The sequence below is a fragment of the Streptopelia decaocto genome (assembly GCF_964273445.1).
Source record: "Streptopelia decaocto genome assembly, chromosome: 5".
In the NCBI taxonomy this organism is placed as follows: Eukaryota; Metazoa; Chordata; class Aves; order Columbiformes; family Columbidae; genus Streptopelia; species Streptopelia decaocto.
Genome location: NC_138659.1, coordinates 367174 through 437688, shown reverse-complemented (window position 1 = coordinate 437688; position 70515 = coordinate 367174). Strand labels below are relative to the sequence as shown.

At 46.6% G+C, this 70515-nt stretch overlaps 3 protein-coding genes across 5 annotated transcripts in view; 2 read left to right on the top strand and 1 right to left on the bottom strand.

The window, feature by feature from the left end:
- The window catches only part of CDKN2C (cyclin dependent kinase inhibitor 2C), a 6414-nt gene extending 4465 nt beyond the window's left edge, over nt 1–1949 (top strand). For both annotated transcript variants that reach the window (XM_082053010.1, XM_082053011.1), the window contains exon 2: nt 160–1949. In XM_082053010.1, coding sequence (XP_081909136.1) covers nt 160–534 — 375 coding nt within the window. In that variant the 3' untranslated portion in view covers nt 535–1949. The remainder of the gene's footprint in view (nt 1–159) is intronic.
- Nucleotides 1950–26684: 24735 nt separating this feature from the next.
- LOC309440437 (uncharacterized protein) lies at nt 26685–37460 on the bottom strand. 2 transcript variants are annotated; one of them, XM_082054095.1, is made up of 7 exons: nt 37325–37460; nt 33620–33793; nt 32509–33171; nt 31761–31961; nt 30551–30806; nt 28285–28585; nt 26685–27384 (listed from the first exon to the last, which is right to left on the bottom strand). In XM_082054095.1, the coding sequence occupies exons 4-7, from the start codon at nt 31919–31921 to the stop codon at nt 27251–27253; spliced, it is 852 nt and encodes a 283-aa protein (XP_081910221.1). In that variant the 5' UTR covers nt 31922–31961; nt 32509–33171; nt 33620–33793; nt 37325–37460; the 3' UTR covers nt 26685–27250. The 2 variants fall into 2 exon arrangements, 1 of the variants encoding a protein (XP_081910221.1); XR_014184199.1 differs by lacking the exons at nt 26685–27384; nt 28285–28585 and adding an exon at nt 28612–30255 and having other exon boundaries at nt 30551–30858.
- Nucleotides 37461–37563: 103 nt separating this feature from the next.
- RNF11 (ring finger protein 11) lies at nt 37564–68708 on the top strand. The gene is made up of 3 exons (XM_082054096.1): nt 37564–37993; nt 66730–66899; nt 67544–68708. The coding sequence occupies exons 1-3, from the start codon at nt 37871–37873 to the stop codon at nt 67713–67715; spliced, it is 465 nt and encodes a 154-aa protein (XP_081910222.1). The 5' UTR covers nt 37564–37870; the 3' UTR covers nt 67716–68708.
- The last annotated feature ends 1807 nt before the right edge of the window (nt 68709–70515 follow it).

Sequence of the window (70515 nt, the reverse complement as noted above, 5' to 3'; positions counted from 1 at the left end):
AACATCTTTCGCGCGTTCGCGGAGTTCAGGAAGAAAAATACATGAAAAATAGACGTGCTGGTGTATCGCCGGTTTCATGGCGGGCTGTTCTGTTGTGACAGGCCCGGGGGGAGCCGAGGATCCGCCCCGCGGGACTCACCTCTCGCTTTGCACCCGCAGGTGATGAAGCTGGGGAACCCCGAGATCGCCCGCCGGCTGCTGGCGCACGGGGCGAACCCCGACCTGCGGGACAGTACCGGCTTCGCCGTGATGCACGACGTGGCCCGCGAGGGGTTTCCGGACACTCTGCAGGCGCTGCTGGAGTTCCAGGCCGACGTGAACGTGCAGGACAGCGAGGGGAACCTGCCCCTGCACCTGGCGGCCCGCGAGGGACACGCGCGGGTGGTGGAGCTGCTGCTGGCGCGCGCCGAGTGCCGCGTGGGCCACCAGAACGTGCGCGGGGCCACCGCCTACGACCTGGCCAAGCTGTACAAGCGGCACGCCGTGGTGCAGCTCCTGGAGCGCGGCCGCCGCGCCCCCGCCGGCGCGGACTGAGCCCGCCCGCTGGACACTGCGGCGCCGCCGCGCTGCCCTCCCCTTTCCTTTGTATCAACATTTGCTGCAAATTTGCAGATCTATTTTCTTCCGTATGAATCTCAAGAAATTCCAGAGGTGGGTTTTATTTTTAGATCACGGAGATATTTTTAGACCCACGCTCCCAGCCCTTTCTTACACCGTTACCCATAGACTCAGCCGTGTATATGTCGGGCGCTCACACCTAGTTATCAAGTTTTACGATTTATTTTAGACCATTCATGTTAAGTCACTAATTCCAGAGCTACATATTCACATGCTTAATGTTGCTGGACTCCTAAGAAAAGGAAATAGGTTACTGTGATTGCTCTGACCTCTCAACGCGATCGCCCCCCACACCCCCTCCTTCTCCGTTTGGGTCGGGCTTCAGATTCTGAAGTTGTGTTTGGGGTTAAAACAGCCTTTTAAGGGGTAAGCTGCACCCTCGTGCTCAGGCAAGGCTGGGAGTCAAAGGCTGCTTGGCCTGAGGACAGAGGATGGCGCTTAGAGGCTTCGGGAAATAGCTGCGTTTGACACTAACAAGAGCTTGTAGAAGTAGGTCGCTCACTTTCTAAATGTAGATGACACTTTTCCCCTTTGTATATTTAAACTTTCACCGAGCTGGTTTTGAATTTAGTTACCAGAAGCTGCATAAGTGGTATTATTTGGTTGCCAGAGGTTTTAAACAGCTCAGTTTAGTAGTTCGTGTTTACTGTGCACTGAACAGGACTTTTTTTTCTAGTTTCGAAACAAGCAGCATTGTCAGGGGCGAGAGGACACGGTGGCTGAAACACCACGAGGTTTCTGGTTCCTTCGTAAGCTGAGTGCAGCTTAAATGCTCCTTAAGAAATATTTGCTTTCCACCAACTGTTTCGTTTCGCCTGGAAATAAACTATTTTAATGACAGATGCATCTCACACAACAGGAATATTTGAATACAGTGACATTTGGGAAGCAGCACGTTCGGTATTCGGGAGGTTGTTATTGCTTGCACCTAAAACACAACTTAACCTTTGAAAGTTTTCCATTGCAATATAGTCGGAGTATTCATCAGAGCCAAAGTCATTTACCTCTACAAAAGGAGACAAGGATGCTCAGCACTGCATGGAAAGCGTTAATATGAGGTGTTGGACGGGCAGGCGGTTTGAAGGGCTTTTCAGGATAGTCTAAAGTTCGATTGGGCAAAATAGAACGTTTTAAATCAATGCAAAACGAGAAGTACTTAAAACAATATTCAAAAGAGGAGGGGGTGTACATTATTTTAGATTTTAACTTAAAAAAAATAGCCCCACAATATCAGTTACCACCGTTTTCAAGTAAAAAGTAATTTGCTGAAAATCTGTCACATTTGCTATACGCTCTGTCACACTGCTGTGTTCTCTGATTAAAAACCTCTGTGAAACATGAAGTTTTGCGCGCTTTTGTTATCAGTTTTTGTTCACAAGGGATCTAGGGATCATTAACCCAAGCAGCACGGCACACAGGATGCGTGACTGGAGAAATAACCCACGACATACCCGCTATAAAGAGCACTAAGGCCACCTGGGCGAGGCAATCCGCAGGTGCGAGGTGAGCCGACCCAATCCGGTCCCTTTTGCTCCCCGTGTCCCTCTGCTCGTGTCCCAGGGGCTGCTCCCAGGTTTCTGCTCCTCCAGTGCGCCCCGCACTCTCACACAGCAGAAACCTGCGCAGCCACCGGGGTTTCTCCCGTTCGCTGCAGCGGAGTGAACACCCAGAGGTAATATTCATCTTTCTCACTTATTTTTCACCTGTACTACTAAAAAAACCTCACCCCAGACCCGTTTTGAGCTCCATCAGCATTTTATTTAGGCTAAGCCGAAGTTTAAGCAGTGGTTTAATGAAACAACTGCTTCTCCGAGGAGAATGCCCCGCCTAGTCAGAAATAGCGGCTTTTATTGCGTGCCAGAAGTTCACGTTTAAGGCCAGGACGTGTTCAGCACGGTCATGCCTACAGCGCCAGCGGGTGGGTCGCCGGCGGTGCTAGGTCTGCTTTAAAGGTACGTTCGATTTGCGTTCTCTGCTGCATTTTCTCTGTAAGCCGCTCCATTTATTGGAAACATCACTATAAACTGAAATTCTTAGTTAAGACACTTCGGAAAAGAAAATGACTCTCTGTTGCCCCGGGGAATGAGCAGTTACTGCAAACGGCCCCTGGGAAACCAGAGAAGTCAACCAGCCGGTGGGTCCCGGGCGCCTCCAGGGTCCGCAGGTGACCAGAGGTGCCGCGGCGCTGCTGGGGCTTTCCTGCAGGTGTCTTTACATCTGCTGAGCGAGCGGAAAATAACGTAAATCAAGCCTCATTAGTAGGGTCTTTATACCGAAAAAGGATTTCAATATCGGATGGGGTTTAGAAATTGCTTTTGTGATTTTTTCCCAGTAGTCTGGCAACATTAAAAAGTCCGGTCTTACAAAATCTCATATTTGTGACAATGTCAGCAATAATATTTACCCGAAGACCCAAAACTGCAGCGTGTGAGATGGAATGAAATGTTTTTGCGAGCCTTTATTGAGACATAAACCAACCGAAAAGCGAGTCTTCCGGGCAGGAGCAGAGATTGTCCTGCAGCAGCCCAAGAATAAACAATATAGCACCGAGACGAGATGTATAAATAGAAATAAATACAGCAAGCACAGAGAAATATGAAGCAATAGACTATAAAATGCAGCTGTACCGGGATTCGTACTGCCCAGGCTACGTGAAAACACAGCTATGGGGAAAGAGCCCTCTCCCCTATTTCAGTTACACGGATGAGCAAAGCTGTTACACTTGACCTTTGTTTCTAAATCATCCTCGGAACAACGGCGGGGGCCGTTGAATTCCCCTTGAAAAGGAGCGGAGCCGAAAGGGATCCTGGAGCCGCGAGCAGAGCCAGATCCGCGGCTGCAGCGCGGGGGTCGGGCCGGGCTGGGGGTGCGGGGGAGCGGCGCCGGCTCCGACCGGCACCGGAACCTGCCTGCGCTCTGCAGAGTGCAAAACAGAAGGGGCTGGAAGGTGAGCTCGGCTCCGTTGCCGGTGCAATAAATGACCGTACACGGAAAGGCTTTCTTCCCAGCTTTCAGTGGGGGGAGAGGAATTAAACCGATGCTTTATCCCATGGTGGGATCAGAAATCAGCTTCGTAGGAAATGCCATTGCGTTGTTCATAGGAGAAAGAGTTAAAAATGTAGAAAAACCACCACTTTGTAGCTTAAAAAAAATAATAAGGGTATCTTCCACAAAGGTACCTGGCACTTCACTGGGCGGCCAGAAAGAGCCATGAATTATTATCTGTTTCCTAAAGTGATGAAATTCTCTAGAAAAGAGCGAGGGGAGGAAAGCTCCTGCATTTATTTGTGAGGACTGTTATACTGTGTATGGCGGGGGGGGGCGGGGGGGAGAAAAACCAGCGCACAAAACAGCGTGGGGAGAGAAAGAAGATTTCTCACCGAGTCTCAATACAGCGCCCGCCACACGCGCACTCAAAATGTCGGTGCTCCCGGAGGGCGCCCCGGGGAGGGCGCGTCGGGGCGGCCGGAGGTGCGGGGCAGGTCGGGCGGCCCCGGGGAGCGCGGCCGGGAGCGCGGCCTGCGGGCGGGGGGGTGCGCGGGGCTCCGAAACCGTTAGGTTGTCTCCGTGGGTTCCTCTCCCCTTTCTCTTCCTGTCCAAATATTTTTAAATTTACGCGCCTGAAATAACAGTCTGATTGTATTTATTGGGCTTCCTCCGCGGGCTCCGCGCCGCTCCGTCCCGGCCCCGCCGCGAGGGCCCCGGGCGGCCCACGCAGTGTCCGCGCAACGTCCGCGCCCCGGCCGCGCCGCCTCCCGCGCCGCCGCCCGCCCCGCAGCCGCGTTTCTTCCAACGCACGCTTTTTGGTTTTAAATTTTCTTTCTTTTCCTTTTTTACCCCCTCCCGCCCCCCCGCAGTCGGGACTTGGAGCCTCCTCAGTGTCACCCGACGGCTTCGCAGCCCCTCGGCCGCAGTGAGTACAGCGAAGGGACCTGCAGCTGCCGGGGGTGCTGGCGACACTCGCTGCGGCTGCTGCCCGGGGCTCCCGCTGCAGAGCCGGGGCTCCCGCTGCAGAGCCGGGGCTCTGCTCCCCACCCCAGATTTCCGAGATGCAGAAGCATCTTCCCCCAGCGCAGCCCGCGTAGAAGGCACGAAGCAGCAGGTTCGCCTCCAGGTTTCCATTAAAAACGGGAAGCAAGGTGCGTCTCCCAGCCGGAGCTTTTCAGAACCGTTTGTTACATTTGAAAATTACAGACAGGCGAAAGAGAGCGGGGGGGGCGGGGGAGGGGGGGGAATCCACGGTTCTTGGTTTCTGTGTCACAGAGGCGAGGAAACGATCTTCGGATGTAAACTACATGTAAACTGCATTTCTGATAGCCAGATGTGCCAGGTCCGGCTCTGCAGAGCCGAGTTGCAGAGAAGTTAACTTCTGCCATGGCACGGAGTGGTAAGATGGCTCCTTGCATTCTGGAGAAGCACTAAGTACGAGTCACCAGGGACGTTTTACAGTGCTAAAGGTTACTGCTCGTCCTTTCGTACTTTTCCCCAGAACGTTTGAATTACCTTTCAGCACAGTATCAGTTATAATTGTGCGACGTTCATCTTAAGGAACTACGGGGAAGGGAAATCTCCTATTCTGGATACTTTAGAATAACCTTGACCTTTCCTTAGTGCTTATCCTGAGATAAGTCACACGGGAAAGCAGGGCATCGGGCAAGGCACCTGCAAAAGCATAAACGAAACGTCTCTATGTTCAAACCAGTGTTAAAATCGCTTCTGAATCCCACAGAACAAAGGGCACTGAGGGGCTAACATACAATATCTAGAGCTCGCTGGCAAAATTCGGTCTGACACATCGGACCCCGAGTTAATTTCCTCAGCCCGAGATGCACTTTCTGCCGTTTTTCGGCACCACTGCAGCCGAACTGCCAAACGGGGTAAATTCCCCCCGAAACAAACCGAATCAGCCAGAAGTATAATCAGCTTTTCAGGGAAGTACGAGAGCACTGAACCATGTTTCCAGTTGCGTTTCTTTGTTCCTCTGTAGCTGCTCTCTGATATTTGTAGAAGTAATTAGGAGGGCCACTGGTATTTATCAGTATTTTAAATAAAAAGCTTCATTCTCTGTAGAAAGGATGAAAAGCTGTGTTTCACAGTTCAGCCACTAAAAGGTTAAAGTCGATTCCCAGCTCCTGGTGCAAATTCTCCTTCAGCAGATAGTGCCTATCAAGATGGTCTTTCCTTCTCCTGTTACACCCCGAGAGCAGGAAACGGGCAGCATTTATATGGCAACACAGCCCTCTCCACTCCGCAATATTAAGATTATTGTCAACACAATGATATTCTAATGAGCACTTTGATACACGGAGCTGATGAACGTTTAAAGGAAAAGACACTCGCACAGCACAAACCACAATAAAATGCGATGCCCTGCAGGAACACTGGGTATTCAAAAGCTTTTCAGGGTTTGACCCTAATGAAACACAAGACCAGCCCTGGGTGCACATCGCATTTACATGCAGAGTATACTGCAGGCCAGAACGAGGGCTTCTGCCGAACTTAACTGCAATTTTCTGGTGAGGCCTTAAGTTACTGACATCTATTCCGACAGAAACAGGGTCAAACCGAAAAGAGCTTTCTGCTCCGGGGACCTGAGTGGGGGTGACGTCCCACCCCTGGGACACCTGCACTTCCCACTCAGGCGGGACACGATGGGAACGCGTCATGAACTGTTTGTATCTGGTAATGCTGCAGAACGGGCAGAGATTTTCGGGGCACACAGGCTAGAACACCATCGGGCCTGAACACTGAGCTGCTCATCGTCAATACTTCCTACAGACCGGCTGTATTTTTTAATACATTTTCTGAAAGGAGGAGTACACTGCTGGGAAAAGCAGCTGTGTGTCTGGACACAGCACAGGCCTTGAGGGCATGGCTGCAGGTACACAAGCAAAGCTGTATTTAATCTCTCTAGAGGAATTTTATAGAGAACATCTGTGAAAGAGAAAGGTGCATTTTTTCCACAGTACTGTAACTTTTCATGGTGTCACCTCCTTGCACCAACATACGTGCTCTGAACAGTGTGAGATCTGTGGATTTGTCAGATGTTGTTTGTTTTAGGTCCTGTAAAATAAGGGCTTCAGACAAAAAGCTGTGTTACCCTGTGATATATTCACAGTATTGTATTGGAATGAACAACAGTTTCCTTCCTGTACGAGCATTTTAATTTATAGAAACATATTGTTTTGGGTAAAGAAGGCAGTAGATAATTAACTGTATTCATTTAATCTAATTATAGGCCTCTGAGGCAAAAAGCTGACACTTTTCATTGTGGTATATTCAGAGAAGTTAATTGAAAAAACATTGCAGCCACAAGGCATAACATGCCCATCGTATATTTGATACTAATTCTTTTCTCAAAGATGGGATGAATCTGATGCTCGCTAGAGATAAGGATTACTGTTACTCATCGAGTAAGGCGAAGTCTGGGGAGGCTCGTTATGCAACGCTGCTGTGCACTGCAATATCTCTGCAATTCCGCAGCTAACCACAGACAACTTAATTTGCCAGATTGTGAGATGGTTTTGTAATGTACACAAGTATCTCTTGCAAATTAAGGAAAGACTGAACGCATTTTCAGCTGGGATGTAGGTCAGACCCCGAGCAGGGATCCGCCTCAAGCGCAGCTCGATGTGTCAGCCCTGAGCTCTGGTCAGTCTTTAGGAGGAACCGAGTAGTGACAGCAGCCTTACTTACCCCTAGGAGCTGTTATTTGGAGTGCAAGTCATGATTTTAAGCTATCAGTATGACAAACAGACAAACAGACAGCAAATCAACATTTGCAGCTCCCAAGTATATAAACATAAATGCATGTCAGGCCATTTGCAGTTTCAGAGTAATTTTTCCCATCACCTGATACACACCAACAACTTAATCTTCTGACAGCAGTGCTACTTTCGTTCTCAAAAGGAAAGTAAAGCAGCTCAGCTCTGCAAAGCTTCCCTTGAGCTGACAGGGAACAGACCAGGCCTGCTGGTGTGGGGAAGCAAATGCCATTTATGTTAAAGAAATTCCCGTTTGCAAGTGGAATTATCAGGTTAGAAGCAGATATCACCGTTCCCCGGTTCCCGGTGGGTGACAGCGCTGTGGTGAAGCACGGTTCGTTCCCCGAGAGGGGCTGTGAAGCGCTCCAGCGGGCCGGCCCGCGCAGGCCGAGCCAGCGCCTCGCTCGCTGCCAGCCCCACATATCAGCTTTACATTACTCAGAATATCTTCAAATGTATTTTGCAGAAGGATTTTTTTACTGCGGTTAAAAGCACAGCATATTGCACTTGAGGAACTTCAAATGTTTGTTAATAAAGTCAGAGGAAGCCTGAAAAGTAAACAGACAGTGACATGCGGTCACCCTAACTCCAGAATTCTGGCTCGAGAGATCCAGAATATCGATAAAGCAGCTCTCTAACAGGAAAAAAAGCATGGCTATAGATGCTAGCCGTACCCGATCCCTATTCCTATACCTTTACAGATAAATCACAATTTGCATTGACATCTGACTCAAAAGTCAGCCTGTTCTTAGAGTTCAGTCTGCGCCCATGCTCCTCCTCTCCCCTCGGTGCTCTCAGCTCCTCTTCCTCCTGCCCTCTCCTTCTCCCCTGGGCTGTCTCAGGCACCCCCAGCCCTCGCTCTTCCTCACTGGCTTTATCCGTCTCTCCATTCCCCGCTCCTGCCTCCTTGCAGTTTTCCATTTCCATCTCCTACTTTCCTTCGTCTGACATCCACCCTCTCTATTTTTTTCTCTTACGCATTTCCTCTGGCATCTTATCTTTATCTCCACTGCCTAACACTTCACATCCTCTCGCCATTGCCCAGCAGCATCTCATTATGTCGATACGTATTATCTTTTTTGTTCTAGTAATGAAGAACTGCTTCCACAACTGATTTCTGCCCACGATGTCCTAGCTGTCACAGAAGTCCCAGCACTGGTCAGTGATAGTTGTCTCCCTGGCATCTCCAGCCTTCCTGTCCTTCTGCCTCCAGCTTTCTGCTCCTGCCATGCTCTGCTGGTTCCAGGCCTCCTCCCAACTGCTTCATCCTCATCACCCACCCTTCGCCGCCTCGGCAGCAAGTGAGGGAGCGATGAGGGCACGGGAGGGTCTCCCCGCAGCCAGCGGGGCTGGGATCGCGGAGGAGTGGGCGGGCGGGCTGGCTCTGCACAGGAGCGATGAGGGCACGGGAGGGTCTCCCCGCAGCCAGCGGGCTGGGATCGCGGAGGAGCGGGCGGGCGGGCTGGCTCTGCACAGGAGCCGCGGTGCTGCCCGCCCAGCGCCCAACGGGCCCGTCAGCACGGGCGGCTCTGCAGCTGCCCAGTGCCGACCATTCTCAACCCATCACGTGAAAACGGAGATTCTATGGAGCCTTATGACTTTGTTACGTTTGGATGCACAGCTGTGAAACCACAGCAATGGTGCTGGCAAACTTCACGTTGCTGCTCAGAAGTTACACGGATGAAACTAGTCCAGTGACGGGTGTTCCATTCCAAATTCCTTCTGCAGAGAAACGGGGATACTGACACTTCTGAATGAAGCAACCAGATTATTATTTTTTAATAGGGGCAAAATATTTTTTTAACCTTGCTCTTGAAAATGAGTACAGTGGTTTAGCTGGAAACTGCCAAAAATTAAACCTGGGGCAGATGCTTGGCTTGGAAATTACCAGCCCAAACAGTTACAAGCAGCTGAAAACAAGATGTTATTATGAAGCACTGGACAAGATGAAGCGGAGCAGTTCCACGGCTTTGGCCTAAATGTGGAAGATTTTTAAGTGACCTGTAATGAATTTCTTAATAACAACTTTGTTGAAATAAGCAAAACTAAGTCAGATTTCACATTTTTGGGTGAAGACATTTCCTCTGAAAATAAAGGTTATGATCCAGAGGGCTCTGATGAGAAGAAGGAGAGGGAGGAGAGGGGGATGGAGACCAGGAGCACTGGAACCGAGGGCTGGAGTGGTTTCCTTGGGAAAAACAAGGAAGAACAAAAGAACTCAAAAGGTCTACAGAAGTGCAGAAACAAATGACCCCAAGTATTCTGTAGAGATGAAACTTCACGGAAACAGCAGAGGGAAGGGGGGAGATTGCTTCTTGTGGGAGAATCAACAGAAAGGGAAACACGCACATCTAGTTAGCCCTGGGGTTCAGAGATACCCTGGCTCTGCTCTGCATGCGCTGCTGGATTGAACCCACAGAATGAAGCAGGGACCCTCGTGCCTCGCGTCACACTCACCTGCTGACTCCAGCGCTCCCCCGGGATCCCCAGGGCAGGGGCACGGCCCCGGGCATCGCCCGCTCTGTGTCACACTCACCTGCTGACCCCGCTCTGTGTCACACTCACCTGCTGACCCCGCTCTGTGTCACACTCACCTGCTGACCCTGCTCTGTGTCACACCCACCTGCTGACCCCGCTCTGTGTCACACTCACCTGCTGACCCTGCTCTGTGTCACACTCACCTGCTGACCCCGCTCTGTGTCACACTCACCTGCTGACCCCGCTCTGTGTCACACTCACCTGCTGACCCAGGGCAGGGGCACGGCCCCGGCTGCCGCCACTACTGCCGAAGCTACTTCGCATTTTAAGCTGTCGTTGCACTCCTTTGTTGCGGATGAAAGTAAGAGTAAACCTGCCCATTTCATCTCCATCAGTCTCTGTCCACCATTTTAACAGCAAAATTACACTAATGCTGTAAGCCTCTGTGCAGTTAAATATTCTGAAACATCTTGCACAGCCTGTGTTTGAAGAAGTCTGGTTGCATTTCAGCAAAGTGCTTTTATGTTAATGATTATGGTTATATAAATTATAGTCAAAATGGTGACGTGGGATAACACTGCATGAACAGTGTGACATGAAAACTAACTAGAAAGAAAACCATCTGTCTTCATAAACACAAAGCTGAAAATTCTCGTTAGGTGCTGTTGCTCGGCATACAAGTTAGTTTGGCTTTCTTGAAAGTGCATGTGTTCAACACGGCTAGATTTCTTTTCAGGTTTAATATTAAGCCTGAGCTGGCAGTGCTTAGTGCTGGGACCACTTCAACATTGACATAACGTACCTAACCCTTAATGGTATTTTATGCTCAGCACCTCCTTCCATTTGATACAGTTTCACCTTTTTTCTAAGCAGGAAAAATGAGGTTTCAGGATAGCAGAAAACTTGGCCTGACAACATGATCTAACGAACCACAAAGCAGCCTTCAAAGAGCAAAAGTAGCAGGAAGTTCTTTCATAGCAGGTATTAAAAATAGACTGCACCGAGCCCTGGAATGCACACAGCAGTTATGTAACCATTTTTCAGTGACATGCATTAGGAAATATTCTCTGTAAGTGATTTTTCTTCCTAACACCCAGTTCACTTCTCTGAGATTTGGAAATTCTCTACATGGATTCTTCTAAGAAGCCTAAAATTATAATGTTCATTTGAATAACCTATCAATTAGCAAGCCACATAATGACACCATCTAATGGCACAATTGAAGTATTTGAATTTAATATACCATTTTCCTAATGGTACAATATGAAACAGAGGATGGAATAAATTTTTTCTTCCCCACAAGTTAGACTTGATTTTTTTCTGACAATGTAATATTTTTGCACTGGAGGCATTAAAAGAGAGACCTCAGTTTGGCTAAATTTCTCCAATGATGAGCACTCTGGCTATCCTGGAGCCCTGACAAGGCTTTCAAACATCTCAGAAAGGATCACTGGTTATCAGGTGCCTTTTGTAACCGGGAGGAACCCGTGGAGGACGGAGAGAGGCCAGAGGGGCCGTGTCCAGCTCCAGCACACTGAGGAAAGCGAGCGGTACATTGTTCTGTAGAACACGTTCTCGGACTTGCTCCCAGAGCCCGAGCAGCTTTCCCAGAGGGCTCTGGATCCTCGCAGTCTCATTCGAGAAGGTAGTAAAGGAGATGGAAAAGAATTACCGCCTGACTTTGATTTCCACAGTCCTGTTGTTTTCTTGGATTACTTAATTGTCAGAACAAATCTGCATCATCCTTGGCCTATAGCAAGAGTACCATACAAGGCGGGCAGCATCGCTTTGTCTGTCCATAGCCCCAGCTGCCTTTTCTAACTTGTCTGCTAAAAGACACAAGCCTTACCACAACCGTTAGACTCCCAAGGCCACCATGAACTTATCATTAACATCATTAATTTCAATTTCTACTTCAACGGGAGCAGAATTCCCTACAGTGAAGGCTCACACACCTGTCCCGCCACAGCAGGTACCCAACCACCGTGTCTGTACTTCCTGGGCTGCCACGTATCCAGATGTGCCCAGGAGCACGGTGACAGACAGGTCCGTCACCCACTCGCGGCAGTGACGGACAGTGATAGGAAGGATTATGGTGGGTGAAACTCTGCCCACGTTTTGGCTCCTACTAACAAGTTTTTCCCAATTAATGTAATGGAGATTAAGTACCAGGAGACCCCAAATGGTCGGCTATGGCCATGGTAAAGCAATATCAATCTTTTTCTGAGACGAGCAGAGCTCCACTCTTAGTGTTGGGTCTGGCTTTCCTGAGATGTCTTTAACATATTTTCAAAGCTGGAAACACTTTCCGTGGAGCAAGTGAAGCTCCACACTGTTCTTTCTGAGAACACAGAAAACCAAGCAGATAAAATATCTGATATATTTTCGCTGTTTACTGTTCTACAGAATGGCGGATTTTTTAAAAATCCATATTTGATGTGTGAAAAACCTGTGCACCATTCAGGATATTTCATTTGGGAGAGACAGCTGAGGGAGAACAGGCTCCGGGAACACGCCAGCCCCTCCTGGGGAGCCCGTTTGCTGACACACAACACGCACCTTGGCTGGCGGGCGGAGGGAAAGGCAAAGGGCGCAAGAACCCGTGCAGAAATCTGTGTTAGAAGAAGTAAGGAAGTGAGCACCAGGGTTGAGAGCAAAGTTCTGCTTTTCAAAAGGACGAAAACATAAATTTTGAAGATCAAGGTGTCTTTAAGGCCATAAAATGAAGGAAAAACTGATTAAATGATCAACAGATTCATTTGCTTCTAGATGCTGTTATACAAACACATTTTGGGGAACCCAGTGCCTAAAAAGTAACTTGTGAATGAGTCAATACTTATTTTTCTACACTGATATATGTGCAAAACTCGAGCTGCTTACGAGGGGAGGAACAGGGTTTCACGCACGGCACTCAGTGGTGCTGCAGGTACGGGAAGGCACCCTCATCATTCAGCCTGATCAGTTTACATGAACTGAAGCAAGTGACATCCTGCTGTTATCTGTGAAATAACATTTCTTCCATATTTTATGACTATTTTCATATAAGCAAAAAATGCCTTGAAACAGACTTCATCCATTTTGAGGAAAGGGCAGAACTGCAGACTCCCGTTACAGCAAATTTTTCTGTAAGCTGTACTTCAGTTATTTGTGAATATTTCTGAGTTGTACTGGATATATTCACTTACCTTTTAAATGAGACCTGCTGTCACGGAGTTCGATACAGAAGGCCAACATTTCAAATACAGTTGTAAATGAAAGCTGCTACTGTGGCTGAACTTAAAACCTCAAGTCTTTTCTGTCCCTGCACAAACACGGGGAAACTTATCTGCACATTTCCTTCTTTTTCCAAAATTCGCTGCTGTTTTGCTTGCAACCTTCCTTTGGTTTACATACTTTCATTCTCTTCATTAAAGCTGCCCATGTGTCTATAACATCAAGTCCCATTGTCACATTGATAAATGGGGCAAATTTGGCATCACCTATGAAGAGCAGAGCAAAGCTCTGCCCCGTGGCATTTCATCCGCTTTCCAGAAAGGGAGAGATTATCCTGTAGCATTTACACACACACTCTATCGTCATAGCGAGAAGAGATTCTGAGTTTTGCACTGTTTGTTGACTATGTACAACAGAAGAACAGATCCAAGGTTGGGACAATTAACAGGATGTCTTTAGAAGATTTTTATTACATTAATCTTTTACTTGAGCCAGCATTCCCCTTGAGAGGAAGAGAAATGATGCTGAGACAACTTACTATTGCAAATTAATTGTATGGTCTCTTTCCCAAGCATTTAATTTGGCCAGAGCAACCTGTTTAACTCAGACAAGTTGTCAGAAAGTGACACAAAAGAGAAACCAAGTTCTTTAAGAGGTGGCCAGTGCTATTAAAGGGATGAAGGGAAATGGCTGGCATTATTGCTTTTGTACAAATAAAGCCTCTTCTAAGCAGGGTAAGCGAAAACCAAGGGATTTAACTGCACCAAAATTCATGCTACTTGAGATCTTTTGGAAATGCTGAGTGAAGAGGAACTGTGGACTGGAAAAGACGACTCAGAGGTCAGGCTTCAGGCGGCAAAAGCAGATGAAACATAAAGACAAAACCCCAACATTCTTCACTTCTCATAACAGACAAGTCTAAAATTTGGAATATAAGTTTGGGATAGGAATTGGGATAGATGCACCTGCCTAAACCTCAGCCATCTACTTACAAGGCAGGTGTCTCCACCTGTGCGAGCACAGATACACCTGCTTTGTGAAAAGGACAATACATCAGGTCCCTGATGCTTCCAAGTCAGCGTGTATGAATTTAATCTTTCACAGCATGGTTCAGCTTTTTACTTTTTCAGCTTTGGCATTCTAGGAGGTATTTGCACGCCCGTACCCCTGGCTGGAGTCCCCTCTTGCTGTGTGGGCCACTGCGATTAAGCGATCTTGGGTCCTTGACCCATTGCCTGGGCTCTCCCAGCCGCTGCCTCGGTTCTTCTCTCACAGCTGGAGGGATTTCAGCTTTGCAAAGTCCAGTTTGATTCAGTCTGCCAACGCAGGAAATTATATCCATCAGAAAATCTTTTTGGAGTCCACAAAGGTATAATTTTACAGTTAAATACATCACATTTTTCTGGGAAACTTAAAGGCAGTGGATAATGGAGAGAGATTAGGATTTGGCATTTTATCAGACTCTCAAGGAATCTCTCTCTCCCTGAGTAAACTCAGTCTCACCGCGAATATTCATTGTTCAGGAAGCAACATTTAACATTTTCCACGCCAGGAAGAGTTCTGCAGAGTCCTGCAGCAGAAGGGGGTGTCACCCCAGGACGTGTATACACCCCAGGGGGGTATCAGCCCAGGGCGTGTATATGTCACCCCAGGACGTGTATACACCTCAGGGGGTGTCACCCCAGGACGTGTATACACCCCAGGGGGGTATCAGCCCAGGACGTGTATACACCCCAGGGGGTGTCAGCCCAGGACGTGTATACACCCCAGGGGGGTATCAGCCCAGGACGTGTATACACCCCAGGGGGTGTCACCCCAGGACGTGTATACACCCCAGGGGGTGTCAGCCCAGGACGTGTATACACCCCAGGGGGTGTCAGCCCAGGACGTGTATACACCCCAGGGGGTGTCAGCCCAGGACGTGTATACACCCCAGGGGGTGTCAGCCCAGGACGTGTATACACCCCAGGGGGTGTCAGCCCAGGACGACTCCCCGGACCGGTCACTGCCCGCAGCCGCCGGACCCTCCGCAGCGCAGGCAGGCGCCAGCACACACTCCTCACAGGGGATTCCTTCTCGAGTACAGGACACAGACACTGTAGTTATAGGGAGTAGGAGACTAATAGACATGAATACAAATTTAGAATGTATAAAATTCTTATCCTGGTGTATTTTGAAGATAATCAGTCCCCATTTTGTCAACGTGTCCTGGAGATGACTTATTTTCAGAGAATCACCTTTCACAGTTTCAGATTCCAGAGAAACACGATTTACTCCCAGAAGTTTGGCGATTCCTTTTACTAAACTGACCTTGAAGAAAATCTCTGTCTTGTTCTGTGCCTCCTCTCTTCCCTTCCTGCCTCCCCTGACGGCTCCTGAGACGCCGGCGCCACCGGTGGCCCTGGCTCGGCAGGCTCCGGGCTCCCTGCCCTCTTCGCTGGGCACAAACCGCTCCAAAACCTTCCTCAAAAATGCTCATCTGAATCTTGATACCAGATACCCATTCGTTTATTAAGAGCAAATACAGCAGACAACTAATGCTGCACTTCTTCTGTTCTTCAAACCTGCTGCTAACAATGAAGAAGATGATGTCATTCCCTGGATGTGACAAAGGACCAATATTACATGCAGTAAAAACAATGAGTCAACAGTTTCTGTGCCCTTGAGGTCAAAGCATTCAACAGTTTTGGAAGCAGGCTGTTCTTTCTGTGCACAGAGCTGGTAGCTGTGTATCAATACAAAATATGTAACATCAAGATACAATTTTTTAAAAGACACTTTTTAAAAATTTCAGAGTGTTTTAAACTCTAGCTGAAAATCCAACTGAAATATCTTATAAACTAACCGACACAAATTTTCCCCAGATATGCTAAGTATAACATTGCAAAACACTTTCTTTTGGTCAAAAATACATTATCTATGTTATCATTTGTACTATCTTGAGAGGCACTTGGCAATCACAATTCCCAGTAATGCCAGTAAGAACCGTGAGTATTAATGTGGCAACTAAATACTATGAAATGTTCTGGAGATATTTTGTAATGGTCTGAAAAATAAGAAAGACCTTTTACATGGAAATATGTTTTGAGAGGCAACAGAAAGCAAGGAGTCTAGCAACCCAAGTTTCCCAGATTTCCTGGAATACATGGAATATTGACCAAGTCCTGGCCACCTTCAACCACAGCTGCATCCCGCTCAGGCCAGTGCAAGAAATACCTCGTGTTGATCCTGATCCTTTCTTCAGGGAGTCTAAAAGCATTACGGAGGATTATCATCCTCCTCCTACAGACACAGATACTGAAGCACGGGGAAGTGGCAGCTCAAGGTCATTTAAAAGTCAGGAGAGCTTGGAAAAGAACCCAGATTTCTCAATCCCCGTCCCGCTCTCTGCCCACTGGGCTGCAATGCCTCGCTGAGTATCTGCTCGATACAGCTCCTTTTCAAAACCAGATAGAATTTAACAACTTTGAGAAGTTTTCAATTCATCATATTGTTGTCTACAATAATTTTACTTTGTGGGAAAATAGACTTGCCTAATTAGATCAGGCTGCTGACACAAAATCAAGTGCAAGGGAATCCCAGGCCAGCTGCAGTTGCTGTTCCTCCGTCCCTGTAATACCAAATTCAGAGACAGGAGAGCAAACTGGATTGTACCTAGATGGGTGTCTATGTAGGAAGAAATATAATTTTGTCTGCACTGATGGCAGCTGACAGTGTTTTGGATTAAAATGAGTCTTAGTGTAGAATAAATAACATTCAGCATCCTGACAATTAATTGAAATGAAACCTTAGACTCTGAATCCCAAGGAATTTCTTCTGGCACACTGACAAAAGTGCTAGATGAAGTTTCCTCAGTTCATGCTGACTGCTTTCTGTGTCACCGAAAATAACGGCAAATATCGGCAAACTTGTGCCGCAGATCCCAGGCACAGCTGGCTCCTCAGCATCCCGGCAGCTTTAGTGAAGAAGTAAATGCAAGAGGCACGGCTCAATTTGATCTTGAAACTCTGTGTCTTCTAATGCTTAAGAAACTCTTATTGTTTAGACATTTAAACCAAATATTTGAGGCCTAAAGAGATCTCAGGTGTGTTAGAGATATGTCATACTGCTCAAGCAAGATGAGGAAGGTTCTGAGTTATCCAACAGCCCCAAGGGCTCTGGGGCTCCGCAGGGGTCCTTGCAGATGACAGAACCCATGGGATTTTAGTGACAAGGACTTGTTACTGCACTTCAATTGAAACATACACATTTCCACCAAAAATTTAGTGACAAGTTGCTTGTACAAACTCAAAGAAAACCAGACAGATTTGAGACAAGGCAAAATGAAGACGCTAAAGCAACTTACAGAATTTCCTTGGGATATCCCGAGCTAATTACAAATCGCATGGCATGCAGTCTGGTGTGCTCATTTCCATTGTCATTGATCCTCCATACTCGTGATTAGGGAAGTACACAATGATTCTGAGGTCGTGTAAAAGAGTGATGAAATACATCTCCCACGTCAAACAGACAGACATCACAATCTCTTTTTGAAGCCATGAGATATTTTGCAGGCAACATCTCTTAGTGCTCAATGAAAGGCAGTATCTGAACGTTCTGCAGAAAGATTCACACATGCTGCAGCTACATTAGGTGTGCTGTTCGACAGAATACATAGATTTGTTCCTTCCCTGTGATTCATGCAAATACAAATATAATTAATTATGTTAAAAATATTATTGGTCTATTTAATAAGTAGAATTATGAAGAAGAAATAAACATAGGGGCCCATATCCTAGTGTGTTCCAAGAAGGGATCTTCACCTGACCTTTGCTTTCATAGCCCTGATCCCAGCAACGAACTTGGAAAACTTGCATAACATTAAGTACTGCAAGTACTATTGAAGCTGCTCCTTTGTTCAACAGGATATGACAAGCTGACACCAGGGACAGAGACTCCTGTCCAAGAAAGTACTGAAGATCATATTTCAAATTAAACATATCTTCATGTTATCTCGTAAATCAAAGCTTACCTAAGCAGGTGACACTTACAAAAGATAATATAATGAGCCTCCCCTCAAAGCAAAGGCACGTTAACTTCTAGGCATCAGCTCCCTTATCATTTAGAATTTGTTGCTAATATGACATCTGACAAAACCGAAGTTTTGTTCAGTGTTAGTTCGACTGTCAGCACAAAACTTTCATGTCAGTAGCATTTATAAATTCATAAAGAAAAATGTATTATTAATGTTAAATATTATAGGTACAAAATGATAAAAAGCTTTTCATGAAATTGTGAAGCAAATCATTAGGCTTTGGGCTATTTTGTATATATGTTTATCACATCAGCATTAGATCCATTAGTAGGGCAATCCTTTCTTATATGTTGCAGTGTCTATTTAGAACCTCACTCAGAACTATCATTTAAGAAATCAATTGACACAGTATAGCAAGATACTATTGATCTTCAACAGTATTGCAAGATCCAGGATCGCAAACAGGAAAAGTATCAAATAGCATCAACTCTGATTCTGATTTCACCCCACAATACAACTAACATCGAGCTGCAGTATGGATATAGATCTAGCTATGGCCTTGGGGCTTATATTTTTTCAGATGTATTAATTTGTTTCACAATTCTACTGTTACTTTTTCTCATTTATTAATACGGGCAAGGATGTTTCATAATATTCAAACAAACAAAATATTTAGCTGGAAGGCCTTTTGAGAGGACATTGTACGTTCTCCTCTAATTATTCCATAAAGTTACAGCTCTGTCTTATATTCTCTTCCCTTGTAATTTTCTGTTGCTGGGAGGAACAAGACCGAAACTTTACACCAGTTTTAATCTGTTTTCCCTGGTGAAACAAGGTAAGTAGGTGCAGCATGCCCATAGCATCCTCTCTGTCCAGGTTGAACCTGGGAGGCCCCCGACTCGATCGGTGATTTTCCGAAGTGCACGGACAGGTCTGAATCCCACACTGTCCCAGGGAAATGGCGAGAGAGGCTCCGAGAGCGGAATGAACGTCACCTCCAGCTGCACGGCTGAGGATGAACCCAAACCCCACGTCCTGGGAGCAGCGGCAGGAACAGACGCCTCTTTTCAGGTCAAGGTTGGAACCAACGTGTTCCTGCACTGCAAGACAGGGCTTGTTGGGGATGCTGGATGGAGAACAAGCCTGTTCCTGAATCCAAGGATTAGACAAGCAGGCATCGAGGGACTTGAGGGAAATGGGTACGGCGGGCAGGCTTTCTTATTGAGCTGAAGGACTAGGGCAGGTTTTTAGATGGCATAATTTTCTTGCAGAATACATAATCTGCCCTATCAGTTAATGGAATTATTACCCACTCGCAGCATTCTACGTAGCTAGAATGGTATTACTCATTCTCCTTAACAGAAACCTAGTATTGTGGGTTTGGTGACACACTGAAAATGTATTTTGATCTTTCTTGTGTTTTCAGATTGAAACGTACTGTCTCCTTCCTGATCTTGGATTAGAGCCCATACTGAAAACAATTTGTTTAAACTGATTAAGAATACAAGTTTATGTAGATTTATTTGCAAATGCTGGTTATGGGCCTCCCATAATGAATCAGCATTTTCCTAAAAGTCTTGTTAAGCACTAATTAGGAACTTGTCTATTTTCTCTTGCAAATGCATATTATGTGTGAGTTTTTCAAGAAGAATAAAATATTGCTTTTCAAACAGCAGTGGCTGCTATCACTTCAAGTGTGCTTATATGTATTTCCTGTGCTTAGATACAGCCCAGCAATAACAATACCACAATTACCAGAATGTATAATCTATAACGTAGTCCTGTGTAAATCAACACATAGCCAGACGAGTTGCACACATCCTGCAGGATACCACTGCCATTCTCAATTGCTTCCGGTGAACACTGTGCATCTGCGGATGATTTCTGAGCCACGCTCAGACTCGCTCCCGACTTAGAATACTCAAGCTACCTCTTTCTAATATTTAATGGGATCTAAATATAGATTTAGGCACAGACATAGAGCTAAAGCATATTTTGTTCATGACTGTATAGATGAGAAACCAGAAAACCAGACTTAGAAGAAAAACAGTTTTGATGTTTTAAAAATACTTATGGGATTTCCAACAAGAATGCAAAATCATCGCAAGCATCGCAAGGGCAAATATTCAGGATTTCAATTTGGTTGTTAAATTACTAAAACAACGCATACCTGGGTTTTACATACAGCGGAGATTTAAGTGTATGATCCCAGATGCTCTGCCATCCCCTTTAGAATAGAGCATCCTTTCTTCTCTGTGTAAAACATCTGAAAAATATACATTTTTGAAAGCAATTTTATCAAGTCAGAGAAAATGCAAAGTCCAAACTAAAACAGAAAGATGTCATTTCAATTGCACCACACATTGCAGCCACGCACCAGAACGACCTCGCAGGAACACCCTGACTGAATGTCGCTGTCGTGATTCGGTCAGTCCAAACGAGGTACGTGGACTGACTGACTCACTAATTAAATCTAGCTGACCTGTTCACTGACTTTGTGCTTTTAGTTGGTTCTCTCACTCTGACTTTTCCAAGCAGATGTTAAAACCAACAAAGGTTTTAAAATACTGTAAACCACTTTAAAATACAATTTAAATTATGATATTTAAAAAAAAAAACCAAAAACCAGAGGTGGTAGTTGTGTTATGTGATGACTTTTGGTACTGGACTCAATGAGCCTCCAACTCTCCCTCTCCTTAGAGCTGGGGAGAGGCCATCTTTAATGGGTGCATGTAATTCCCACCGATTCTCTTACAAGACACCAGAATTTTAGTATATTTTAAAATTTCAAGAAAATAAATTATCCAAAAGTTATTTTTCCCTTTCTGATATGGGCCTACCATACCAAAAAGAGATTCTAGCAGGAAGCGACAATCAGTGCAGTGCTTGCTTCAAAGCCATTTTAAATTATTCCTTTTTCTTGCTGCTTTTGTTACAAAATAATGTGATGAATAAATGACTCAATCTAGCCATTGCAAAGCTCTTAGAGGTGATTTGTTGTGTTAGCACACATACCTGCGTTGCAGAGGTCCCTGAGGCGAGCAGGGCAGGGTGCAAGCAGCAGCCATGGCCACGTAGCCAGGAGTAGCTGAACACACACATGCAGAGAGGAACGACCAAGCTCCTCTCCCCTTCAGCTCTTCTCAGACATGCAAGTCTGCTATAAAACAGTGCAGCCATTCGGAACTACACAAATAACTTTCTTCTCTAAGTTTTATTGTCTTTTCTGTACTGGGTGGTTAATTCATGTACTCCTTTTACATTCCCTGTTATTGCCTTCTACTTTCTCTAGTCTGATCTTGCGTAGAAGGATGCTCAGAAACAGTTTAGTACAGGATCACCTGTACTAAACGCAGTTTGGGATGGCTGCCTTTTTAGCTCTGATTGAAGAGAAAAAGACTGCTACTAAACTGCACCTGTATACACTAATCCAGCCGCTCTCATACCAGGTCCCTCCGTAAGCACTTCATACCCCTTTGGAATCAATAGTCAACAGTACATTATCAGATGGCAGGGGAGCAGGGAGCCTGGCTGTAGAAAAAACCTGAAAATTAGGCTACAACGTGCCACAGCCACACGAGGGTGACCGCATGGAAGCCGACTCAGCTGAGGCTGAGGGTGAACTACTCTGCTTGTCCGGACTCAGGCTGACTCAGGTCCTGCTGAAGTGATCCAGATGTTCATCTCCTCAAGCTCTCCACAAGAAGACACATCTGCGGGGCAGAGTGTTCGCACTGGCAGCCCTGCTTGGACATACCCGGCTCTGCTGGTCTCAGTCTCTACAGATCCCGTTCTTCATTCTTCTTCAGGCTCTCTGCTTAACCCTGAGCTGCTTCTTCGTCTTTGTACATGGTTTTGGGTGTTGCTCCCACCCAGGCAGCAGACAGACCCAGCTCTGCTGACACAGGTCATTTAAAAATAAAGCTTGCAAACCTGTGATGTCATTAGAAATGCAGATGACATTATGCTTATAAAATAATTATTAATTATTTAATGACACAGATACTTTAGTCAGTTAGAAAAAGCAGGTAAAATTATCAAATTATATTTTAGTTATTGTCAACTTTTTAGCTGTGGCACCACCTTGTGGACATTACTACGTGGAATGAAAAGCTGACTAGTGGTGACAAAGGCAACTAAAACAGGGCAGGCATTTTTGAAAAACAACAACTACCATTTGCTAAAGCAGAGTAAAATAACTAAATTAAAAACCTGATTCCTAAAAATCCACTTGTGGAACAGAATGTATAATAAACATTGTCATCCGTGTACTCTGCTGTCTTTGCAGTTTTTACCAACTCTACTGAGCATCAGCCAAGAAGAGTGGCAGCCTTCAAAACTATTTTTGGTCCTTCTTGATCAATGAGCCAGCAGCATCTGAACCCCAGTTCTGTTGTTGCTGTGCAAACAAAGGGACATGACTGCTTCAAGTATCCCAAGCAACACGACTTGCAAAGTCAGAACCATAATACTGAACACATGGAGAAAACATTAGGTCCTACCCCATAAACGTAAACTCAACAGTGAGATTAGTGTCCAAGCTAAGCTAAATAATCTCTGACAGAGATGAACTGGTGGAGCTTTTAAAAACTTGCTGAAAAACAAACCAAACCAAAAATTTAAATTACACTTTGTTGGCCATTAGATTCCCAGAGAATCTTTCACAGCTGAGATAAGAGCCTGTTACTAAGTACTCTATCTGCAATATGGGCAAATCAGTAAAGCACAGAGGAGTCAGAATTTTAAATAGAAGGAGATCTCCAGGTTGTGTGCAGTATATACCCATGCTGTGTGAGCGTATATCCGTCCTGTGTGAGTGTATATCCACGCTGTGTGAGTGTATATCCATCCTCTGTGCGCTTATATATTAAGCTGGGCAAGTATAACATTAAACATTGAATTGCATTTTCTATTTCTACCTCTTAAAAAAGTAAGTTCATATGATTTGTTTTTTACAGTAGTGTAAAGTGAAGGTGGAGGAGACGAAGCTCCTTCCCTCTCGGGTTGTCCATGGACTGTGCTGAACTCTGCCTGGGGATCTCACATGCACAAACCCTGCTGGGAAACAGCTTCTGTGTCTCTGCCACGGAATCTGGGCACAGACCCCCCGTTTTATGTCACTTCTTCCAATATGGAGCTCTGCAGCACAAACACTGCAGGCCCTTTGACTAACACTGACCATAACAACAGTCCCTCCTCAAGCTCTCCTCAGTAGTATATGAAAGTTCATCCACCGGAGCATTTCCATTTCTAGTTCAACTCTGACAAATAGGTAACTATTAGAGCAAGGCATACAAACCCTGCAGCCTTCAGCTGGGAAAACCTTTTTTAAGCAGCTGTCTCAGTCGATTGTTTTTTCTTTGTCAGGCAGCATCTCTTTTTAAACAAAGTTTGCACAAGTTTCTTTCTTCTCACCTCTTCTGGATTTTTCTGCATTCACAAGCTCTTCCCAATTAATCATTATAGTAATCGGAATAACCAGTAAATCCAGTTTTTGGCTGGCAGCTTCAGGGGCTGCTTCACAACTGCCCACTGCCCTTGTGCCATTTCTAACTGAAATGGAGTGTTACAGCAGACATCAGGGTTCGCTACATTGAACAAAATGAATAAACACAGGTGGTTAACAAAACTTTCATGGAGATGCTTGCTTGACATCTAAGGGAACTCTTAGAAGAAGTGGTCCCGCATTTGAGAAAACCAAACCGCTCTGGGAAGGAACGAAGCAAAGGAAATCTCAGGCTGGCTGAAATGATACACGGAGCACTGTCAGCAGGGGAGCAAGCGCACCCACGGTGGAGCGTGCGGATCTCACCCAAGAGCTCTGACTTACGGGGTTTTGGTGACAGGTTGTTCACACGGATTCCACAGCCTACACCCTTCTGTGTTCTTACAGCTGCACATCGTCAGTGAGGGAGGTGAATAACCATTGCTGCCAGCACTGCTGCATAGCCTTGGAAGAAGAGGGATGAGAACAGCAAAGGCCTTGGCACAGCCTCTGAAGACTCTGTTAGCTGAAAATAATCCAATTTACAGGTATTGCACCAAGAAAGAAACCTATATGACAACAAAATTCAGAGTCAAATTTACTCTTTGTTAAATAATCACTTATTATAATAATGTTCATTGTTGGAGAAGCTACCAGCTGAAAAATGAAGACTGGAGTGGATTACAGGAATAGAGTTAAAATAGCCAAAGCAACCTCTGAGGCAGTCGGTTCCATAATAATGTCACTCTGAAACGAATTATCAGGAAAGATCAGAACATACATCAATATAGATTTTTAGAAAGTTAGTTTATTAAAATGTCAGGTAATGCAATTAAATATATTGTTCAGTGTAAAGTCTATATTAGAAAACACTGTTTTTTTAGCTAAATGTACACAGAGATGGTTGGGCCAAAAGAACTTTGGAATTAATGAAAAGAAGTTTGAGCAAAAAATGATGACGTACTTTACAAAGGAAACATTTCTATTAATGATGTAAAATGATGTGATGCCATAACTGCTCGTGTTCCTGGGCCGCCTGAAAAATAACAGTCTGAACACAGCAGACACTGCTACACACAACAACATCGTTTTCCACATGAAACTTTTAAACTTTCTTTTCTATGTAGCTATTATGAACCACTTACTCTTCATTGCAGAACAGACACTACTCTTGTTGGAGCTGGTTTCTTTCCTTTGGGAACAGCAGTATTGTACCTGTTTTATGAAAGAACATAGAGAAATGTCAGTTTTTCTTTAATATCTCAAAACCAAAATATCTTCTAAAACATGACAATACAATTTTTACAATATAGACTTTTTTAGAATTGTTTCTTAGAAACTCAATTTTATTTTGTTCATTCTTCAATAACCACAGTTTTATTTATTCTTCTTCATCTCAAAAAGATGAAGCAGTTTATGCTGCTAAAATTGTTTTCCTTGAGTATCTTCATAGAGTGAATGTTACAGTTAATTTACTTTTTGTGCTCAGTCATTCTCTAGTATAAGTGCACTGTTTGGAATAAATATAGGCCTTCTAAATTCTTGGTGATTATTCTTTGAGATTGACTATTAAAACTATTTTCAATTTAACTTAATTATTTGTTTCTGAAAAAATAAGGCATTAGTTACCCCTTATTCACACTGAGTGCAGAGATTCTCCTTTCTCCTTAGGCGCCACCAGTGTCATCAGCTGCATTAGTGCAGCCTTGTTAGCGGCCCTGGATCTATTTGGATGGAACTTTTTACCCAGAAAACTGCAGCAGCAGTTCCAGTAAAACTGGTGTGAGCGACACAAAAGGACCGTGCCAAGTCTGTTCTTATCTTGAACTCGGTTTATAAAAAGATCTTATTTCTTATCCGCCTGAGCAGGTGAAAAATCTTATTGTGTGTCCATCACATTCAGTTGATCTCCTTTTAGAAAAGAAGCTAATAAGCTGTGTGGTAAAAATAACTTTATGTTTCCATAATGGCATTTTCTCCAGAGGCTCTGAACTCCCTTGAATGTTTTAATTATCTCTTTCCTGAAAGTCAATGAAGTAGCATGGCACTATATTAAACTAATTTTCTTTGGGTTTCTGCAAGAAGCAATTTCTTGCTGAATTAGCACATCAACTACAAAACCAATTTCCACAGCACTGGTGACCTTATGTCACTTCACATATTACAGAAGCCAGACAGAAACAGTTTCAGAGGGCTATAAGAGTTTTAAATTATTCGGTATAAATCCACTGATCAAACCGATACATGCGGGAGACAAGCTCCTGAAATTATGGTGCTAATCAATGTGGCTTGAAGTCAGATTTCTGCATTTTTAGATGCTGTCCACGCCAGCACGGAACTGCAGTGAGTGTTAACAGCAAATGGGACGGAACAGGCTGGAGAAAACCCTGGGAGGGAGAGAACGGGTGAGTTCCTACCAGAAGGAAAAGTGCAGAAGGGCACCACACCCTGTACACAACAGCTTCAGAGGGCCTCTCGACGGGAGAGAATACTGGGTGCCATTCAGAAAGGCTGCAGGAAGGGGTGCATCAACCCAGCCTCCTCTAGTCCAAACGCAGACGCTCTTTGGTCTACAGAAGAACTAAGTGCACAACTCTCCAGCTCTCGAAAGACAAGGTAATATCATTGTCATTTAATATTTTTTTCAGCGAACGAAGTTTGCATAAACCTCTGTGCTTATTAGGCATCAGATTTAATTTTCTGTATTACTGAGAAATAGGTGACTTAGATCTATGCCAGGCTCGGATAAACAGAATAGGCTAAAATTTATCAAAGGCAAACAGCAGCAGTAGAACTGCTGCCAGAAGTGTCAATTTAAAGCAATGCTCTTCTAATGCTTTTCCCAATGCAGCTCAGGATGCTGCTGGCCCTCTTCTCCAATATGTGTGTTTACAGATGTGATAGAATTTTAAGGACATGATTAGTTTTATATTTCCAGGGCCTGCTATGTATCAGGGAAATACAAACTATAATATTCTGCTAATACATGCTTTATGTCAGTATCTGGGACTGTATTTATGCTCGTTCCATGCTTTTCCTAAATAACTGGCCCATGAAAAACAGTTGCTTGGGATGACTACATACTGCCTTGTAAGAACATCTGTGCACAGATTCCTAAAGGTAAAACCTCTACCAGTGCAAATCTGGGTATGTTCACAGGAATGAAGGCATCTTGGAAAACTGCAACTCTAAAGAAAAGGAATTCTCAATTTCCTCATGTTGTTAGTGTTGAGATCTAAAGATAGCAGATTAATTACCATTGTTTAACTGACAGATAGCCTTTTGTAGCAGTAACATCCAGCTCATAAACTTCCAGAGTTTCCAAAAGCACTCCATACTGTTTCAGGAGCCAAAAATCCAGTTCTCCCTCGTGTATTCCTGAGAACCTTCTACTTCCTCTGCAGCTGCCACGGTGCAACTGTGGACAACACGCTTATGTATTTAAAACACACACATTTTCTGTGGAGAAAGGTCCATAGACTTTCCAGTGGGTTCTCAGGCAGCCTAAAGCAATGAGATGTTCTACCAGATTTGTTTGTCTTGGCAAGGAAGGGAGCAACCTTGTTCTTGAAAAATCTACACTTAGTTCCTCAACTATAAACAATTTTCATCAGTTCTTCCATCTGCAGTATGTGTCTTTGTTTGGCAAAGAATTTGCAGTGTTTCTTGTTTTACATGTCAAATTGTTTCTGTTCTGCATGAGCTATGACGCCTTGAAGGACCAAAGTTCCATGCGGCGGAAGGCGTTTGCTCCCTCTGAACGCAGCGGTGCCTGTACCGCTCGGCCATGGTTTCTCTGCCTTTCTCATAGTCTGTGAATGCAGAGAACAGGAACAATTAAGCAAAGCAAAACTTGCCACTAGTGACATACCAGTACGTGAGCCAACACGCAGTCTAGCTAATGTCCTTTTACCTTCTGGAATAGTTTAAAGGAGGATGCAAAATATTTTTCCAAAAATACACAAAGTCCATTTTCCACTAAAGCTATGCCAAAAGTCCTGGGAAAGTCTTTTGACTCTTCAGCTAACATGCTCAAAAGAAAATTAGGAGACTGGCAAAACCCCACAATATAACTGGGACAATGCTGGGATTCAGATTAACATTCTGAAAAGCAAACAGCCATCCTACCACTCCCGGCTCTCACATATCTGTGCTGAAGTGAGAGTCACATTCAGATGCTAGGAAGCAGAGTAGCTTTCTCAGAACAACACTAGATAGGCCCAGGTGGCCAAAACCTGCACGATTTTTCGTAGACTGACTTTCAAAGTGCCTCATAGCTGCCTCTCGGTCTCAGAAATGTTAAATATCTTTCTCAGCTTTTTCCAATGCAGACCAGATGTTGTATTGTGATAATTTTCTCATGGGCCTTTTCCATTTTGACTCTCCATCAACTAGGGATCCAAAGAGACATTACTTGAAAAACAGGAACCACAAAAGAGCCAGGAACTTATAAATTAAAACATAAACATTAATTTGTTTTCCAAGGTACAGATGTCTTTTGTCAGTTCAAGCCTTGATCTCCCCACCCGTTAGAGGCAACAGTCGCTCTGTGGAGCATGCACTGGAAATTAGCCAACGGGCATTAACTTTTGGTTCTGACTGAACTGGGGAAAATTCGAAACAGAAACACAGAATCAAAAGCTGTGACAGTAATTAATGACTGATGCCATTTTAAAATGTTCACGACATTAATACCAGAAAAAGCATCTTACCATAAGGAACTGTAGAATTATCGAACCCGTTGGCCAAGGCTCGGAAGAGCGTCAAGCTGTCTTTGGTGATGGCAGGGGCCTTGCCTCTCCTCACCTCGCTGATCTGTTCACGCACAGGGACCAGGATCCACCTCGGGGAAGCGGATCCTGCGGTGACGAGGAACTCAAGTGGCAGCGGGGTTACGTCAATGTGGCACCAGCACAGCTCCGGAGGAGGGACAGGGACACAAGGCAGACAGTACAGCTGCACAGCAGTGGAACTGGCTGATCCCATCGACGTAAAAAAGTGACAACCTGTATGCTTTAAATCACTATTCAGGTAAAATAGTACAGTAACATCAATATTGTTCTTTAACAGTTTTTCCAGCACCATATTCTCGCAGAAATTAATTGCCAAGACAAAACTCTGTCTGGTTGATAAAACATGGAAGGATTTGCTCTGGCGAGTTTTTAAAGACGTAAAGCAAAAGCTTTCCTCCTTTTGATTAAAAAGAAGAATCCACTCGAAGTGTAAGCCACATACCTGCAAAACCTAACGTGCTGAAAATCAATTGTGACGTACTGTGCTAAAATCACATACCCAGCTTGGAATTCAAATGTCATTATGGAGACAAAGATTTAGGACAACACTTTCATATATTACAAACACAAGTGCTCAGAGTTCAAATGCATAGATTTAATTTTGCAGTAACATAACTCATCCAGTCTTGTTTTCAAATGGCCACTGAAAATCATTCTCTCTTTTTTAATGCTAAAGCGCTTGATATAGCAGTATTATTACATCTCTTAACATTTTTAATCAATAAAACTTTAATATGCAAAGATTTAAAAGAGCAGCAAGGCTAGAGGCAACCACAGATAACATTTACAGAAATGTGCACAATAAAGAGAGAAGGATGAAGACACATTTTCGTTTTTAACATGACCTACATGTGCACTGATTTTTTCTATTTTAAAAGCAGCAATTCACAAGTGACACCTCTTTATTCCCTTTAAAATCAAATTTATACACCTACGCAACTCTCCTGCCAGTGGATTACTGCAAGTTTACACTTAGCGTCCAGTCCTGCTGTATGTTCTTGATAAAACATATTCGTACAAGAGATTCATATTACTTTGCAACTTTTAGCAATAAACCCTCTGTTTGCGACACACTGCAATGCAATATCCTACCATACATCCTAGAGGGGAATGTACAACAGGTTACTCTTCAGTGTCTTGATGTCATCAGTTTCCTTCTCCTATGGGCATGCACGAACAACTAAAATTTCTCATACAATCTGATACAAAAGGTATGACTGAATGCTTGTCCTTGTCTTACACTCCTCCAGAGACATCTGCTTTAACCAACATTGGCTTTTTCTAGAGCCTTCTGCTCGGAATAGGGCAGCAGTCTGCGCTTTATATTTGTCCTCTCTGTACCGCAATGAATTCACTCGGTGGAACAGGGACTATGAGCAATCATTATTCGCTCCCTGGACACCTCTGGAATAAATTCTTGCTTTCCAACACCCTTTTCTTCTCCTAGGCTACAGCTTCTCTAGATTGCACATCACACCAATATCTGTGCTCCTCTGGTTGAGTTGTCCATGCTTCATTAGTAGCTGTTTCCACTTCAAATGCTCTTCCCTTGGGGGGTGAACCAGCATCTGCTGTTCCCCATCTTCTGAGGAAGAAACACCTTCCACAGAAAGGAGTCACAAAGCTCCTTTCATGCCTTGATTTCACACTAAGACATTTTAATTCTTCTTTTTATTGCACATGCTGGCTCTGGCAGAATTTGCTCTCTGGTAAAAATGTTAGCCCTGTGTATTGTTAAAGTCCTAATAGTCCCTTTCTTAAGGAGCAGACTGAGACCAAACTTGAGAATATGCGTTCTTCTCAAAAGTTTTGCCCTGGCTTAGACAATTCCTCAAAGATGCCCTTCACCAAAAATGCAGATTTCTATTTCGAAAGAGGCTTCAGATTGCTCTGCAGAACAAAAGGAGTCAGTCATGAACTCCTGAGCAATCACAGGCATTCTGTGAACTTTAAAATAATACGCTTGTAACGTGCATTTATAGTTTTATCTGTTAATTTATTAAGAATGGTGACTTTTTTAGATCTATTTATGTTTTGAACAAGTTGTGTTTATGAAATTCCTAGACTACTGAAAATCTACGTCCTTAGATTTAATATGAGTAAAGAGTTGTTTTAATCTAAACTGTGAAGTGGCAGATGTGCACTCCCTTCTGCAGGTAACGTTAAATATTAAAATATATTGTACCTGATATGTCTTTAGAGTGAAGATTTCATCCAGACTCCTCTTGATAAGAACTAGGAAATTATTTCCTGGCTTTATGACGTCCAGATCACGACCTTTTGTCTCTTTTTTAATCCCCATGCTTAATCCGCCTTCCACCTGCAGGAACAGCAGCCTCTGTTCTGCTCCCAACAAAGGGGCTGGTGTGGCACCCGTCCACACGGCAGATTCCTCTCCACTCTCGCCAGCCCGTCCAAGCAAAGTCCCGCTGGCACGCCACCTTCACAAGGAAAAACGTGGGTACGTTTTCAGCTAGAGATGTAGGATGTCGTCTGAAGAGCAGATTGAATTTAAGCACATATCTGTCTCCTGATTAAAATTCACACAGATCTAATTTGCAAATTCAGTGAAAAGCAGCTCTTTTCTACTATCACCACGCAGAAATCCTCCTGGGGTCATTCTAAAACCTTAAAGATCATATTCTCATATTTCTTACGTTTATTTCTCAAGAGGTTATGTTGCTCGAGGCATTATTCTTTTTGCATGGAGTAGAAATGTCAAATGCTAACCTAAGAAGTGAAAAATGGAGCTACAGAAGTTTTAGCGTGGCGATACTTCTGCCAAACTTTCCCTAGGTGTCGCCACACTTTCGACTGCTTGGGGATAGCCTTTGTTATTAAATGGAACACTATCATGTCGTTTCCTAATTTCTTCATGCAGAAGAAATTAAAAAATTATCATACAGTAACCCAGTTTCTTCGGAGTGGCAAACATATTCTGTGTATATATTACTCTATATAATATACAGATATTATATTCTACTAACGTCATACTGAAATTTGAAAATAGCTTTTATCACAGGCTTTTTTCCACACTCTTTGTAGCTTCCTAACACTCTTCCTACCAAGCACATTGGCTGATCGTGTCTGGAGCTTGCCCTTTGCCATTACTTTGTGCTGAAACCAACTATCTCCTTAAGGATATTCCTGAAGTTTCCAGATTCAGTTCTCATACATACTTTGCTGCTCTTTCTGTCTTACCATTTTTTTCCAATAATGTCCTTCTGCCCTTCTATGATTTTGCCACCCAAAGACTCATTTATACTATACAAATGCTACAGGAAACTACTCTGGGAGTTCAAGGCAGGATTCAGGTTTGACAGTTTTTAGCTGATTCAGACTTAAAACAGAGTTCTAGGGACAACATCAGCTCTCTCTAGTTCACTATTTCTTACCTGTGGAAATAATCTTCAAAAAGCATATGTTGATTTCTGTACATGAATGAAGTTTCCATATTGTCCAGCAATAAGAAGACTCTCCAGTTTATTGTAAAGACTACCAAAATATCTTCAGATTTTCTAAGTATGTAAAATCTCAGTTGTGCTGAAGTAGTCATTGACTGGTTGTCCACAAGATGGGGCTTCTACAACAGAGATCTTTCTACACAAATTTAAGATTCTGATGCAAAAGCAATGAATGACATCACAGCTGACAAGAACACTTCCTCACGAAAGAAACCCCACTTCCCATTTCTCACGTAAAACCAAGTGGTCTTCCCTTGTCCCCAGCCCTTGCCCTGTGCCGGTGTGCAGCTTATGGCTCAGGCACCACATGCGCCGTTACCACCATCCTGTGTCTTGCAGAGGTTCTGTAAGGTCACTTCTACATGAGATTTGATGGGAAAGTACACAGCGAAGTGACGTTTTGAGACGTTTCCTAAGTCAATATATAGCCTAATAGATGAATTTCTAAAGCAGTTTGCAAATCTGCTGCTAGGATGTTCCTGTTAAGATGAGAACACCCCCAAAACCAGTGAGAAAGTAAAAGAAAGTAGCTCCACAGAGTCTGTAATTTCTACAAACTTAACTGAAAGAGGGAAAAGTTTGCTTTGCAGACTGTAGGCATGCACTTCAGAATAAATGATGTTTATTCTTAGACAAAAATTTTGAAACTTTTTTTTTTTTTAAATGGGAGTAGACTTACAGCATCTTTTGCTGGCTTGTTTCAGTTTGTGGGCAGTGTTTGTTTAACCAGAATGTGATTAGTTCTGCTAGAAAATCATCTCCCTCCTCTTTTGTCAGGTAAGTAAGCTTAAACAACTGAGATATTCATGTCTCATAGGAATGTCCACACAACCAAACCAGGACAGGCTAACTGGGACTGCACGACTGCTTTCTGGTACCCCTTCTCGTAGCACTAGACAAATCAGGTACACTTAATTTATGATCATTGCTGTTTTCTGCTTGATGTAGTTGTTTTCCAGAAATGTTTGCAGGAAGTGCAGTATTCTGTCAGACAACAGAAGTGTTTGTGCATGCACGAGCAAATCCTCGTACGCATTTCCAGCCTGCTCTCCCTCCATGAGGAGGGTGCACACGCAGACTATTGGAGAAGAAAAGTGAATCTTAAGAAGATAAAGCATTTCTGGCCAGATGGTAAGTTAATTTCCCACAGACGACCTCCTCTCCAGCCCCAGAGGCACTCATTCACAGTCACCTGATACTTTTCTGTGCAAAATCTCCAGCGGCTCCTCCTCACACCCCTCTGGTCAGACTCCAGTAACCCGTCTCCTGCAGTTCGGCCAGACGAGCCGTCACAGAGCAGAGTTCAACGGGAAGCACAAAACAGCGCCCTCAGAAGAGCCATCTGGAGAAGCATAAAGGAAGAAAATCTGAGTAAGCAGGAATTACCCAGAGACGGATAAGGAGGGACAGCGTGCTACAGACCCAAGTAAATGATGTCTTACGAAAAAGGAAGCACACTAAGTTTGATAAGTGGCATTTTTGCACATACTAAATAATATTCTCTTTAATCGACGCTGAGGTTTTAACTGGAGTACTTGTCCAGCTTTGGATGTGATGCTTCCTGAAAAAGCGGAACAAAGAAGGAGTCTGCAGGAGAGTGAAATGAGTGGGAGATTTACAGATCACGATCCACAAGGAAAGGCTGAAACAAAGCACCATGCTAAGAGTCTTCAGGTTTCTAAAATCACTGCAACAATGAAGAAGGACATGTAACAAAGAGTTTGACAGGTAGCAATCTTAGATATTAGGAAAAAAATTGAAATTGCAAGGGATTAAAATATAGTACCTACAGATGTCATTCAGCATGCAGAAAAGCTTCAAGAGTTTTCCATCAGGGAAGGACAAAGACATAAGTGATCTTGGACTGGGCAGAGTTGCATGTCGAGGCTCATACTCCATAGGTTCTCACGAATCTTTCCATGCGTCATTTTATCAGTCTGTTATTGCAGAAGTTCTATAGCTGCCTACAGGAATCAAACAGAGATTTAGGCTACAGGAAAAATGGTGAAAATCGGAGAAACAGGAGGACTTAGGGAGGTGAACATGCAGAAAGCATGTTCAACCAGGACAAATGATAAGTGCCCCAATTCTGCTTCAAATAAGAACAAGTCTAGTGGCAGGTGTCCCTGCCCACGGCAGGGGCTTGGAACGGGGTGATCTTTAAGGTCCTTTCCAACACAAATCATTCTATGATTCTACAACCTCTCGCCCCAGATCCATTAACAGGAAGAAAAATGTATTCCTTCTCTCTGTAGAGAAACTTTTAACGTTTTTTAAGATTATTACCACTTTTCTCAAGACTTTCCTTTTCTTTAGACTAAACAACCCCAATTCTTTCAGTCTTTCCTCTCAGATCATGTTTTCTGGGTCTCTGATCGTTCTTGAAGTTGAGACTGCGGTAATACATGGTACTCTGAAAAAAGGAAACTTGACTCCTACAGAAGACTGGCCAGGAAGCCGGGTGACGGCGTTTGTTTGCAGAGGTTACTTCTGTGTGATGACTGTCTGCTTTGTTGTTTGAGGTTTTTTAATGCCAAAATACACGTCCTTTTTCATGCAGTGAAGATACCCCAGTGCACTGAGTAGGTAGGCATTGTACTCCTTGCTAATAAAACATTTTGGATGTGAGGAAAACAGTTATTGTGGAAGGCAACTTATTTATGCCAATAACGGAAAACATATCCTTACCAAGATGGTATCTTTGGCATAAATTGATGTAAGTGGTATTTGCAATAGCAGCATAATTTAAGCAGAAGTTTAAGTAATTTTTAGAAACATGAGCAAAATTCTGCATCACAAAGTGCATTCAGGGAATTATATTAGTTCCATAATTGCTTTCTAATGCTGCATTCACTGTCTCTTGGAAAACAATGTACAATTGTAATATATACGGAGAAATGTCTGCAATTCAGCTAAAAATCAACAGAACTGAAAATAATCACATGCATTTTAGAAAATGCTATGTTCTTTATAAGCGGATAAATTAACTCACTCATTTCCATAATCAGATTCAAATATATATTAGAAGGATGTAACTTAATACTAAGAAGCAGTGAAAACAGCTCGTGTTCTCTAGGAAGAAGACTCCCATCAAATGGTCATTGAGCAACAAGGACAAGCAACCTCTACCTTGGAGAGCCCTTCAGCTGCTTTCTTGTCCCCAAGCTGCAGAAAAACGTGGTAGCAAAAGGAGTCACCTCACAGTCACACCACAGCATACATGTGGATATTAAAAGACAACATTTGTGCATTCATGAACACATGATTTTTTTCATTCTGCATCTCCTGGACCACTGTACAACTTTTGAGCTGGTGGTGCAAAGCCCTATGAACCACCTACCTCACAGAACAGGAGTGAACGGCCTAGAAAAGCAAGCAGCTTAAACCAGCCTTACTTTGAAGAACACAGTGAGGACTGGTAAGAGCTCTTCCTCTTTCAGAGCTCGCACGGGTGCAGTTTGTTGTGTTGCAAAGCCAAATGCGAACTGCTGCTACCTCTTTGGTCTCTGTGAGTCCATCACAAAACATTCATGTCTTCTGGCGTTTGGCAAGTCTCCATCTCCCAAATGGAGCCCAGATTTGGAGCATCCCGTATGTATTAATGGGAAAGTTTTACCTGGGCTGAGCAGTCATTCCTTTTGGAGATCTCACTCAAGGTGTTATAAATAAAGGCAACATCTACAATGTGGGACCCCACGGTATGTGTCCTGACTACAATATCAAGATGAGACCAGAGACCCGCGTTGGCACGCTGGTTTCCAAAGAAAGGAAATCTTGGCATGCCAGCCAGCAGGGAGGCACCACAAGGACCCACAGGACCTGCACACTGTGCAGGACCAGGACTGACGGCAGCACGTGCCTGTGGTCTACACTGAGCTACACCAACACCACTGGCGCTCCACAGAGAGAACAGGCCACGGAGCGACAGCTGAAGAAGGAAGGCTTCCTAGTCACCAGTCATCTCGCTGCTGATGTTGCCACTGCACAACTGAAAATACCAGTAACAGCTGGAGCCGCACCACCAGGTCCTCATCGCAAACAGATCTGACATTGCCTTACCCTTGAAATCAGGACTGGACGAGGCAGTGGTTTGCTGGATCCTCTCCAACGATTGCTTCACTAATTCTCCTATTAAACCAAGGCAACTTACTCATAGGGTACACACCCAAATGACCAAGTCATGTACAGCAGTCGCTATTATTTACAGCAGCCCATTGTAAAGCCTCTCCATCACCCACAACGCTCAAAATTTCTAAACCATTTTTATTCTGAATTTCTTAGAAAAGCCTACCATTGTGTTTGAACCCCATAAATACCAGTAATATCTGCTCTATTGCTACAGATTTTATGCTGGGGCTGTTTAGGCTATCCCCTGATAAGCAGCAAAACAAAATTCCTAAACGGTACTAAAATCAAATCTTCGAGAAAGAACTTGCATGGATGATCAGCAAAAAGGTCTGTTCCCAGACAGAGAGGTCCACCACAGGACCTCTCAAATGCTCCATCAAAGGTTCTAGAGCCAAATATGCCACTGTGCACAACCTGTTTGTAGATATTTTGACCTAAGATGGAAGCTGCAGTGCAAACCAGGACTGACACGGATCGGCCGAGAACGTGGTGATAAAACTCGTTGATAAAAAACAGCCATGCTGTACTGATTTACAGACTGCGCTTTGTAGCTCTTCTCATCTCCACCGAATTTGCTTCACTTCAAAAAATACTGTAACAAAAAAGGATTTTTAAATATTTTCCACTGTCTGAATCTGAAAGCCTGGGAGGGGCTTTGAGGAACCATCCTAGATGACAGAGTTGGAAAAAACACCGAAAAGGAAGATTGGGTAAAGCAATGTCGTTGCCCTCTGTGTGGGTCTGTGCTGACACAGGGAGAGCAGGGCATACACTCTCTTGAAATTTGCATTGCTCTATACTTACCTGTACTTATATCCAAGTGTGAATAGATTTATGACGAAAAACGCGGCTAAATGCATAGTTCACCTTAGCACCTGCTTATCACGTAAAAAGCCTGAAGGCTACCTTCAGAAACCTAAAGGTGATACAAAACCTGCCTGTTGCTTTTTGTGTCTTCCTCCACATTCGGGGTTCACTGCCCTGCTCCTACAACCACAGGAGCCCCCTTTCCTCCCCGAGAAACAACCCGGGTGCACCACACGCCGGGGACGGGGCCTTGGTCTCACACAAAGCCCCACAGCCAGGCTGGGCGGCCCGCGGGGGCCGAGCAGCCGCGGAGGAGCCGCGGAGGAGCCGCGGAGGAGCCGCGGAGGAGCCGCGGAGGGGCCGCGGAGGGGCCGCGGAGGGGCCGCGGAGGGGCCGCGGAGGGGCCGCGCCCGCTGCCGCCCGCACCCGCACCGCGCCCGCTGCCGCCCGCACCCGCACCGCGCCCGCTGCCGCCCGCCCGCTCGGCCCGGCCGCGCCGCCAGGCCCGGAAAACAAACAAACACAGCGCGCTGCCGGGGGTGGAGCAAAGCGGCACCCACCATTTGGGGAGCCGGGGGGTGCCCAGCGCCCCGCAAGCGGCGGCAGCCGGACGGGTCCCCCCTGCCCCGCTTCGCCTGGTTCTGCCGGGGGCGGGCAGGGCTCCCCCCGCCGCGGGGCCGGGCCGGGCCAGGCCGGGCCGGGCCTGGCGGCTGCGAACCTGGCCCGGCGGGGAGGAGTGAGAGGAGGAGCCAGGGCGGCCTGTGCGACAAAGCCCAGTGCGCAGGGAGCTGGTGACCAGGAAGCAGAACAGCGCCGGGGCTGCCGGGCCCACCGGAGCTCGCTGCCCCACGCCGCCGCCCCCCCGCGGGGTGGGAGGCCGGTCCTGCCGCCTCCCCGCGCTCGGGGGCCGGGGCGGCTGCGGAGCGGAGCGGGAGGCGGCGGCGCTGCTGCTGCTCAGCCGCTTGGGGCCGGGGCTGGCATGAGCCGCTCCGGCGGGCCGGCTGCGGGCTGCGCGCTGCGGCGGGGGCGCTGAGCGCGGAGCCGCCGGTGCGGGCTGGCGGCCCGGCCCTGAGGAGGCGGAGGGAGCCCCGCTCCCCGGGGAGAAGATGGGGAACTGCCTCAAGTCCCCCACCTCGGATGACATCTCGCTGCTCCACGAGTCCCAGTCGGACAGAGCCAGCTACGGGGACGGGGCCGAGCCGGATCAGGAGCCGCCGCCGCCATATCAGGTGGGCGAGGGGCGGGCAGCGGAGGCGGCGGGGCCGGAGGGAGCGGGGCGGGCAGCGGGGGCTGGACGGGGCCGGAGGGAGCGGGGCGGGCAGCGGGGGCGGCGGGGCCCGGGGAAGGGGGTGAGGAGGGGCCGGGGCAGCCGCCGCGCTGCTCTCCCTGCGGGCCGGGCCGGGGCCGCCGCTGCCCGCCGCCCCCCTGCGCTGGCCGGCCGCCCGAACCTCTCCCTTTCCGCTCCGCGTACCGGGGGAAGCCGCTTTGTCTCCTCCGGTCCGGCGGCTCGGGCCTCTCGGCAGCCGGGAGGCGCGGGAGCGGCGGCGGGCCGGGCCGCGTCCTTTGTTGGGCCCGCGGTGACATCACGGCGGGGCCGCTCGGGGCCGCTCGGGGCCGCGGGCCCGCGCGGGCTCTGTCCGGCGCCGTCGCTCCGTGTTCCCAGCGGCCTCTGATCCCCGGCAGTAACTCCCCCGCGCCGCGGATCCTGTTTGCCGCGGCCGTGTGTGGCACCAGCGGGAAGTGTTGCCCATTGTTGGGGCTTTTGTGTCTCTGAGAGAGTCTGATAATTTACCTCTTGATGGCAAATCAGGAGGGGAAAAAAGAAAACAAGAGGCCGAGTGTTTGGTGTTATCCTTTCCTCTCAGCGGAGGATAATGCTGGTGCAGCGGTGACGGCGTTGGTGTGGGCGGCTGGGGGGACGCTGAACTTGGGGTTGCACTTGCCTGGTCCTTGTCATCTCCCTCCCCATATATAGAAATGTGTATTGCCCTAAGCAAGCCATCCATAGAAAACGGTTGTGCAGCACTAGAAAATGAAAAAAAAATCCAGTGGCATAACCACACGTTTTATTGAAGTTTATAAAGTATTTTCCTGTCTAAGACAATAGGATATGTTCCAGAGAAATCTACAGAAGTGACAGCTGAGGCACAAATTGTGGAGGGTGACTTGGGAGCTCTCTGTTTTCTAGAATGGGAGTCACTCAGTAGTTGCAGACCTTGACGTATAATTAACAAAATTGCAGGAAGTATTTAACTGGGCAGACGTGTAATCTGCAAAAGCATTTGCACGTTCAGGAATCACAGCCCTGACAGGAGCCCCACAGTGTTGCAGGGAAGCCCCAAGCCTCGCAGCCCTTGCTGGCGCGGTGCAGCAGCACTGGTATTGCTTGGCAGTGCGTCGCTGCTGGTTTTGTTTGGGTGCAAAAGAAGCTTAATAATAGAATAAATTTCCTGACATGAGGATTTTTTCTTCTGACTTCAAAATGGTGTCTGCTGAAGTCCAGTAAATAGAAAGTGCTTGGTGGCAGAATAGTTTTTTTAAAGGTTGTGTTGTTCTAAATTAAGCCTGAATTGTCCATGTGGTTTAGGAATGCACTGTATTTTTGTCAAATCAACATATAAAGTTTGACTGTACATGCTATTTTTTGCACTTGCATCTGTGATTTCTAGGAAGATTTGTGGAAGCTTTTTTATTTTTTCCTTTGCCCTTCGAAAACAACCTGTTAGCCCTTGCAGGAGTCGTGGATCAAGTATACACCTCGTGCACACCTGCTTGTGTAGATAAGTACTCTTCCTCCATTGCTGTTTTACTGTATTTTTTTCTTGATGAAGATCTTGCTCACAAATGTGGATGGTTGACTGAGAACACAGTAGACGGTAAAATAAATGAACTTGCAGATGTCTGCTGTTGAGTAAGTGTATTCATAGCAAAACTTTCTTCGTTTGAATAAAGCTGTTTAGCATCAGGTGATGTGCCCACAAGCGCTTGAGTGTCCCGAAAGCCCCTCCACCGATCCTACCAGTTCCCAAATCAGCACCTTAAGATAGCATTTCATGTCTTGCATGGTCAAAATTCAAACCTACTCTTTCCACAGGTTTTGAACCACAGGGGTTTGTGATTTAAAAAGGCCTTACCTACAGTATTGTACAGCATTTCATGCACCCCGGAGGTCAAGGGGATTTGTAATTTTCAGTGGTTTTAGGTTTAGAAGATGCACAAGCCAGACTCTAAAGGTGAAGAGTTAATTCTTTATGCTCCATTATTGCTGTTGTGCTAGTGATAGGTCACTCTCTCGTTTTAACTTTCAGGTGGCAGCTTGGATTCAGTGTTACAAATGGCAATTTAGGAGTTTTGTCCCTGCGTGTGATACTTACTTCTTTTACAGTGTCTTCACCAGAACTAGGTTGTGTATTAGAACATGTAGACCTGAGGAAGGAAAGCAAGAAAGAGGATAAGATGAATTTGAAGACTAGCGGGTGGCAACTAGAAGTGTGTGCAAGAAATTGGGAGATGGACAGTTTAAAATCCAGCTACTGAAATTTCAGCTGTAAAATGCGCATATTTTAGAAGAGACTAAAATCTGGCATGTTTGCTTGTCTTGGGTTTGCAGCAATGATATGTCCACTTCCTAAACAGATCTTGCAAAGTATGCAAACTAGGAGAAGGGAGCAGTTGTACAAAATGACTCCTATGTCTCTTGTAAAACACTTCTATATTATTTTGGCAATTTACATACCTTTTTTTTTTTGTGTTCTGCTAGGATTGTGTCATGGGCATCCATATGGGAATGTTGTGAAACCGTGATCTTTGTTTAGCTCTTTACTTCTAACTGCAAAATGTGCCCCAAATAATCATTTCAGTATTGCATGTCAGGTTTATGGATGGGTGCTGTTGGACTGGCTGTGTGAAGTTCTGCTGCCAGCAGCGGGGCTGGAGCTGCGGTTGGCGCTGTGGACATGTGGGGCGGCGGGGAGCGGAGCTGCCGTTTGGAAGCTCGCACAGACCTGTCTCTGCTCTCAGGTTCTGTGGGAGAATGTGGTATAAGCGACAGCAGAAGGGCTTCAGGGAGGAAACATCTTTTTAAACAGGCACCTGAGTTAATGAGAACGTGGTCCATTAAAACATCAGCCGTTTTTCAGTGCATCAAGCTTAATGGCTAACATGGGAAATAATTAAAGCACACCAAGAAGGGATGAGGGGGCAGGGAAGGAAATTATTTCAATAGCAGACCAACATTTTCATGGACACTAATTTTGGATGCCTCTGGTTTAGAACCCAGAAATTACAACTGTATTTCTAAGTGCTAAGCACATGCAACTCCATTTTTATCCAGTGAATCTGTGATGAGGAAAGAGTTAGCTTTGGTTTTGTTTTTTTCAAGTCCTTAAAATTGAGTATACTTTCAAATTTGTTTCCTTTTCTGTGTGTGACTTCTTTGCCATAGGCAATATGCCTTCTTTTTTTTTCCGAACGAGTTCACTGTGTTTTCCAGTTTCTCCTACTTCTAGTAGTTCTTCTCAAAGACTTTATTTTGCAAAACAGATGTGCCCCTTTTCCTAATTCTTGTCTCCTGTTTCTGTTCTTAAATAGTTCCTAAATACTTGCAGGAAATAATTTGCTGGCTTATTAAATTGGAATTTTATTCAGCAAAGTACATAATACTTTACATCTTTTCTCCATGAGTTTCTAAACAGTACTACTGTGGACAAAACAAATTGCAGTCTTCTAAAAGAGATGTAGCATTTGCTAATTAGCTAAAAGCATGAGAAACAAGTGCCGGTTCTTGGTATTGCTACTGAACTCATGAAAGCACATGTGAAATGTTGATGTAGCAGGTGGACTAATCAAATATTTTACCTCCTTACCCGAAGAGATCCAGAGCATGCTCCGACACTCAGTTCCACCTTGTGTTGTCCTGCAGGCCCAGATAAAATATTTCAATAGATCTAGTGGATTTATTTTTTTTTTGTAAGGATTGATTTAAAACCTTTTGACCTGGACACTCCTTTGATTAGGCTGTAGCCACAAAATGTGATGAGAGATCACAAACATGAGCTTAAGCCAATGTCATGCTCTCATAATCTTTCAAAAGCTGTTGGGGACAGCAGGTTTTGAAAGCACAATTTAGGATGTCTCGTGGCTTCTCTTAAACTGAGGTTGCTCCAACAGCCTCCTTGGGCCTGCTGTGTAACCTGAGCGTCACCTGTACACGTTGTACCTTTGTCCCTGTCCATCTGTCCTGCTGTGCTTCTTTCCAGCTGTCCGCAGTTCAGGGAGGTGGCACAGCAGCCCACGGTGACGGTGCCCAAGGTGCCAAGTCACTCTCCAGGATCCCCTCAGCCGTTGATACAGCCCTGGAACGTTTCTTGGAATAGTCTGATCCGTTTCTGTGTGAAACTTACCCCTGTGAATGTATGTGTTGGACGTATTTTGCTCAACAGAGAAACAAAGCTTTTACTATGCTCTCCTCGTGACTTAACTAATATATTGCATTGGTGTTCTGATGCTGTCTTCTCAAACGCATGGTAATTAAGATCATTAAAAGCTGCAAACCAAATTCTGTTGTAGGAGTTGCACCTGTTTATACAAACATCTGTACAAAATTCTCTTGGGCTGCAAATAAGATCGTCTATCATCTGTGATTGTGTGCATTGTACAAGAAGGAAGATTATGGTAGTATAACGTTATAATTTGACATTGAGTGGTTGTGCAAAGCTAGAACTGTTGGAACAGTGTATGAGGAGGAAAGATGTGATGGGAAAACATGGCATACAGAAAGCTAACTGTGAAAAAAGCAAACCAACTAGTAAGTTTACTCTTATGTAAGAGGAAGGAGTATATTTGAAAATTGCATATGCAGGTCTTGCCCTTTTCTCTGCTTGTCCTCCACATCTCGGTGATGGTGTGTATGAATTACGGTTGCGTTTGTGGATTTGAGCGGAAATACTGCTCCAGTCCACGATTCCTCATTCCAGTGGAACCTTCAGAGGGTTTCAAGCACGAGTGTCACCGGCTGGTGCTGCTGGTGCCTCCTGGCAGTGCCTGAGCTGGGGGCCGGCTCTGGTGGGAGAGGAGGTGACGGAGGAGCTCAGGTTGGGAGGCTGCTGCGTGGATGGCAGATGGTACAGTAAGCCAGTGATGTTTCATGTTTACATCTTTTTTCAAGAATATGGTTGTTAAGCTACCTGATAACTGGTTCTCAAAAATGAACAAGTGATAGAATAGTACTCTGAAACAGTGTCTCTAACTGTGAAAGACCAAGCACTAAGTGCTTTAAGTCATTCCTGATAAATCGTTGCCATACACTTTAGATGGCTGCATTCAGAAAATCTGTAAGCCCTCCATGCCTTATGGTGCAGTTCTGGGAAATTATTTGTATGAGCAAAGCTTTTTTTTTTTTTTTCAATCTATATAGGGTTATATCGTTCATCTATCCAGACAGTAATGAAATAGGTGTACTATGAACTTCATTGAAATAGCATCCAAGGTTATTTGGCTGCTGAGCAATATGCCGTGACACTTCTTACTTCTTCCACATCTGAAGAACTCGAGGTGTCTGGAGGATTTTGTTGCTGGTAGTCAGTGCTAGATGGAAAGTTTCCTGAGGGTGCTAAGTCTAATTTCCTTTCTAGATAACAGTTAGGGAAAAAGGTGCGCTGTATTTCTTGTGTCAGGGTGGCCTACCTACCAGGCTGCCTGGTTTGGGCTGTTTTCCATTTTGCTTGTGCAAAAGCTGGGGTGGCAGTGGTGGAAGAGGGGAAGCAAGGCAAACCTGAAAATGAAGGATACCAGATGGTATCACGGAGTTGGGTAACTTTAATCCTGAAAATACTCATTCACAAACTGGTTTTAATGAATATTTTAGTGAATATTGGCTGCATATTGTAATTTTTTGCCTGCTTAAAATAGATTTTTAACTCCAATTGGTTCTAAATATGCATTAGACACGGCTAAAGGAAATGGCAAGTGTAAGCTGATGTTGGAGTTCTCTGTGTTATCATCTTTCTATTATGGAAATTAGAGCCAGTCTCTAGACTCAGTGTTGTTGAGTTACTGTTGGTAAAGATCTGTTCCTAGCCATTTTGTCCAGAAGGTTTTTCAAAAGTAATTTTGGAGAGAGTACGATATGTTTATAATCACATTTGACAGAGTATTGCTTACTGTTTTACATGGATTTCTGTAAGGAATGTGTTAAGTTGGATCAAGCTGCTGTGCAAGGTGTCCCCCCCGTCCGCCTGTGTCCCTGTTGATCACTTCAACAACAACGCTCGGTTTAATGAACACTTCTGCAGACCCTGGTAATGGTTGTGGTTAAACTGTTTGCAGAATGTAAGGTCAAGAAACTAAAAATAACGTGTTGCTTGCTTGTGACAGACTGGTGTCTTCCAGTCTTTGTGCTTGTCCTTGTTCTTGCCTTCTCACAGACACAGAGAGAAATGTATTTGTATTTTGAAGAGGTAGTGGTCTGTGGCATAGACTAAAGCAAATCAGCTGTGACTTTTCTATGAGCTAATGAGACAGTTCCTAAGAGACCGAAGAGTTACAAAATGAGCAGGTTTTTAGGGATGTCATGGCTCAGTTAGAATAAAACCTCTCCGGGGTAAAAAGCGGAAGATTCACCATTCTTGACTCTAAAAGGCAAAGCAAGCTCCAGTCTTGATTTAGACCACAGGAAAAATTTGCTCTGGCATTGTGAGGGGCTCAGAAATGAAGATGTCCCGGTTCCTGAAGCAGGGTGTGTTGTGGAAGGTGCTCCCTGTCCCTCTGGGGCTGGCTGTCCCAGCAGAGCTGGGTCCACGTGTCGCTTCTGGCTGGGTAAGACTGCACCATGGACTTCAACAAAACAAACACCCAAACCCCCAGCACAACAGGCCCAAGACCGAACAAAACAAAATCCACCAGAAAAATGTCTCCAGCAGCCCTAGCATAAGCCCTCATCGGTCTGGGTTCAGTCTTTTGTTTAGTTTGTAACTTTTGTGATTGATCTGTGCTTTAGTTTCCTCACTGTAAAATGAGAAGTAAAAGAGTAATAATGTTTATCTTCAGTGCAGGCATGCTTAGTAATTTAATTCATGTTTGTAAAGTGTTCCATGATAATTTGATTTTAATAAAATAATATTCCTCCATTATAAAATGAACCTCTGCAGGAATTTAGGACAAACCTGCTGCTGTGGAGAGGGAACTTTATCAGAAGCTCTGTTTAAGGCAGTAGATAAGTCTCCTAAAATCTGTTTTGGAATCTGATAGTTCAGTGTTTGTTTGGCTGCCCGTGTTCCAGATGCTTGATTAGTAGGAACAAAGAGGCCGTGGAGATGGTAATAAGAAATCTTGCCTAATCAAGACGATGAATCTTTGTTATACTGGGAGACCATGCATTCTTTCAGGCAAGCCAACCCAAACAAGAAATATCTCTCTCCCCAAAATCTAGGACCACCGTGTGTTTGGGAAGCTCTTATGTTTCCCATATGTACCACTGGTTCATTCCCATGATCACCAGCTGTTGCTGGCTGTACATCTGGACTTCAGAACCACAGAAGATAAACTAGTTTTATGTTTTCAAGAGATAATGATCTGTGGAACGGACTAAAGCAAATCAACCGTGACTTCCCTATGAACTAATGAAACAATTTCTCAGCGACCAAACAGCTATAGAGAGTGGCTGTTTTATTTACCAGGACTCTGCCGGCTGCTCTGTTTCTCATCAGTGAAGAAGACAGTCAGAGTGCTGGTGGCGTAAAAGCTGCTGGGCCACGGTCCACATGCGGTGACAGGGACAAACAGCAGATGCGTGCAGCGACTGCAGGAGGAGGTAAAAGAACCGTCCTTTCCACCGCAGTGGTGTCAGCCAAATCACAACCAGCTGGTTCATCACATCGGGCATTTCTGCTGATCCACTAGAATGCTTATGCATGCTCTCCGCTTCACACACGTGTGCACACACATACCAGAGTATCGAAGGCTGGGCTGATTTTTCAGTGTTCTCATCCTGCCTCTGTTTTTAGCTGCTGGTTGAGTTTAGGGATGATAAAGACCTGAGGTGCCTGCGGGAGGACTGAAACTGTGGGAGGAATGAGAGAAACTGTGACTCAGGAAATTCAGTTCCTCCCGTAGCCCCAGCATGCAGCAACGAACGTGCAGAGTATTATGCCTGCAACAGAGAAACCTGTTTCCCTTAATTGTCTGTTTTTGGACGGTGGAGAGGCCTCTGTGTCCCCTCATCTGCTTTTTCCCCAGTCAGAGTAATTGGTGTTTCTAGAGGCACGGTTTCAGAAGCAGTCCTTGTGTGTAGTTCACTGAACTCCAGGGCCGAGTGCCCGTGCAGGGACAGCCTCATCCTCAGAGACAAGTCTCAGCTGGCTGACAGTGCCGAGTTTTCCGGAGCTGGGATTGCAGCTAGCCTACGTGCCGTTGCAGTCTGGAGTGCTAAGGGAGCTACTAGAAGCATCAAGGAAATGCCTGGTTTGTGACTAATAATATTTAATGAAGCCACATGAATATCTAATGGTAAGCAAAAAATCATCTGGTGTTGGTTTGGACAAAGGCAGTGGAGCTGCACCATGTATTGCCGATTTCTAAGCTTTGTCATGGCATAACTGCTTTTAAAAGAAAAAGTTGGACTAGAATATAACCGAGAAATCTATGTATAACTATAGATAGATTTATATCTATAGGTATGTATACTTGGACAGTAGTTCTGTAGAGGCTGTAAGATTTCCCCATAGTCCTCACCAGTGTCCCTCTGTGTGGCTCTCTGGATGATTTGTATACAAGCTCCAGCCAGAAGGAAATGGAGCAATACTTATCTGACTTTATTCCCAGAAGGTGCATCTTGGTAGTGAGGGATACAAATCTCTGATGACTCAGTATGTGAACGTTGCGGAATTGGATGAGGCTGGGTGCTCTTGCCCTTTCTGTTTCAGAGCTGTGGCAGACTTATCTAAGAGATCAAAGTGCATCAGATTTCATTATTTCAGTATCTATGGGCCACTATAATGCATGACTACTCTGGGGTGATGCCTGTGTCTGACTTCTGTTCATCATTGTAATTAAACCCAGATACAGAGTTTGTTCTGTGCACTGAACGTTAATCACAGCATTTTATTAACACAGTTGTCCAAATCTGTAATTCAGGCATAGTATAATTTTGCAGTATAGGTTAAGACCAGTATTTACTTTGCCTGAATAAATTAGTTTTATTTAAAGTTCAGAAAGAGAAGTGATTGCTCTCAGGTTTTGAGCAAACAGGTGCAAGCATTGCTCAACTGCGGACGCACCAAACTGCTCAACTGGTTTGGTCTGTACTCTTGCTTAACAAAAAGCAGTTAACTGCTGTATTCAGTGGGAACTCTATAAAAGGCTCAGATTAGCAAACTAATGCTCTAAATTAAATTTTAGTTAAGACATTTAAATGAATATTTTAACACCCATAGACTTTATTTGATGCTCTATAATAGTACTCGCTTAATTGCCATTGCCAGTTTCTGATGTTTTGGGATTTCTCTTGGTTCCTTGTGGTTTAGGTATTATGGTTTGCATTGCAGTTGCATCCATGTACCTTCAACCTAGCTCATGAAATATGACCAAGTCACTGCCACAGTCTCTGCTTCAGAGTTCTGTAGAGTTATGTCGATATATTTGGAAACCTCGGGGCAGTTGCAGATCACCCCACGGGGAGTGGCATCCTTAAAAGTACATTGCCCTTCTTGGAAGGAAACAATATAACTTTTAAAATCCGAGCAAAAATACTTGATTTAACTGTTAATTCTTTTCTAGGTGAATGTTTTTCTCCTCTGGGTTCCTGGGTCTCTGATGTTGTATGGGCTGTTTTTACAGTGCTCACAAGAACTAATAAAGTCCCTCCTGTACTCACTAAATTCGGAATACAGGTCCATACCCCTACTTGAAAATGTTCAGGGCTCTGCAAATCAGAAACTGGTAAGCAGCACCATGTAGGCAGTGTTGCTCTAAGGCCTGTCCTGAGCCAAGAGCGCTGCTCTGCCTGCCCTGATGGGGCGCAGCTCGTTAGCCAACGGCATCAATGTCTGAACGTCAGTTCTTAGAAATTCCGGAGAGTTTAAGTCGTATTTATTTTATTGTGTGGCTAAACTTACCGAAGAGTGCCCATTTCTTTTGTAAATGTAGCGGGTTTCTTCATTTACAGTAGATGGAGTCAGGAATTCAGAGACGCAATGGTTAATGACTAATTATTTTTCTTTTAAAAAATCCTTTAGGAAAGAAAAAACACTATCCACACAAAATTTCATGCTCCAAGCAATCTTTGTTTTCCTCTACAAACTCTATTCTTGTTCAATGAGTAACTTTTTTTTCCCTACGTCCCAGATGAAGCAAGATGACCCAGATTTAGAGCTTTCTGGGGAAAAGTTCACCTTATATAAAGACACTTCAGGAGAAGCTATATATAGCTGTCACCTGCTCTAAGCTGATAAACTGAGGAGAAAAGAGCTATAGTTTTAGGCTGAGGTGGGAAAGGAGTGTGGTTTATCTTTCATTTTTCTTTTGGGGCCTGGTAAACACATCTTTCACACATGCCAGTGGATCCCAGTATGGTGAAGTCCAGACTTCCAGCTGCAGCATATAGAACTTCATGTCTCTGTGTCTCCTCGAGGTGCTGCAGCTGAAGAATGACCAGTTGCCTCTTGGTTTTCGGGTGAACTGGATCATGCCTTCGTGCGGGCAGGAGTTTCTGCACTGGACTCTGAACATGGTATTCTGCCATCAGCGTGTTCTTCGGCCTGCTCGGGTCACGCAGATGGAGATTCCTCCACGCCGCACTGCTGGTGTGGTGGGTTTTTTTATTGGATAGCAAAAACTGGGAAAATGGTAGTAACGAATATGTGACAGATGCTACCAAACAGGCTGTCAGTATTGAGAGATGAGACAAAGGTTTCCACCTCAGGGTAACACGTCCAAGGGTGAGGAGTGCTGTAGGCTGAGGGAGGTTTGTTCCTTTGTCAGTGTAAGGTATCCTGGTGTGGTTGGTTTTTGTTTTTTAAATACAGGGGAGTTTATCTGAGTCAGTGCATCAGCAGCTTGAGCTATTGGGGCTTCCGCAGCCTTTCTGGGCAGAGAAGGGAACTTTCTGTGTCCCTAGAGAAAGTGCCGCTGCCCAAGGACACCATATGCTCCTGTCCTGGGGCCTTCAGCACAGCAGGGGCGGGTGCCTGGGGAGCCTGTCGGTGCTCATGTGTTGTGTGTACACCTCTGGCATACGGGGCAACCAGCATCTGCGTCTGTTTGACTTGATTTGGGGCAGGATTCTGCTCCAGCACTTACAGATCGTGGCTTTGACAGACACTGCCTGGGAGTGAAGGCAGCCGAGGCCGAAGGAGGGGCTCAGGGGCTCTCTCTGTGTTCAGTGGACCACAGGCTGAACCAGGTGAAAATGTTGTGTACCTCGTGATGTGCGTTGTGTGCCTCCGTGTTTCTGGTGCAAGGAGGTCTGACCTAACCACCCGCTGCTGCCAAAAGGGATTGCTTTGCTTTTCCCTGCTGCTCTCTGCTTGCAGCCGTGTGCTCCGCAGTCGCTTCCTGTGGCTTTGGTGCTTATGTGATGCCTCGGTGAGTCAGCTCGTACCGTTCGAGTGTCTGAAATGGGTTCTCTTGCTCTCATTTTCCTCCTGTCAGATTAGCGAACTGAACTGACTTCCTGGTGGAGAGTGGATTTATCTGCACTCTGCCATATGTATATCACATTTTACTTTGTAACATCTCTGGAAAGGTCTAGAGGTGTCAGGTATAGGATGTGTGCCATTACCACCAAGTGTTATGGGAGTTTTGGCTTCATGTTGCAATTAAGGACATACTTGGACTTAATGGCATATTAGAGCATGCACAGAATGAATACGTGATGCTGGTGTGGGCAGTGAGTGTATTTGGAAATGGTCTGTGCATGAAATGCAGTCTAAAGGTGTCATTTCTAACTTCAGTGGGGTGGTGATTTCAGCTGGAGGGATTTGCTGCTTCAGGACACATCTCTGGTGTAGATAAAGCCTCAATTCTGCTTTCCTTGATGTCTTGGTTTAAAAAAACAAACCAAACACACCAAAACATAAGAAAGTATCAGTCTGTCTACCATGATGCTTGGATGCTTTTCCTCACTATTTTCTTCTTTTAAAGAAGCTTCAGTTCGTGAGTATATTTGGTGTGTACGGTGAGGGCTTTGGGAGCCTGCTGGCGTGCAGCAGCCTGTGACGCCCCGGGGACAGCGCTGGCTGCAGCGGCGCCGTCCGTGTGCTGCGCAGCTGCTCGGCCCTCGCACAGCAGGCTGTGACACCCCGGGGACAGCGCTGGCTGCAGCGGCACCGTCCGTGTGCTGCGCTGCTGCCCGGCCCGGCCCTCGCACAGCAGGCTGTGACGCCCCGGGGACAGCGCTGGCTGCAGCGGCGCCGTCCGTGTGCTGCACTGCTGCCCGGCCCGGCCCTCGCACAGCAGGCTGTGACACCCCGGGGACAGCGCTGGCTGCAGCGGCGCCGTCCGTGTGCTGCGCTGCTGCTCGGCCCGGCCCTCGCACAGCCCTTCCCGTGGCGACTCCGTGGAGCGTTTCCAAAGCCCAGAGGCGCTCGGCCTTGTCACCGCCTTGGACTTTGATTACCTTTGTGCCTACGTATGTGAGGACTGCCAGCGTATGTGGCTTTTGATGAAACAACCTCCCTGTTGTCTGAAACGTTTAGAGTTAAGAAATTATATATGCAAGAGCAGAAGCTGAGCTGGCCACCTCAATTTGTCTGTCCTGTTTTATGTGTTGTGGCTCCTTATTCTAGTCTGGTGTCCCTCAGGTGAGGCCACTAGTTTTATGTTGAAGCCAGACTGAGGGACAAAACCCTGTTTCAGTAAATGAACTTGAGAAGCAAATCTTGCCACTTCTTCACGCGTCTGCTTATGCAGCGTTACCAACTCCTGTCATTTCTGTGGCAGTTTTTTTCGGTACCTTTCTGTTTAGTTTTCTGAATTCAGAACCAGTAATGCTGAATGTGAGCAGTAAATACCATCTGTAAAGATGGATCTCATGAATTACGTCAGGTCAGGTGTAATTTTTGGCTTGGAGACCTAAAAGGCACAGGAGATGGGGCTGCTGGGCAGAGACCCTCTGCCGGTGGCGGGTCGGGTGAACGCCCAGCGCGTTGCCAGGGCTGCGGGACACTGGAACGCTGTAGAAATCACTTTCTGAATCAGACCGCTGCTGCCACAAACGTTTCCTTGATTTATTTGACAAAATATGCTGGCCAGGTTTCAGTTTGAATATAGTAATGCATTTCAGCCAGACAGAAATTACAATCTAAATTAGACCAATAGCTGTTGCCCTTTCTCCCTTAAAAAGACTTAGGTGACACATCAAACTGAAATAAGATACATATTTTTTAAAATCCTAGATGCAGAATGGTTACTCTGTTCCAGCAATAAAGTGGCTGTACATCAACACAGAGTGCAGTAATCCCACATATACTTGTTCACCCAAAGCGTTGCCAGTGGTGAGGCTGCCCAGTGCTACACGGGCAATACCGGTGGGTTTGTAAAGCCAGAGACTTCAGAATGTGCTAAAACTTCCAGCTAGCGTATGGTCAGTAGAATAAGCTTTATAAAGGTCTGTTTTTTTCCAGCCCTGCCTTCACTCCTGCTTCTACCCGTAGATTGTGCCATAGGAAACAGGGTTTGGCCAAGAACCTTTGTGCTTCTGCTGTAGGTGTTTTCCACCAGTGGGCTACTGAAAACGCAGCAGAGGTCAAACCAGAACTGCTAATGGAAAATTATTTTGTTCAAAAATTTATTGCCTTGTTCCTAAAGCTTTTGTTTTGTTAGTGTCCTAAACTTCCAGGTGGACATGACAGTGTCTGCAGGCATTTGTAATTGTCTCAACAAAACGAGGCTCAGAGTTAATGAGCGTTATCTTCTGTATGACAGGCTTTATTGCTAGTTACACTGCGTCATAGATTATAATAATTTGGATAACAGCCCTGTTTGGTACAGTGTTGGAAGTTGCATATTAACAAGCGTGTGAACTGGACTGTGTTCTGGTGCCTGTCAACAGGGGATGTATGGATAGTTACGCATCTGCTCAGTGAAGGTGGTGTATTTTCTGCAGGTGGTGTATGAATTTTGAAGGATGCTGGTCAGGCTTCGCCCTCACAGCTCCTACAGGGAACCTCTTTTGATCAAATCTAGATTCTTTATGGCAAACTCACACCTGTTATTCTTGTACCAAACAGATCTGTACTTGTTTTCCTGATGTTTACTCTCTTGATTTATTTAGACATCAGTGCTGTATCTCTGTCAGCCTTTGTTTTTCTAGGCTAATGCTTCTATTTTTATTTTGTTTGTTAGTGCATATGATATTCAAGCAACTTGGTTTTCCTGAAAAACAAAATCTGTCTCATCCATAGTCAGTGAAACCAAGACAAAACAAAAGCAGAAAGGAAAAAAGATTAAAGTGGAGAATATTTTAAGTGATTGAGGGGTCATTGACTGGCTGCTCAGCATCTTGCGGTGAATTTTGTCATGGTGACTGATTATGGAAGCCACAGGCAATATTTCCTTCAGGTCTGCACACCATGCACCTTCCCATGCATTGTGCCCTCTCATCGGGTAAACCATTCCAGACTGTGCTGAAGCCTTCACCGGGAACGCCGCGTTATGTGAAGTGACACAAAAAACAATCAGGACCAGGCGTGCAAGTTCTTTCAAGGATAATTTCTGTACAAAATTTCAGTGGAACAAAGACATTTTCTTTAACCTGGTCTGCCAGTCTGAAATGTCTCTGTAAGGTCCTTGACAGATGACTTTTAGCAGATTTAACTTGATGAACATTGGCGTTACTTTCGCCAAATTCATGGAGAAGCCATGCCCAGCCCTTTTCTGCCCCCAAGGAAGCATCTAGACGTGCCCGTCTCCCAACACAGCCAGTTTATTTCTGCTGTTACTATCTGATTCAAAACAACAAGTGAAAGAGCAAAAAATAGTTTGCTGCAGTGGTTTCTATTAGTGTCTTCACTGCCGGGGAGATCCATCCGTAGGAAAGGAGGTATCCAGATACAGCCGGAGCGCAGGCTCGCCGTGTTGCCTTGCCCGTGTATTCCCGAGGTGGCTCGGCAGAGCCCTGGGCGTCCCGGGCAGCGCCGCCCCGGCCGCTCCGCCGCGGGGAGACGGGCGAGCTGGTCCGGGCTCCACGGGCGGAGCTCACCCGGCCTCTCGGGACACCCTATTGAGTCCCAAGGTAACAAGGTGTATTCTAGACGAAATATCACAAATTAAACATAAGAAACTCCCAGGGTTTTCTTGATAGCTGTTTTGTTGTGGCTGTATATTCTTTATTTGACATGATACCATACTGAATACCTCCAAATTTACTGCATCAAAGGTCGGTTTTACTCCATTCCGGTGCTTTTTCGTGAGTGCGGTTTGTCTGTGTGTGTGTAAACTGTCAAAACGTATTTTTAGTGGTCATGTGGGTTGTAGAAGGACGTGGTTATTACACCCTAAACGTTAATGCAAGAGAATACGATAAATAGAAGTATTTCTTTATATCTTCATAAAGCCTGAAGGAGTGTCGGTAGCATAATGTTAATGACATGAGACTTCAATGTCTGACTCTGAGGGGCATTGAAAGTAGCACGTTCCTCACCTCTGGTAGAGTTATGATTCGGTGCAGGGCCTGAACAGTTTCCTTGTACCTATATGACTAAAGTGGAGTATTTCAAAGTCACAGGTGATGTTCAGGGGAAATGGGTGCTTTTAAATTTACAGAGATCAGCTTTATTTCCATGTGATCTTCTCCAGCCCTGACCTGCACCCTCTCTGTCGCTGCGGTGGGTGTTTGGGGTTTCTGGTGCACTTCACGCAGCGTGAAAGGTCCCTCGTTGCCTGCGGACGAGCTGAGGCTGGAGCCTGCCGGCTTTGCAGCTGCTCTCCTGCGGCCGCATCAGCGTCAAACGGGCCTTTGTCTGCCAGCCACTCAGTCCATATTCGCAAAAATGAGCTCTCTGTTTTCATCTCCTTCCTCTCAGACAGTTTTCTGTTCTGAGATTTTTGTAGCAGCCTGAGCCTTAATTCAGGCAAGTACTTAAGTAGGCGCTCAAGTGCTGCGTCCCTGACAGTGTTTGGAATTCCGGGGTAGCGGTGGGGACATTTGTAGATCTTACTGTCTGATACTTGCAGCAACGCGTTGTGGACATCTGAAGTTTTCCTTCAGAAAGCCAGTTTCAGTGTAAACAAAGCTCTTGGCACCTTCCGTGAGGGGTGTAAGCAGGGGAACGGCCTGACCAGACAGAGGCGTTTCTCCGCCCGTGGGGGCTGAACGAGGTGAGGCTGCGGGGCTGCCCCCGTGCCCCTCGCAGAGCTGGGCCCGCTGCTGGGACTGCGGGGCTGCCCCCGTGCCCCTCGCAGAGCTGGGCCCGCTGCTGGGACTGCGGGGCTGCCCCCGTGCCCCTCGCAGAGCTGGGCCCGCTGCTGGGACTGCGGGGCTGCCCCCGTGCCCCTCGCAGAGCTGGGCCCGCTGCTGGGACTGCGGGGCTGCCCCCGTGCCCCTCGCAGAGCTGGGCCCGCTGCTGGGACTGCGGGGCTGCCCCCGTGCCCCTCGCAGAGCTGGGCCCGCTGCTGGGACTGCGGGGCTGCCCCCGTGCCCCTCGCAGAGCTGGGCCCGCTGCTGGGACTGCGGGGCTGCCCCCGTGCCCCTCGCAGAGCTGGGCCCGCTGCTGGGACTGCGGGGCTGCCCCCGTGCCCCTCGCAGAGCTGGGCCCGCTGCTGGGACTGCGGGGCTGCCCCCGTGCCCCTCGCAGAGCTGGGCCCGCTGCTGGGACTGCGGGGCTGCCCCCGTGCCCCTCGCAGAGCTGGGCCCGCTGCTGGGACTGCGGGGCTGCCCCCGTGCCCCTCGCAGAGCTGGGCCCGCTGCAGCGCGCCCCTCAGCGCCCGCTGGAGAGCGCCCTGCCGAGACCAGCGCCCGCAGTCCTGGTGCAGAATCGGCACAGGCAACGTCTAAGAGGGGGGTTCAAAAGAACTAAAAGAAAAAACACGTGAACCCCCCCCAACACAAAAAACCCTGAAAATGCTGATAGACAAGTGGTGGTTGTTACAGTGAGTGATGGACGTCGTACCCTATTAATATGTGAAGCTGAATGTTTCTGGCTTGTCCTGCTTGCACCAGCAACTGGCTGGTAAAATTCAAGTAAAATGAATGTGTGTTTTCTGGTGACAGATTAAAGAAATAACCAGATGCTCATTGAACTGCCTCTATGCATTTAAAACTTTAAAATAAGTAGGAAAAACACATTCTGGAAATATTTTGCTTGTATAACCAACTCCTGTGAGAGCTATTTATGATTTTCCTACCTGTTCTTGGCACAGGCCTCTTTTCTGTTAGGAGAGGTTTGACAGTTGCATGAGGTCACACTTGGATTTGTGCCCTGTGAGCTGAAAACGCAGAGTCACTGCTCGCGAGGACAAGACTTAGCTGGAAAAAATAGAAACCTTGCCCTTGCGTTCACTGCTAATACTGCAGCGAAAAGCGGAGCTGTGTCAAGCTTTAGTGTGCCTTAATATTCATAGTCATTCCTTGCTTTTAGATACAGCACTGCTTTGAAAAAAAAACAACAAACCAACTGATTTAATAGTAATGGTTTAATGCCTGAGACATTCCTTTAAGATTAATAAACGACCAGCTGAGATGAGCCGATACCCTGACTTGGTGCCTCTGGCTGTTTACAGCTGCTGCTCATTGACTCAGAGTTGAAATAATTAATGTTATTATCAAATGACACTAAACAAACAGCCGAATTGCATTTTGTGTGTGTTCACCCTCGCTGAAGTGGTTTATGGCAGTGAGTGTGCCGCTGGGACAGGTGACCACGTCCCCACGACGTTACGCTGCAATCCCTTGTGTACAGCCCGGCAGGGCAGGCTGTCGGTACCCCTGGGTTGGAACACCACTGCCAGCTTCAGAACGTGGAAGAACTCATAGAAACCCGCATCGCTTGCCCTGGCGGAAGGAGGGAGCTGTTGGCTGGAGGGATGGTGGGGACATCCTCGCCAAGCCCAGAGACTCCAGCTACGTTTGGGGCGCCCTGGTGTATGGCGGCTGTATATGAGGCTTCATCTGTCTGTGGCTTTCTGGCAGGCTGATGCAGAAACACTCTTTTAAAAAAAGCTGTGGTTAAGCTGTTGCAAGCTGCAGCGTGATTATATCCTTTGATTGGCCTCGAGAAGCCTCCTGGCTGCCTGTGCACAGTCTGGTCCCCTGCTGTGCTGCCCAGGCTGAGCCTGCAAGTCACAGACCTGGATTCAGGGACATCCACTGTGTTAGAAATTCAGATGCTGCAAAGAAAATGAAAAAGCCTGTGGATTCGAGCGTACCACCAAACTGCCAAGGCACGGCAGCCTCCTCTGGAGCAAGTGTTCCTAACCGGGGGTGGTTTCGTTAAAAGGCAATTAAAATATTTCTAATTGAGGACAAAGTTATGATCAAGTGAAGTATAAGGCAGCCCGCTGGGTTTTGACACGAGCCCTGCTGTCGTGGGCTGCTTCACTGACACGGGCTCACAGCAGGTGCCCGCACCACCACTCTCTCTGCTTCAGGTTTTCTCGCTCTGTGGTTGCACAGACCCAGCTCGTCAGCAGCCCCATCTGCGTTGGAAGCTCCTCTGCAACAGGACGTGGACTGTTAGCACTTTTCTCCCCCAAGTCTCTCATCCTTAGTAGAGCGATGTGTTTTCTGTCCTTTCTCCGTGGCGTGGCGAGGTTTGCACCGTGTGAGCCCCGCTCTGCTGAGCCCGTGTTCGCTGCGAGGCCTCGTGGAAAGTTCTTCCTCAGGTTTGTGCTTGGCGCACCTTGCCCGGGGGATTGCCTGCTCCCTGCTCCAGGTTTGCAGAAGCCCTCGCCTGTGTATTTTGGTTGGGTAACAGACTATCTCGATAAAAAGAAATACTCTGTCCACTTTCAAGCCTCTTTTTTTTGGTGTGTTCTTACAGCTGGGCAGCTACAGAAAAGTATTTTGTGTTGTCAGGTAGGACAGTACATGGGGGCAGATGATCTTGGATCGCTTCTGTTGATCTGCCTGTTTGCTTTCGTTACCTGTTTCTTCTTATCTGAGGCTAAATTGACACCTCCCAGGAGACCATATGCTCCCAGAAGACTGTACATGGGGTTGATGTTCTCATTCTAATCGGGCTGTTCTGTCTATTTAAGCCCTATTTTAGGAACGTGGTGTATGAGGTACTTGCATTCAATAGGATGGTTTTGGGTGGGTGTTGAAACTTGTTTTAGAAAAGGCTGTTGAGTTGTGTTTTGGATGGCCCTCTTTGTCCAGGGAGGGTGGAGGCTGCTTGCCCTGTCTTTTAATGATAACACCAAGATAACACCTTACTCTGAGCCTAGAGATGAGGTCACTTCATTTTGCTGATCCTTTGATATGCTACTTACTCTATACTTCTTCTAAAATACATTCCTAGTTCTGCATCGTATTTCTCTGCTACGTGTTACTGTATTGTTATTAGTTCAAACTAGCACATTTAAATATACATATATACACATCTTCTGTTTACACACAGAAGTGCAGCCTGTATTTATACTTCAGCAGTCCTCCCCTGACGGATTGCTTGTGTCTTTGCCTTTTGTGCATTTGCATGCTTACTCCCTGTTTTGGCCCTTTCTCCCCAGCCTGTCCTCTTGGCTAATTAGGGCTGATTTCTCTAATTTGGCTACCTTGTTCCTGAAGTACTGGGAAGGGCTGTTTTTTACAATTGTTCTTAGAATTGCCTTGAAACTAACTTAATTCCTGCCAAAAGATACATTTTAGCGCCCTCGCTGTATTTTAAGTGTTTGGAGTCAGGATTTCCTGGCTGAAGTCTCTGACTGGGGTGCTTCTCCATCTTGCCCTGGGCCGCCTGTTCGCAGCTCTGCCGTGTCCGCAGCGATGGCACGGTGCGCGGTGACGGCTCCTTGGCTTGTCGTGAGGCCAGGAGCGCGTCTGGCCGGTGGGGAGCCCGCGGCAGACCCGCCTCGCGAGCCCGGCTGGGGCAGCTGCGCCCTCAACCCGGATCCCCCCAGTGGCACCTGAGGTGAGCAGGGCCTGCGTGGGCTCAGCTCAGCTACGCTGAGCCTGTGGGCTCAGTGGGGAGTTCAGGGCATAACATGTGCCCTGACTAACTCCCAGTGCGTTGCATTGCCTGTCTGAAGCCACCTATATATGTGCCTATACTCTCCATCAGGCACCTGCCTGTCCAGCAATCCATATCAAGGCCTTCATGTAAGGGACTTGCACGGACTTGTCCAAGCGTGTGATGCTTTGGGGGTTTGGGCCAAGCTTGTATCTCAGGAGGCAGAAGCACCTGTGAGCTTAAGCTCTTTTGTTTGCTGTGCCCTGGGGTGAGTCCAAGCCTCGGATGAGCGGTTTGGGTGTCTGGGACCTGTCACACGTGTGTGTTTGAGATCAGGGACAGCGGGACAGGTGTGAACAGGCCTGTTTGCTGCGCTGCCTGCGGAACCCGGCGCAGCGAGAGTCCGGGCTGCTGCAGGCTTACCCACCATGGTCAATACTCGTATTTTTAGCTGTTATCCCTTTGATTTATACTACAAACAGGTTACACTGATGGATGTTTACCCTTTCCAGAAAGTTACTATGTATCTGAAGGAAGTGTGAAGGATTCTCCTATTTCTGCGTGGACTGTTGGCGTTCTGTCAGCTTTTCCATCCTTAGCTCCTGAGTGCTTCCCCTGCCTCTTATGCTTGGATGCAGCCGCTGAAAATCATGTTGACTGGGTTCGTGGATTTGTTTGCTTGGGGTGTTCTTTATTTTTGCCTCCTATAGCCAGCAGTTCCACAGCAGTCAGTGGATGGGACAAGTAGGTTCCCTCTGTATCTTTCAGCAGAGAGATTTATTTATTTTCAGCACCTCCTGCTACAGGACCATTTTCTTCTTCCCAGAAAATGAGGGACTTTTTATTTGTTGTTAAATCTGCTCCTCGTTCCTCCAGCAGCCGTCTTGCTTGAACCGTAAGTGTGTTTGACATAGCCATAGCACCATAATAACAGTCTGTGCGTGCCAGGCGTACGAGGGGGTTTCTGCAAGATAACCACTTGGCGAAAGTAGGAGAGAGCGTGCACCGATGATGCGGGTGTGGTGGTGGCGTGTGGGTAGGACGAGCCGCACGCATGTGCTGGTTTTCTGCCGCCAGCTGCAGAAACGACTGCGAGATTTTCTCCTTACCCAGCTGATGTGCTTTGTAGTCCTTGGGCTGTACCAGTCTAGGGGGGCTGCGTTTTGTGTCCGAGTGTCCTTAATTTAACGTTTAGGGGCAACTGTTCTTACCTGGCTTTGCTCACTGCAGCAACTTGATATAAAAGCATGAAGTTTTGTACATTGTTTATGAATCTTTTCCCTTCCTATGTACAAAACAATACTATTTAAAATAATATGCTAGGAGCTGTAGTAAGAGAACTTTGTTATCTCTCAGAAATTGTGGCCTGATGCTGTCAGTGGGTCTGTCTGGATACATGGAGTCAGTTCTCTGGTGAGCAGTTTGGTCTGGGATGCGTTGGTGTCTGTGTTACCCACTTTACTGAAGCAATTCACACCCTGATGTTTGCTGGGATCACTGGAGAGAGGAACTAAGACAGGTAAAACCAACACGAAGCTGCTGAACGAGAGTTCAGTTGGTGGAACCGTACCCAAGGATATGGCCCCGGAGTCAGAGAAACCTGCCGTGCAGCCTGGGAATGTAAAAACTGTCTGGATGTGTCAGGAGATTGCGCTTCCAGGGATTAATTACTGCTTTTTAATTACTGCTTTTCCCCTACAACTGCTTCTTGCTAATCTTTTTGTATTTAGGTTCGCATTGATGTTAATTAAATTTCAGAGCAGGTGAGTCCAGAGTGGCAGGTGATTGTCACCGCCGGGTACGGCTGGGTTTGCACTGGCCAAGCGGCAAAGGGCACCGTCGACTCTTTATCTTGGCGGTGGGCAGCCAGTTTGGTTTGTGTGACAGCGCGGGTAAGAAGCCTGAAAGCAAAGTCCCTTTCTCCAGCAGCCCTTGTCGCCATCCCGGAAAGCGGCAGGCGGGACGTGTTGGGTTTGTGCCTCCCCTCCCTCTGCTCCAGCCCTATTTTCAGTAGCAACGCTGAGCTCAGGGAGCCAGAACTTGCTTTCTTTCATGGTTGCTTATGTTTTCTAACCCTCCTTAGGGAGGAATCCTGAGAAATGCAAGGACCTGGAACTCTATTTTGAAGGTGAGTGTATATTTAGCAGTGTGGTGCAATTGTTTTGAAACACGTTATTATTTATTGGGAGAGAACTACTTGGATTTTCATCTTTCTCACATAAGGGGAATCAGTCTTTGTTTGGCAGGCTTGAAAACTTGGTAAAGGATGAGTTAGTTTTGCTTAATATGGTGTTAATGTACTGTTTAATCTCTTTTCTGACTGCGTGACTGTTAAGTGAATGGTGTCTGCTGGACAGACTGTGCTCTGGATTCCAGCCTGTGCCAGAACGGCTCCCTTTGTGTGTCCAGGTCTGTCCGACCTGCTTGTCTGTCCCATCTGGTTGTCTGTCCCGGGTGTCTCCTCCGAGCAGGAGAGGTGAGAGGAGGGGATTTTTCTTACAAAAGAACTTTTTAGTGGAAGTGTTCAACTATCACAGTTATTTATACTGACTGGCCACCTGGAAGCAGAAATATAAAAGATTAGGTAACGATTTCATTACATGATGTTTTATAGCAACTGGTACTTAGCTTTCTAAACGAACTGTTCTGTATGGCAGAAAAAGGGTTTTATAGTTGGCAGGCTGCTCATAATCTAAGGATTATTAAAGTAAGCTGTAGTTGTCCTATAATGCATGTTTATAATGGTGAGTGGTTTTACATTAATACGTCTTGGGGGAGGATATTATTTCAGAATGTGCATTCACATACCGGTGGAGCTGGAGTCTTTTCATCCCCATCCGAATGGTGTTCACAGAAAGGGCCTCTGGACTGTCATCCCAGCAGGTTCCTTATGAGTAATAAAGTAGCAAAAAGAGAACATTTCATAACGTTCAGTGGGGATTTTGAGGAGGAAAAGAGGCGAGGCATTCCGACAACACATTTCAATAAGGACATTTTCATATCGAAGGGATTTCAAAAAGAGCTGTGGCAACGGCTGGCGAAATTCAAATGGAACGTTTATATCTGCATTAATTAATTAGGCACCGACCACAAGGACTGTAAGCGCGATACCTACCGGTATTTAAAAAATCTAAAAAAGACTTAGGATGAATGTAGCAAGGAAGACGTGTGTCTGCGTTGTTGGACCGAATTACCAGATGTGCTGGTGATCTGGTGTCAAAATAAACATCCCAGGGTGAGGCCCGTGGAGCACTGGATTAGATGAAGAAAATACAGCCATGGGAAGCGAGCAAAGCGGCCAGGGTGGAAAGCGGGTGCTGGGGGCAGATCCCGGGGACGGCGGTGCCGCTTTAACCTCTGCAGCTATTACACACTATGAATTATTCATCTCACCTTTGTGCATGCTGGTGCAGTTATTAAAAACAACAAACAAACAAAAGCCCTGATAACATACTGCTGCTGTGTGGCATAGGGGGATCTTAATCTTTATCCAGGGATTAAGAGTTTCTGATCTACTGCTGACCTGTTTTCAGAGTGTTACAAATTCACTGCATTTGCAAAACAAGATGCAAATGCTGTAAAACAAGAGAAAGGCAGATTTACAGTGGCATAAGTAACCAAGGTAAGTTGTATTGATGAGAAACCTCTGTAGGCCAGAACGTGCGTGGGAATCTGCGCGCAGGAGCAGCGCCCGGGCCTTGTGAGCCACGTGTGAAAACGTTCGTTTTCATGAGGCGGCAGACGCGGGCCCGCCGCGCCCGCCCCGCTCTGTCCTGCGCCCGCCCCGCTCTGTCCTGCTCCCGCGGGCCCGCCGCGCCCGCCCCGCTCTGTCCTGCGCCCGCCCCGCTCTGTCCTGCGCCCGCCCCGCTCTGTCCTGCGCCCGCCCCGCTCTGTCCTGCGCCCGCCCCGCTCTGTCCTGCTCCCGCGGGCCCGCCGCGCCCGCCCCGCTCTGTCCTGCGCCCGCCCCGCTCTGTCCTGCGCCCGCCCCGCTCTGTCCTGCGCCCGCCCCGCTCTGTCCTGCTCCCGCGGGCCCGCCGCGCCCGCCCCGCTCTGTCCTGCGCCCGCCCCGCTCTGTCCTGCTCCCGCGGGCCCGCCGCGCCCGCCCCGCTCTGTCCTGCTCCCGCCGGGGCCGGGGAGCGCCCGCCCCGCTCTGTCCTGCGCCCGCCCCGCTCTGTCCTGCTCCCGCCGGGGCCGGGGAGCGCCCGCCCCGCTCTGTCCTGCGCCCGCCGGGGCCGGGGAGCGCCCGCCCCGCTCTGTCCTGCTCCCGCCGGGGCCGGGGAGCGCCCGCCCCGCTCTGTCCTGCGCCCGCCCCGCTCTGTCCTGCTCCCGCCGGGGCCGGGGAGCGCCCGCCCCGCTCTGTCCTGCTCCCGCCGGGGCCGGGGAGCGCCCGCCCCGCTCTGTCCTGCTCCCGCCGGGGCCGGGGAGCGCCCGCCCCGCTCTGTCCTGCTCCCGCGGGTCCGCAGCGCCCGCCCCGCTCTGTCCTGCTCCCGCGGGCCCGCAGCGCCCGCCCCGCTCTGTCCTGCTCCCGCCGGGGCCGGGGAGCGCCCGCCCCGCTCTGTCCTGCTCCCGCCGGGGCCGGGGAGCGCCCGCCCCGCTCTGTCCTGCTCCCGCGGGCCCGCAGCGCCCGCCCCGCTCTGTCCTGCGCCCGCCCCGCTCTGTCCTGCGCCCGCCCCGCTCTGTCCTGCTCCCGCCGGGGCCGGGGAGCGCCCGCCCCGCTCTGTCCTGCTCCCGCGGGCCCGCCGCGCCCGCCCCGCTCTGTCCTGCTCCCGCCGGGGCCGGGGAGCACCCGCCCCGCTCTGTCCTGCTCCCGCCGGGGCCGGGGAGCGCGCGCCACCCCTGCCGGGAGCTGCAGCCCAAGTAACGCTGTTACCTGAGGGCTGAACACCGTTAGGGGGGAGTGATTGCTGTGCACAGTCAGCACAAGTTTCCGTGGCTTTCATCACCTACTTTGGGAACAAGAAAAGAGTTGTGTATCTCCAGGACTGGCCATCTCAGATGTTTCATCATTACTAAATTCATAGGGGAAAAAAATAATTGATTAAAGCAAATTAAGTGCCAGAAAGTGATTTTTATTTCATGGCCTGACACTGTTATGTGTTTTTTTTATTACTTGTTTTGGCCTTTTTAAGTTAACATGAAATTCCTTCTTAATTTGAAGTGCCTGACATCTTTATCAAATAATAAATAACACAGGCTTTGGCTAGAAGGTCAGTATTTTGTAATTTTGTCCGCAAAAACACTTTCCGTGGTAGATAACAGAAAAGTGAGACACGAGCAATAAATTCATGCTTCTCTTTGGAGTAAAATAATAATTACTTGGGTAATACGATCTTTTAATATAAATGTCCATGTAAGGGGGCCTCTAGCTACAAACGTAAGTTGACTGCAGTCTCGAATCCTCATGTCGTTACCCTTGGCTATCCAAGCTGGAGCAGGCGGGACCTTGTGTGTCCATAAATACAGTAACAGTAGCTGCGGGGTTTTGCGGAGGGTGACGGGCTGGGCTCTGCCCCTACAGGCGGCTTCAAATTAGTGTCGGGTGAGCTCAGCTTCCAAAAGCGCTTCAGAGATTTGCTGGAGGAGAACGCAGGGGATGCAGCGGCTGCTGTGGGGCCGGATGGGTGGGTGCTGGGGGCCGCTGGGGCCGCCGGTGGGTCCAGCTGAGGGAGCACTTTGCGCAGTCTGCTCCATCCCTTGCTGTGACCCTCTGGGGATGCTGGACGTCGCTTTCTCAAACTGCCAGACCAGCCTGGGCTCTTGTATTCTCAGGAATAAATAGTTTAAAATATTTTCAGAATCATACAAACATGCCTTTTTAATCTGTTGTGGGGAGAGGACTGGTTTGAAAAGGCCACTGTCGGTGTACCCCGTAATTTAAATCTCTGCAATGCGTGCAGCTGCGTTCTTCCATTTTCCTGGTATGTTTGTAGCCAGTTTCTGGGGTGCTCTGGCTTTTCACAGTAATTGCAATTTGAGATTGAAGTGCCACCAGACAGCATGTTAAGGAACCGCGCCGGATTGCGGGTATTGAGTCGTCACCGTTTTTATGTAAGTAGTGCAACTTAACGCATTTTTCGCAACACCGTGGCAGCCGCCGCCAACCCCCGGTTTTTTGGATTCACAGATACAAAGCTGCCGTGGTGAAGGACGGCACCGTTTTCACCCAGGGTTACTCGTCTGACAGGAGATCCTTGTCCAGTACGTGGAACTGTAGAAGCCCCGGCTGGCAGCGATAGGGCCGTGCCGTGCCCGGGCACGTCGGGCACGTCGCGCAGGGGGCTGGCTCCCTGGGAGGGGACCCAGACGGGCCCCAGCGTTCCCATGCGGGGCTGGTGGCGGAAAGCATTTGTGTATCCGCGGTGGGAAGGGGGCCCGGGGTCCTTCAGGTCCCCGTGTTCTCAAGGTCTCCATGGGGAAGGTGGTGCCCATGGAAGGGGCACTGCAGCGATGCAAAAAGGGGTTAAAAGTTGTGTTAATTTACTGTCCAAAACCTAACCGAAGCACTCATTGGTTGGTCAGCATGACTGAGCTCTTGTTTCAGAATTGTCCAAATGTGACAGTTCAAACTCCTAAGAGATCACTTCCCTGTCGTTACTTTTGCTATGTAATTTCTGCTGAGCTGACCGGTTTGCTGCTGCTCTGCTATAGGCATTCGCTGCCAGTTGTCACTGCTACGTTCAGATGTTCGGAGAGTTTATTGGATCTTTTTTCCTCCTCCTGTTTTTTTTCCTTTCCTTGTATTTCTGCATGATCCCGTGCAGTCACGGTTTTGCCAGGTGAGCTGTACTGAATCCATCCCCTCCTCTGCCCATGCCTGTGCTTAGTTACATTGCTCCTCTTTTTTCCAGGAGGGGAAGGAGGATGCATCATCTCTCTCCGAATACTAAGAAGTGTTCTCTCTGTCTTTGTAATAAGTGAAGGAGTACTGTCTTCTTCTTTGGACAGATTATTAAATCCACAGCAGAATAGCAACGCTCGGTGGGGGGAAGTTACTGATAGTTTGTGTTGTTAAAAGTTCTTGAAACAAAAGCAGGACGGGGCTCTCCCTGGAGCTGTTGTGTTCAGTGCAGAGGGGCTGCAGCACTTGGGATGAGAAAAAAAGGCAGCTGATCAAGAAGAAATCTCTCATTCTCTGAAATATGGTTTAGTCAGGAAATTAATGAAACCTACAGAACCACTGGCATTTTGGCTCTTGAACCTGCTCATAGTTCCTCTGAGCTCTGCTGGGCAATCAGAGGGGAAAGTCCTCGGGTAGTGAAATTAAGAGGAGACTTTGAATTTTACCCTACAGCTGAATTGTGAGTGGTAGGCACCATATTAAAAGAATTGCCAGGCAGACTTGTATCCTTTTATTAGCATTTCTGTATTTGTGATGAGCATTTCTGTAAGCGAGTTGTGCTGCCGGCGCTGCTGTGTGCTCCGCTGTCTGCCGTCTGTCTGCCGTCCGTCTGCCCGCCTGCTCTGCTCCCTAGCCGTGAAAGAGGAATTTCTTTATCAGGTTTACAGTCACGGCATTACCTGTGTTAAACCCTGTATCTGGACTTCGCCAGGTGTTGGTGGCAGCTGAATGCAGCACTAGAGCATCGCCAAAGGTCAAGAGGGAGCAGGAGAGGGGAAGGCTGTTCCTGCTGCCATAGGGACCTGCGGATGCCCACAGCGGTCGCTGCTCTGTCAGGACACACATTTCGGAAGGTGGTGGCTCTGTCCTGGACAGTAAAAGCCGATATTGTCACCATACCGGTGACGAGTGGCGGTTCGGCGATGGGTCCCTCGCGCCACGTGCTGCCGCGGCGCCCCGCTGCAGCGCGCGCTCTGCGGCTGCTGGTCCCGCAGCAGCGTCCCCCGAAGCATCAGCTCCGGCGTTTTTTCAGACAGATGAGCCGACGCTATTGCGTCACTGACACACCAGGTTTATTTTCAGAACACAGCTACAGGTTGAAGCTTTTTCTGTTGTATAAGAAGTGCCACTGAAATGGGCCTATTACAAGAAACTGTCTCCCTGTTAACAGTCGATTTATGGGTACTGGCTAATACCGTCCTAATAGTATCTCCTGTTGGTATTCATGGTATTCATGGCCAAAAAAGTGCTTTGAAAGCAAGTAAAATAAGTACCATGTTAATACAAATGTTAGTGAAAATATCTCATCTAAAGTTTGTTAGTATTGAGAAGAAGTTTCTGAGAACATGTCAGAGGAAGGACTGTGTCATACCTGCATGGTGCCTATTATTTGTTTGGGAAACACGTACTTTGAACATACAGCAGTTGAAATCCAGCTTGGGAGAACTTGTGAAATTATATTAATGTATGAGAACAAATGTAGAACTTGGATTACTTACTTAAGCTATTCCTTCTATTGTCCAGGTGACACTTTTTAAACACACAGGAATTAAATCCACAGTTCTGATTGGAGTTTGTGTGGCCCAGAACAGTTCACATAAATTTTAATTATTACAGAAACAAAAAAGCCCTTCCTTTCTAAAACTCCTAAGAATAGGTGCTGTCCTCATCTCTGCAAAGGATTCTTCCTAAATGTAAAAGAAAAAAATCTACTTCTTGTTGCAAATACTGGGGTCTCGTCCTTGGCCACTGTGGTGCTCAGTGCAGTACTCAGCAGTTCCGCAGGTGCCTGCTGGACATGCAGTTCCTGTACGAATGATTCCTGGAGCTCGAAAGATCTCGCAGAGAACAACCATGAACCGCTCCTTGCTCAGGATTCTGGCCTCGATTCTTTATCCCCTTCATTCTCAGTACAATTATAGCCCCAAAATTGCAAAGTAGGAGTGGGAGATCCTACATGTGTGGGACGACTAAGAGCAACAGTTAGCTCCACTGTGTGCACTGTAACGGCAGTATTCTGTTTCAGGAGCAGGTCCCCGTTCCTGTGTATCACCCCACGCCCAGCCAGACGCGGCTGGCGACGCAGCTGACCGAGGAGGAGCAGATCCGGATCGCGCAGCGCATCGGCCTCATCCAGCACCTCCCCAAAGGCGTCTACGACCCCGGGCGAGACGGCTCTGAGAAGAAGATCAGAGAGTAAGGGACGGGAACCTGACTGGGCTGAAGTGGCTGTTGCTTCGGTTTATGGGATTGCCCAGGGAAACCCGCTCTTGTCCTCCTGGTTTTGCCTGATCTGCAGGGCCTGTAATCTAACGTAGCTTTCTCAGAAAAATGACCTTTATCCTCACTTGTTCTCCTGTTACAGGTGAAACTTACTTTCCCAACCCATGTCATTCATGCCCTCATAGTGTGTTTTGATTCCCCCCCTTTACTCGCTCTTCACAGAGAAGTCATTTCACATTACTGCCTCACCGTTCTGGCTCCCTGTTACCGCCTCTCGCTGTGCGCCCCGAGCTGCAGTGCATGCCTGCCGCGGGCACGCTGCCCCGCCGCAGCCGCAGGCACGCTGCCCCGCCGCCGCCGCAGCCGCGGGCACGCTGCCCCGCCGCCGCCGCAGGCACGCGCTGCAAAGGGAGCGCCGAAAATAAAACCTGCTGCTTGGTGGAGTGGGCACAGGCAGAGCAAACACCTCCCACAGCACCTGCAGACAGTGCAGTTTGCTTGTCTCACACATATCCAGGAGCAGACAGTTCGTTACTTTCCATTTCCAGTGCGGTAACACCAGCTTAAATATTTGTATGGTGCTTTTTTTCTTATTTTTTCTTTCTTCTTGTCCCCAGGTGTGTCATTTGTATGATGGACTTTGTTTATGGGGACCCTATCCGATTTCTGCCATGCATGCACATTTACCACCTGGACTGTATAGATGACTGGTTGATGAGATCCTTTACCTGTCCGTCCTGCATGGAGCCGGTGGATGCAGCGCTGCTGTCCTCCTACGAGACTAACTGAGCCCGGGTTTCTGCACCGAACCTTCGAGACCATCCACGTCAATGGGTTTGATCCTTTTGTCATTCAGCCCAAAGAGCCAGGAATTAGGAATTAAGATCATGCACAAAGTACACATTTCCTAAGAAATAAAGAAAATATTCCTGAATGGCTGCAAATATTGGAAAAAAACATAGTATTTTAGAGACTATAGAAAAAGTAGGTTGTTATTTTTAATGTAAAGCCTTGACCCACCATTGTCTTTTAATGTTTGTTCTTACACCCGTATATAGGAATTGTGTAAAGTGTTACGGCAACTGTAAATGTTTAAACTGCGTGTATCTAATTTTATTAGCAGCAAGGTAAGAGTATTTTTTTCCTAAATAAAGTAACCAGTTTTGTTCTGATTCTTTTCACAAGTCCTGGCATTTGGGTCAAGGCTTTATTGAAATCTACATTTTATAACACTGGCACAAAGAAATAGTTTTAAGCTTGTTTGCACAGTTCTTTTTTCTTTTTTTCCATTGGAGATGGAATTCATTGCCTTAGGTCTTTTTAATAGTGTATTGTTATTGTTGGGCTGGCTCTATGCTTGAAAACCAGTTTATTTATAACCTGTTTAAAGTGCTATATTTTGTTTGCAGTTAGGAATACGCAGACTTCAAAGTGATCTCCTAGCTTGTAAGCAAACTGAGATGCATTATCCCTTTCCTACAAGTGATGTGGAATATGAAGACAGGAAACAAGCCCTATCGTGAAGTTATGGCTTCATGGATTTGTAGGCCTTAAACTTTGTCACAGGTTAAAAGTGGGCCAGATGGACAATAAATAGTTAAGCTACCATGACTGAAGAAAAAAAACCCAAAATTGGAACTAATGTAGTGTTAGCACTGATCACTTATTCTACTTTTTTCTCCCTAAAAATGGTTGTCTTGGATCCTAGCAAATGGATATTGCATCTCTCATTCCTGTAGTTCTGAGGTTACCAGAAGTTAAGAATAAACATACTGTATCTCAGTCTCCTGTATGGAATGTATCTGTTAAGCCCTGCTGGCTGACGCACCAGTGCACCAGAGACAAAATCAGATATGAGGAAAATACATTTTGCTCTGCACATAAATGCCAAGTTTCTATAAGCACAGCCTGTCGTAGGAGCGGTGAGGGGCACGCGGGGCTGCGCTGGCCACAACGTCCTTAGCCAACGTCTGTAGCCCACAGGCTGTGCTTAGGAGCCGGTCTGGCAGGGACTGGAGCTCTAAAGACCTTTTTTCCACTTAGCTTGTTTTTTTCTCCTCAATGCACCCTCCTTTGACTTTCACGTATCCACCAGGACGCTGACACATGGGGAAGTCAAAATGAGATGGCAATCTCAAGAAAACCACAACAAATCAGGGAGCGTTCTTGATTGGTTTTCGCATATAAGTGAGTACTTGACACAACAAGTTGTGTTGAAAGATCCAAGTACTTTGAGACTCAGAGTATTTACAAGATCAAGTTGTGCATGTTATGGATAATTTCTGAAGGGCTGTTCAGCAAAATGCAGAATCAACATGTTGATTGATTTATTACCCTGCAGCTGGCAGCAACCTGCTCTCTTGGAGGAGAACCCCAGGTAGCGTCAGGAGGACGGGAAGCGGGCTGCAGTGCCAGATTCACTCCAACTGCCACACAGTTATCGGACACAAAGTTCTGCTGAATTTGTACATACCTAGTTACAAGGATCAAAATCTGCGAAGAGAGACCTGAAGCTGTGCAATATCACTGTTCTTTTCATCATTCCATATGTGTTCGTGTCCTCCTTTTCGTCTGTTTCTTTGGGGGTTTGGTTTCTTTTTTTTTTGGTAAAATAATGTCCGCATTAAGTATCCATTTATTTTATCTTGTTAAAACTGGCAAATGAACAATTTGAAAAAACAGCATTGTCATGTTGGTATTAGTCCTTATTTATTACGAGACTTAAGAAAGATGAAGTGACCAGTTACTGAGCAGAATGCTTTTCTAGGCACTTTGTGTAGTTGAACTTTTAACACTGATTTACTGACCGGGCTAAGGGAAAACATTACTTTTATTAAAATACTTGTTAAATAGTAAAAAGGTGTGAAGGGCTGAAACTAGAGGTGATTACACAAAAACATTCCAAAAAGTTCAAATTTTAGATTAAAGACAAATGTGTAAATATAACAAATAAATCAAATGGTTTTTCAAGTTTCTAGGTGCAATGCTGTTCTGGATGATTTCTAATTCAAAAAAATTCAATGCCAAATAATGTGTAACCTGAATTTTAGCTGGAGTTGTGAAACCAGATCCGTGTTTTAATCCCACCATCTGTAAGATGCAGAGAGTATTTGCCTCCTGTCTCAGAGATGTCTAATAAATCACTGACGGTTCAGCCACGGGACCGTCCATTCCAGCCCAGCCGGTTCCTCCCCCAGTCCGGTGCAGGGCTGGTTCTGGGTCAGCGTGGCCCTTCCGAGCCAGCGCCAGGTGCTTCGGGGGGCGCGGGCCCGCGGCAAAACCTCTAAAGCAATCTGAAAAAATTACTCTTTCAGTTACTGTGTGTAAGTTACCGAGTTTGTAGGTGCATCTTCAGTAACCAAAAAAATGTTGCTTTAAAGCGTTTTGTAGGCGCTGTGCGGTGGGATGAAAACGTGCAGCGAACAACGCTGTTTGTACTTCAGAACCCTGCCCAAACAATCCAGCCCCGGAAACAGACGAGGGAACATCAGGCTCGAGCCTCTGCCATTTCAGGTGACAACGCAAGAGCCAGCGCGTGTGACAGTGACAGTGACAGTCCGCCCAGCGCGTGTGACAGTGACAGTCAGTC

What these genes read in the sequence shown, in the direction of transcription:
- LOC309440437 (XM_082054095.1), bottom strand. Translation starts at nt 31,921, where the DNA reads ATGACTACTTCAGCACAACTGAGATTTTACATACTTAGAAAATCTGAA. An exon ending in TTTGAAGATTATTTCCACAG is followed by an intron (nt 30,807 to 31,760) that starts GTAAGAAATAGT and finishes TTCCTTGTGAAG; the next exon opens with GTGGCGTGCCAGCGGGACTT. An exon ending in TCACTCTAAAGACATATCAG is followed by an intron (nt 28,586 to 30,550) that starts GTACAATATATT and finishes AGTGATTTAAAG; the next exon opens with CATACAGGTTGTCACTTTTT.
- RNF11 (XM_082054096.1), top strand. Translation starts at nt 37,871, where the DNA reads ATGGGGAACTGCCTCAAGTCCCCCACCTCGGATGACATCTCGCTGCTC. An exon ending in AGCCGCCGCCGCCATATCAG is followed by an intron (nt 37,994 to 66,729) that starts GTGGGCGAGGGG and finishes ATTCTGTTTCAG; the next exon opens with GAGCAGGTCCCCGTTCCTGT. An exon ending in TCTGAGAAGAAGATCAGAGA is followed by an intron (nt 66,900 to 67,543) that starts GTAAGGGACGGG and finishes TCTTGTCCCCAG; the next exon opens with GTGTGTCATTTGTATGATGG.